We start from the raw sequence: 72,089 nt of genomic DNA, 5'->3' as shown, positions 1-72,089 counted from the left end.
ACCAACTATTAAGTTTATGGTAATTGTTCTCATTCATCAAGATCCATCTATTTTCTGTACAGTCCACATTGGTAATTTAAACAGAGATATGATATGGATAACCACTCCATATCTTTTAAATTATTGATTATGGCACCAATCTCCAAGAAGCTCCCATGAACGTACTATTGTGTTTGTTTTATTATTTTTCATAAGAATAGAGAGCTTCTTCTTCTTTTTTTTTTTTTTAACTTGGCTTTTTCCAGAGCTCCAATCTAATGGGTCGTAGAATCAGTATAGGGATTCTGTCAGTTGCTGAGTACATCTAGTCTAACTATATACTTAAGGACTGGGGAACAGCCATGTGGTAACTGTGCTTTGAATAAACCTTAGCCAAAACTCCATTTACCTCCTAAATCGCATAAATTGTCACTCTGACCAGTAGGCTACTAGGGCTTTCTGAGTCCCTAAAGATTAATAGTAATTCAGATTCAGGACTCAATTATTCCAAAAATGTCTGGGTATTTTCCTTCTCCAGTCCACAGCCACCCTTTTGTGCCTATAACAAGTATCATGTAAATACCAATTAGTTTGGAGAGGACCACAGAGGAAAATTTAAGCACATACTTGGGAAATTATTGCAAAGGTCTTTCTTAAGCTTCTCCAAACCACCCCCCTCTTTCTTTTCCCAAGAGAAACTGTTCTTTACTGTTTAAGATATAGATATTGCTGGAGTAGAATTGGCTGAGGAGCTATGATCCAAATCAGATTGAGCAGGATTTTATTTCTAGGGGCCTCATGATCCCAATGAGACATCATCAAAGATATCTATGTATGAAAATATTCTGATTGCCACCTCTACTCTTCTCTGACAACTACGTACCACTGCCTTCTACCTCCCAGGAGTTCCATCATCTGCCCTACAACCAGTAGTCCTATCACAATGCTAGCATCTTTTACTTGCATCTATAGTCTGCAGAGAATAAATACAATATTTTTCAAGAATCATAGAACTCTTAGCAGTTCACCTCTCATGACTCTGTGAAGAGAATTCCTATAAATGCTCTCAAAGGTTGGAATGAATGAGCTGGAAAGGTTGAGGTGAATGAGCTGGAAACATGCAATAAATCTACCCTTGGTCCCTTTGATTGAAAGAATAATAATGATAAAAGAATAACTTCCTGCTTACAGGACCTCTCTGTATTGGCCTTTTCTTTTTAAAGATCAAACTACTCATGATGCTTGATTGACCTGTCTATCCACTCAAATGTTGAACTGAAGAATTAAGCAACTATCAAAATATATATTGTTTTATTTTTTTAACATTAATTTATTATTGAGAAACAGAGACAGAGCATGAACATGGGAGGGGCGAAGACAGGGGAGACACAGAATCTGAAACAGGCTCCAGGCTCCGAGCTGTCAGCACAGAGACCGATGTGGGGCTCGAGCTCATAAACCACAAGATCATGCATGACCTGAGGCGAAGTCAGACGCCCAACCAACTGAGCCACTCAGGTGCCCCACAATCAAAATATATTTAAGCATACTCTTCATATTGGTCAAATGGAGGCTGATTAAAAAAATAAATGCATGGGGTGCCTGGGTGGCTCAGCTGGTTAAGTGTCCAACTTCAGCTCTGGTCATGATCTTGTGGTTCGTGGGTTGGAGCCCCACATAGGGCTCTGTGCTGACAGCTCAGAGCCTGGAGCCTGCTTCAGATTCTGTCTCTCTCTCTCTCTCTCTCTCTCTCTCTCTCTGCCCCTCCCCAACTCGTGTTCTGTCTTTCTCTGAAATAAACATTAAAAAATAAAAAATAAATGCATGCCTTCTCAATATAGACCAGTTTTTAAAATAAACTCTAATTTTTAGAGAAGTTTCAGGTTCACAGTAAAACTGAAAATAAGGGTCAGAAATAGCTCATGATCCCCTTGTCTCTACCCATGCACAGTCTCCCCCATGACCAACATCCTGGACCAGAGTGATACATTTGTTCAATTGATAAACCTCCATACTGTCACATCATGATTACTCAAAGTTGATAGTTTATTGGGTTGTACATTCTGTGGATTTGGACAAAAGTATAATGTTATGTATCTACTGTTACAATATCATACAGAGTAGTTTCACTGTCTTAAAATGTCTTTGTGCTCTATTTATCTATTACCTCCACCAAACACTCCCTATTTCCTGGCAACTGCTGATCTTTTGGCTGTCTCCATCATTTTGCTTTTTCTAGAATGTCATATAGTTGGAATAATACAGGGTGCAGCATTTTCAGACTGGCTTCTTTCACTTAGTAATAAGCATCTAAGCTTCTTCAATGTCTTTTTTGATAACTCATGTTTTTTTAGTACTGAATAATATCCCATTGTCTGAATACACACAACTTATTCATCCATTCACCTACTGAATTTGGGACAATTATAAATAAAGCTACTCTTAAAATCTGTGTGTTTGGCATGCCTGGGTGTCTCAGTCAGCTGAGCATCTGACTCTTGATTTTGGCTTAGATCAGATCCCAGGGTCATAAAATCAAGCCCCATGTCAGATTCCACACTGAGCATGAAGCCTGCTTGAGATTCTCTCTTTTTCCTCCATCTGCCCCTCTACCCCTCTACCCCCTTGTATGCTATCTCTAAAATAATAATAATAATAATAATAATAATAAAATAAAAATCTGTGTGTTTATAGATGTGTGCTATAAACATAGATGTGATTTTTGTGTAAACATAATTTTCAACTCCTTTGTGTAAATACCAAGGAGCACAATCACTGGATCATATGGGAAAGTGTATGTTTAGTTTTGTAAGAACAAACTGTCTTCCAAATTTGCTGTACCAATTTGCATTCCCACTAGCAATGGATGACTGTTTCTATTGCTCAGCATCCTTACCAGCCTTTGGTGTTGTCAGTCTTTTGGATTTTGGCCATTCTAATAGGTATGTAGTGGTATCTCATTGTTTTTTAATTTGTATTTTTCTGATGACTTATTATGTGGAGCATCCTTTCATATGCTTATTTTCCATCTGTATCTCTAAGGTGAGATGTCTGTTAAAGTCTTTGGCCCATTTTTTAAATAAGGTTGTCTGTTTTCCTATTGCTGAGTTTGGTATCCAAAGACTACTTTGGATGTTTGTTATCCAAATATACAAAAGATGCCCAATAAAGGCACTCTTTATCAGATATATATTTTGTAAATATTTTCTCCTAGTCTGTGGCTTGTCTTTTTACTTTCTTGCCAGTGTCTCACAGAGCAGAAATTTTTAATTTTAATTAAGTCCAGCATACCATTTCTTTTTGTTATAGATTGTGACCTTGGTGTTGTAATCCTGGCCATTTTTACTGAAATATTCAGATAATTAAGCAAATGAAGGGTTTAGAGCATAATTTATCTAAATTATCATTGCCATAGTCATATACTTTATGTCAATGATCTTACTGTTTCTATAATTCAACAAGGCCAATATTAGTATTAAATTCTAAGTTCTTTGATCATTCATATAAGTAATGAAATGTCATTGTTAAGAGTACATCATAAATTAAAAATATAGGCTAAATATATGTCTTCAGAATATTCAAGTGAGAAAACATAAGTATATTTCACTGTTTTCTCTCAGCTTCAATTTCACTTCAGGGAACCTCTTTGCAAATCCTTTTAAAGTGGTGAGTTAAAGGAAGGAAGAGAGCTTGTGAGGAGCCTAAATTTGGCTAAATTTAGGTATGTAAATGAATCTGCAGGGCTTGCTTATACTCCATAGGCAGTCTGTGCAATTTTTCTTTTTCCTTCCTTCTTACTCCACCCCCAACTAAAAGAGTGTTTCAGGGGTGCCTGGGTGGCGCAGTCGGTTAAGCGTCCGACTTCAGCCAGGTCACGATCTCGCAGTCCGTGAGTTCGAGCCCGGCGTCAGGCTCTGGGCTGATGGCTCAGAGCCTGGAGCCTGTTTCCGATTCTGTGTCTCCCTCTCTCTGCCCCTCCCCCGTTCATGCTCTGTCTCTCTCTGTCCCAAAAATAAATAAATGTTGAAAAAAAAATTTAAAAAAAAGAGTGTTTCAGTTATGGGGTCAAATTCCCTGTGTTGACCTAGCTTTTTGGCTGCTTTGTGAGGGTAGAAGTCTGTACACCACAGAGAGGTGGCATTTAGTTCTCTTATAGTTAAGAAGTGAATGGCACTAGTGAATGGAGATGGGCATTTCTATTCTCCTGAGGAGATAATATGGATTGAGTTAAGAAGAATTTTCTTAGTATCCCCTAGAAATGGATTCACCATTTCTGCTAAAATGGCATGCAGTCCCGGGATGATGCCAAAAAAAATTACAATTTTGAGTCATATTGGAAATTGGAGAAACACACAGACCTGATGAGGGAGCATGAGGCAGGCTGAGGGGCAAAGTATAAGCTAGCATGCCCCCTCCCACGCCAGTGGGATCTGTGTGATATTCTTTGGATACTCCAACTACCCAAGAACAAAGGAAGGGAGTTTAAATGCTTGCCATGATAATGTGGAAAACTAAGACAAATGAAAAATTAAATTCCCTTACTGCCTACAGCCCATTAACAAGTTTTTGAAACCAGCAGAGTGACCTCCCTCTAGAAGCTCAGCTACCTCAATAATGACACTTTGCTAGGGGCAAAAGAGAACCTTAGCTTAACATTATCCCAACCTCTAGGATCCTGTAAGTCAACTTCCTTTATCTCAACTGCCCCAAGATACATGCTGGCAATCATATTCCAAGCTTATGGCCCCTCAATATACATCTGAAGGGTCTCATGACTGAAGTTTTATTAAATGGTAATAAATGGCATTTCCCTAGCAATAGCTAGCCCTTCGAGGTCCTGGAAACCTTGCTTCTAAAATTCCTTGGAGACTTACTTTTACCCCTCCCAATCTGAGGGTATATAATGAATTACATGTCACTACCCCAGTGCAGCTCTTCCTGCTCGTGGGTCCTGTCCCCATACTTTAATGAAATCACCTTTTTGCACCAAAGACATCTTCAAGAATTCTTTCTTAGCCATCGGCTCTGGACCCCATGAGCCCCCCATCACCCCAAAACTTTACCAGACCTACTCATGAAGAGAGGCCCTTGAAACAAATTGGTGCCATTTGTAATGAGATAAAAGGTCTGTCAGCCACCCAGAGTAAACTTTGCCATGTTGTCATGTGTTATTTTAGAATCAAAGACTATTGGATAGGGGCGCCTGGGTGGCTCAGTTGGTTAAGCGTCCGACTTCAGCTCAGGTCATGGTCTCATGGTCTGTGAGTTTGAGCCCCGCGTCGGGCTCTGGGCTGATGGCCCGGAGCCTGGGGCCTGCTTCCGATTCTGTGTCTCCCTCTCTCTCTGCTCCTCCCCCATTCATGCTCTGTCTCTCTCTGTCTCAAAAATAAATAAACGTTAAAAAAAATTTAAAAAAAAAGACTATTGGATATAAAAATATAAACAAGTTATTGTTTTTAGCCTTATTTCAAATTGTCAGGTGCTTAAATAACAGAGGTATTTTGTTTTGTTTTGTGTGTTGCAGGTTAACAGAGAACCAGCCAAATTACTTAAGTAATGGATATTTGATTGCCAGAATAAATATCAAAAAATTTAGAAATATAATCAGGAAACTGCCAGCAACCCAAGTAGCTGTACAGGTTGTCTACTAATTCCATCTCTTCCTCATTGTGTGTCTGATTTTTTTCTGAGTTGAAATCACTTCTCTCTTCTAATAGCTATCTCTGCTAACTCACTGTTTTCAGCCCATCATAGCTTTGACTTTCATAGGGTTCTAAGCTTGCCATACTTCCAACTCCAGTTCTGTGCACTGATTTGTTGCCTTTCTAACCCAAACCAAGTGGTTTCTTCACTTTCACATTCCTAAGAGAGAAAATGTGAGGACCAGCTAACTTTGAAGGTCAGTACACCCTAATTTTATATAATTGATTTGCCCCCGTTTTCTAGTATACCAAGTTTTGTGTTTATTTTAGTGCACTAATTCGAGGCTGTAATTATCTTGTTGTTAAGAAGCTTTTAAACTTCTCAGTTCACACACACACACACACACACACACACACACACAAAATGTGACTTACATTGTTGTTTCTGTTAGAAGCCTAATTGACCTGGAGGTACTCTCCCCCATTCCTCATATTTATCTTCTTCGGCTACAGGGAAGTATTTGGGTCTCTCCTCATCTCACTTGTGGCTGGAGAACTTGGAGATAGTTTCAGGCCAATTGAGTGGACATCTGTAGCAATCTGCTGGTCAATAGTGCTGGACAACAAACCACCTCAATACTCAATGACTTACAGTGAAGAGCATTTACTTCTGGTATATGTGTGGGGTCAACTGAGGTTCAATGAGTTCAGATGAGGCTGGATTTAGCTTCAGACTACTGAGAAGCTCCATGCATTTACCCAAGGAATTTTCATTCTCATAGCAAATGACAGCAGTGTAAGAGGACATGTTCAACCAGAAGTTACATTTTCAAGCAACTGTTCAGGTTGTGGTTGCTAACATCACACTGGAAAAAGCAATTTTTATAGCCCAATTCCAAATTTAATATACTCCAATGTCCATGAGCTCAGGGGAGGCATGCAGATATAAAACAGTGCTTTAGGAGAGAAAGGAACTGGGCAATAATCCAATTTAAAATAAAAGCCTCACAGTCACCCCTAGTTGACTGTTCCTCACTGTGCATAGTTTCTGAAAGATCTGCTACTTCTCAGAATTACCTCAAGAAAGAGGGCTTTGGGTCTCTATTATCTTCACTCTCCCCGCGACTCTATTGCTTCCTCTAGGAGTTGTGGAGGGTTGGGAGGGAGACAGTCGGGCCCGTTCCACTTTCTCCATTCCTCTCACCTACAATTGTCTCTTTTCTAGCAAGGTAGGTAGGCATGGTATGTATTTATATTCTTGTCCTCCTGAGGAAGCTGTTTATTTTTTTTTTATCATTTTTAAAAAATAGTTTTCTAAAATGAACATGTTATTTTTACATTAAGCTAAAGGAAGAAAACCCACTTGATTGTACATTTAAAAAATGCTTGCTGTATGATATCTGAGTCACTATAGCCATATCATGAACAGAAGGTGGAGGGAGCCATTTATTTTATAAATAAATCCATGAAAGTGTGATGTAATGCATTTAGGAAATCCCACAGTCTAATGTCACCTGAAAGATGACAGGGAACTGCTGAAGTTCTCTCACAGCCCCGTGACCACCTCCAATTCCAGATAAGCTTCTCTGTGCCTCTGTCCTGTACACAAAGGGCTCACCTCATTATCCAGGCAATTGAACCAGATACCAACAAAATACAAGTGGGGAAATCATATATGCTCTAATTCTTCTTTTTTAAAGAACAATTTTTTTTTCAAATTTTGGTGTTTCCAAAATATGTAATCCTCCCACTAATGATGCCTTATAAAACATCAGTATACATTGCTGAGAAAAGATATGGTATATGCCCTGATGCCTCAAAAATGAATGTGAATTACTCCACTGTCCCTCATAGAAGGAGGACTCATTTTGGACTTATTTCTAATAGTGAAAATAAAGGCTTTATCTCTCTTAAAAAGAATTGTAGTCAGTATTTATCCCCTGAAAGAGGTGTTTTGTTAAATCCTCAGTCATCCTAGTGCTTTAGAAATTTCTCCCTTAGGGAACCTCTCAATCTTTGTATGTATCAGACTGACTCTGTTACTATAATTAGTCAAAGGAAACTAAGGTAAATGTTTTAAAACTAAGGAACCTATAAAATAATGTAAGTAGCAGATCATTGGCCACCAATGTTTTAGCAGTTGAATGTATACTTTTGGCAACTAGCAATCATAGATCCACTTTATGTTTCTCTCTTATACCCACTTCTCTAAATGATTGTAGCCAGATGACACTGAAGCAATGGTGCCCAAATGATAAAAACAAGAAGATATCCCAACTGTCAAATTTCTAATCATAGACATCTCACACATGAAAACAAATTTCCTTGTTTAGCAGCTTCATCAACTTAGTATTTTATGGTAAAATAGTGCATAGATAGATACCTCAGTTATGTAGTTGAATAAGAATATTGAAATACAGGATAAGTACGAATTGAAAGCCAATCATTAGAAATATATATAAGGTCACATCTTATACAGCAAGAATACTAACAACACTCATAAGACCCTTGTCCTGAGATTATGTTAAGTGAGCTTGGGAGACAATTCTATAAGTTTTGAGTTTTCTTTCACCTTTCAGGAGAGAATAGTAAGTGGCTACACACCTACTAGGAAAAAAACACAAAGACATATGCATATCTGTGTGTACAAACACATATTGATACAAGATTATATCCACATAAGCAGTCTAATGCATAAACCAGAAGTTGACAGTTGTTTTAACTCCACCATTTGCCTGGAAAAAGGACTGAATGGGCTGTTTTTTATATCGTCATAAATATTGCAGTTTTGTTCTTTTAGTTTCATAATAGGAAGGAGGCTTTGATCAAAACTATGGGAAATGTCTTTCCTATTTGCTACACAGCATTCTCAGATTTCTCTGGAAATCTTAAAAGAAATAAATATGCAATGAAATAAACACGCAAGCAAATAAATCTTACACTCTACACCAAATTTAACACTTTTAAAACCAGGAAAATGTTTTCACACATCACAAATTTCATCAGCAAACCAGCAAACTCCATGAGGGAAGGGACTTAGATGGTCAGTTGTTTGGTTAGTTTGTTTTATTGCTGTATCCTAAGTGTCTTGATCAGTTTTTAGCATATGGTTCAACACTCAGTAAATATTTGGTGAGGGAATGAATCCCTCACGAATGAATTCTTCATGATATTTTTCCACAAAATTTATGTTCAAGAAAACTCTATATTGTTGGAGGCCACTGCATCAGTTTTCTCCACTGGAAAAAACATACTTCCCAAACCAGAGCACAGAAAGAACTGCATGTCACTGAATCAGAACCATGTTTTGACAACTCCGGCAAAGCAATTGGCCAGTTTGGGGCCGTATTATGCAGATTAGAAGGATATTTAACACTTTTAAAACTAAGAAAAAAGTTTTCATACATCACAAATTTCATCAGCAAATAAGAGGAGATTAGAAGGATATTTTCAGTCAAGATCCTCTCTCTGATTATGGGAAGAAAACTGTTCCTGTGAAGAGTTAAAAATTTAGAGGAAGTAGAGACATAGGTAAGAAGTTAAAATATGAAAACCTTTAGCTAAAGAACAGTAAGTACCAGGATTATAGTGTAGAGATTGTGAGAAAAGTAACAAAAAAAAGAGAAAATAAGAATATGGGAAACCATCATGATAAGAGCAAGGGGAAGACTCCTATCACTGTCACAGGTTGCCAGGATGATTGGTTCTCAAAAGAAGTTGAGGAACTAAACCTTTGAAGCACAGCTCTACAAAATGTGTTGATTCTAGCACTTAGAGCAGTACCTGCCATGCAGGAAAAACTCAATATTGTTGAATGGTGATATGATGAATTCCTTTATTCTCAGTTCATTCTGCTTTCATAAATATTAAGAAAAAATTAATTATGATTATGGCATCCCAATTATTATGAAAAATAAAATAGTAGTACCTCATGAGGGCATGGACTTAATCTGTTGTGTGCCTGTTGCATCCTCATTGTCGTCAATAGTGTCTGGTTCATATGCAATGCAGAGTGAATATTTGTTAATAATTGTAATAATGATAATAATAATAATTGTAAATTGGTAATAACAAAGGTCATAAAGTTACATATCCTGGAATCAGCCTACATTGTTATGACATAATGCCCCCTACTCTCATACCTGAAATAGTTCCCTCAGTACTTCACAATTTGCTAGAGTATAGAAATACTTCCTTCAGATTAAACACTGTCCTTTCTCTGTAAATTGTATTATTTATTTATTTATTTATTTATTTATTTATTTATTTATGTTTATTTTTGAGAGAGAGAGAGACTGAGCGGTGGGAGGGGCAGTGAGAGACACAGAATCTGAAGCAGGCTCAGAGCCAAATGCAGGACTCAAACCTTTTGAATGGTGAGATCATGACCTGGGTGGAAGTTGGACGCTTAACTGACTGAGCCACCTAGGCACCCCCCTGTAAATCTTATTCAAAATGAAAATATCCATTTAAAAAATAGCAGAATAATTCCCTCTCACCTTAATGCTAATCTGTGCAGTGAAATTCTCATTTTCTCTTAGGTCATAGAGCTCCCAGGTGAGTTCCTAATGTTTCTCCTTGGGCCAATGTCTCCTAATTCCTTGTGTCAACCAGGAAAATTATAGAAAAAGGGATTTTTATTTTTCCATGAATCACATTTGAAAAATGGCATTGAATATTCCATGCCAGCGGTCGTGCCTCATTAGGATAGGATAAGAAGACAGCTGTTTCAAGGAAGCTGCAAAAAGCAATTAAGTGAGAGTAGGAGAAAAAAAATTCTTTTTAATCTTTAACTTTGGAGTATTCAGTGTTCTAATATGCTAAGTAGTCTTGTCAACTAATCAACTTTAAAAATCCCACTAGCATGGCCACTTAAAAGAACTTTTCATTAAACTCTGTTCCAAGAAATTCTAGGGCATCGCTTCGCATCTGTCTTCTTTCTCCCATCACATCTGCCTTCTCTCTAAGTCTGAGATCAGAGTAGCCTGTTCCTGGTAATCTTCCATCTTAAATCTTGAAATTGACCAAGCAATTTAACAAACTCTTTTCTTATCACCTGAGATTGGTGAAACCTGTTTCTGAGTTTAATGAGTTCCTCTATCCTGAGTATTTCTCCAAGGTCTGTCTGAAGACTAGATCTGGTGCACCTGTCTAGCACAAGATTCAGGTCTCTATCTATGGCATTTGTGTTAAAGATGATACACACAGTCATTTTGAAAGCATGAGCAAGATAATGCAAGAAAAATTGTGAAATTGGCCAAATATGTCCTTATTATCATCCTAGTGTCTCTTTAATCACCTTTTCCATGCTTTTTAGAGCCCTTCCCTAACCTCTGCATGTTCACAGAAGGCTAAGCATCAGTGATGAACTTTATTAACAGTCTTCTTTTTGGTAAAATAATTTTGGTCATCCCATCACAGTGATGTCTCTTAAACCTCTAGGGCTACTAATCCAGGACTATGGACCATTCACTGCTAAAACTAGGAAAGTCCAGGGCAAATGAGTATTGTTGGTCACCTTAATCTCTGGAGAAGCTATTTGCCTAAAACACTGTTCTGCAATACCCTTATTTACTGCTATGCCCTCTCCCCTTCTAGCCACACATGCTTCACCTAGATGATTCTTATTAACCCTCTAGCCCTCATCTTAGTCCTCAGTTACTCTAGGAAAACTTCCTGGACTTCCCTGAGACTGACATATACCTATTCTATAAGCCTGCGTCATTATCCTGTTTGGAACTCCTTTGGTAATACTTAACATATTATCTTAATTTGCACCCCTCAGTTTCTTGTGGCCAAGAAATTTATCGTGTTTACTACTGTAACCACATACTTATTATATTTTTGAGAGATGACAGCAAGGTCTAATAAATATTTGTTATAAAGAAAAATATGCTTTCAAACAATATAGGCAAGAATGGGCTCATGTCACAGTAGTCTAACAGGGAAGTGAACTTGAGGAAAAATGGTGAACATTATGTCACTGAAAATGTTGAAGTATCTATCAGGGGGGTTTGTATATGGTTCATGCTTTAGTTAAGTTTTCAAAGTAATTGAACTCCGAGGCCCCTTCACACTGATGTCATCTAAATTTTAGATGAATCTCCTCAATCTACAGTATCAGAGTTATCTGAATCCCCAAACTCTGATTCCATAGGTATGGAGTCAGGTCAGCTAATTTCTGTATTTCATAAGCTTCCCTAGAGATTCTGATGTACAGCTAGTTTTTCACAGTGGCTAGAACAATTTACATTTTCACCAACAGTATACAAGTGTTCCCTTTTCCTCCACATCCTCACCAACAGAGGAGCTACATGCCATAGAGATATTAAAAACAAAAGGCATATAGTAGTCCTTGTTCAATAGCTACTCACAGTCCAGGGAAATGGATCTGGGAACTTCACAAGATAGAATACATTTAAGTTCTGGTTTGCCTGGGTCTGACTAAAACCAGGCCTGCTCCAATGCAAAACCTTTCAATTCTAGTTTATTACTCAGATTTATAGATCTGAAGCAGTGGTTTTCAATCTTGAATGTACATTGAAATCTCCTGGGGAACTTTAAAAATATATGGGTGCTTGGCTCTTTTCCAAGTGATCCTGACATAATTGGTCTGGGGATGGCCTTTCCAGTTGAAGTTGATTCTAAGGTTCAGTTCAGGACGTGAATGACTATAGAGGAAGTAAGGGCTAAGCTGAGATCTGAAGTGGAAGCAGGAGTTGCCCAGAGAAGAGCATGTGTGTATGTGTGTGTCAGGAGAAGTATGGTTAGGTAGTATGGTAATGAGCAAGAGAAATCTAGACAAAGTTGTTCACCTGGGAAAAGTTCGAATAAGCTTTTGTAATGGGCAAATGCCTATGTCTGAAGTTAGCTGGATGTAATGTATATAAAAATATTTTGTAAAAAATAAGGCATGGCTTAACAAAATAAACTACAGTTAGTTTAATTTAACTGAATTTTAGATCCTTAATGGTATTACTTTTAACCTGAAGAAATTAAAACTACTAAATATATTTAAGAGATTGGCTCTTTACATATAGGTCATCCTTTATGGTAGTCTCTGGTGATTTCATCTTATTTTACTTTAGTCTGGGAAACAGGTCTACCCCCAGACCCCAATTACCTTGAATCCCATTTGGCTGTGGAAAACTTTCTCAAATGTGTGGTTCTATGTTCTTGCCTCATTAATTCCTATCTGGTTAATATCACTGAATCTTCCTTGAATAAATGAGTAAGTTTGTGATCCCTCAGGGACATCAATTAAGTGTGTAAGAAATTCAGTTAGTATGTCCCAACCTCAGGTCATAGCCAGGAAGTGGTTTTTTGAGAAAAATTGCCAACATCGGCTCATTTTACTGTAATCAGCTTCTTTCTCCTCAAAGAAAAATTCTCGGGGTGCAGTATTTGAGCACTTGACTGAATTCAGTTGTATTCCAGTTCCTTGCACCTAGTAAGTGAGGGTAAATTGCAAAGCACTTCTTGAGCAACTCTGTACTGAATGACCTGTCTCATGGGTTCCATAGTGAGATGTTAAAAATATCTCTGCCAGGATCCCCTGTGCCTGATGAATAAACCCCAAGCATCAGTACAGATGTTTATGCCATGGAATGGTCTGCTCTGCATGGTCATGTGTCTTTCACATTAAGGAGGGTGTGGCAACCTTAAAAGGAAGCAGGCTAGCAATCATGTGGGTTCCAGTCCTAGCTTAACCCACTGACACTTGGGTTCCAGACCTAGCTTAACCCACTGTCTAGCATTGTATCAAACTATCTGGACATATCACAGACTTTCTCCTCAGCTTTCAACTAGGGAATACATATCTCCATGATCTAATTTTTAAAACTGAGTTAAATAAGATTCTCAAAAATAACAAGTCTTCTAGTAACAAAGGGAGGCTGGAAAATGTTAAAATCATTAAAAGCTCCTTCTGACTTCCAAGTGCTCAAAACATCTCCCTTCCTTTGTGGGCCATGATGGCAGGGAACTTAAGTCCTAACCCCTGAACTTATATGATTTACTTTCCTGTTCTTTGAGAGTTGACCTTTTCTGGAGTTTCCAGAGTGCTCTCCATCAGGTTCTTCCAAGCCTCTGATTGTTACCCAGTGTAGTAAGCAGCCTTTAAATGGCCCCATGGACCCTTGCCCCTGTTTTTGTTTTTTGGTTTGTTTGTTTGTTTGTTTGTTTTTGGTCCTCTGTAACCTTCTTCCCTTGAGTGTAGGCTGGACCTAATGAATAACAAACTGACTACATAACAAGTAATGGATATCAATTTGAAGATTAAGTTACAACAGACTGACTTCTCTGAGCCACCACTCTTGGAGAAGCAAGCTTCCATGTTGTGTGTAGGCAGGAACTTATGTCTATTGAGGCTTATCCACAGTTAGCCAAATTAGCTTGGACGAAGATGTTCTGAGGCCTGCCACCGTCCAAGTGACAGAGCTTGGAGGCATATCCTTTCCAGTTCAGCCTTGAGATGAGAGTAGTCCTGGCCATTACCTTGACTACAGCCTGTGAAAGATCCTGAGTCAGAGGCTTGCAGTTATATTTTCCTTGGATTCTTGACCCACAGAAATTGTAAGATAATAAATGCCTGTGGATCTAAGTCATAACATTTTGAGGTAAAGTGTTATACTGCAATAGATAATTAAAATACTCAGTTTTCCCAGTTCTAGTGAGACACCAACACTGGCCCTTCTTCTTATAGCACTGATAAGCACCATGTAGAAGCTGGACTTCAAGACCTTTTCATTCTGCCTCTTAGCCCAACCAAGCCCATGCTCAGCCCCATGTACCCATCATCCTAAATCTGAGTTCCAGTGTGCCTCAGCACTAGTTATCTATAACAACTCCTATAAATGACTCCCTTGATTCTCCTAAGAAGTTTTGAGATAAATATTATCATATCCATTTTATAGACAATGCTATTGTTGCCCAGAAAACTTGCACAAGTAGGATTTTTGACTCCAGGTTCAACAATATTATACTGAAGCTACCTTTTTTATTTCCTTAAATATCATAGAGAAGCTATTACAAATTACTAAACAAAAAATGATTTGAAAAATATCAGACCATCTGTACTAAGTGCCGAGTAAATACACTTATTTTTAATTGTAATGAAGTATCACACTACTATAAACTATAAATCCATTAATACACACATATGTATATATGCATATGTATGTGATTTTTTTTCCTGTTTGAATCTCATGGAAATTCACATGCTTAACTTTCAATTAAAATCTTCTCTGTTTCTTGAGACTCATACATACTCCTTATGTGTACATTTGGATAATTAAATTTGACTCTATATATGTGATCATGTATAATGTATTTTACCTCTGAATTTTATTGCTGAAGTTGTTATCGATTTTTATTTTTATTTTATTTTAGTGAAGATTAAACAAGAAGGGAGTATCAATGTCATAACAAACCTGATTCATAATGAATTCTTTCTCCCTACTGCTTGTGTTAAGGGACAGGGGAAAGAGAGATTTTTAGCATAAACCATCCCAGATCTTTAAATTTGTATGTAAAACTGGCACCAGTTCATCACTGCTTTTGCTGTGAAAAAAAAAAATCAAAGTCGTCCACGAGGATCCCCCCCCCCTTTTCTTTAATAATGGATACTTTCAGAGACCTCCTAAGGTCCCATTCCCCCTGTCATGTTTAAAGGGTTTATTGTTTCCAGAAAAGCTTTTGCTGCTCCCTCTGGAGACTGAGCTGATCCAAGGTAATATTAATTCTGTGCCTCTCTCTTGTCGGAACTCAACTTCAAATGGAATATATGAGATGAAAGCTGAAAGAGAGGTTATGTGGGCTGTCATCCGCCATTGTGTCTGAGGCATCAACTGTGCTCAGAACAAATTAGGTGTCAGTCTGGTAAATCACAGTCAGGAAGGCAAATCAGTTTATAGAAGACTTATTTGGTCTCCTGGAAGGCTCCACCATTGAGAAAACAGTTAATCTTTCTTTTCTTTTCTTTTTGGTAATTTAAAAAAAAATCTGAGATTTAGCTGGTCATTTTTATTGTCTCCTCAAACCCCTCTCCACTCACTTCTTGTTTCCCCTACAGAGATGAAGAGCTATTACTCTAAATGACTAGACTAGTAGCATTTACAGGACTATTCACAGGGAGTGTTTCATTATTTCAGTTAATTTCCTAAATGACGGAAGACCTCAGAAAAAGAGGGGGAGGGCTGAATCTGAGCAAGAGGAAGATGTGACTTAGCTGCTGCCCTTCTGTGTGGAATGTTTGCAGATCAAGGAGAAGCAGAGGAGGGAGAAGCAGACAAATCTCAGTCTCATGGGATTTGTTTCAGTTTTATCAAATCCTTCTTGATCCTATTAGCCTCTCATTAAGAAGTTTGGAGGGCAGAAGAAAAGGAATTGCTTTTTACCTTGGAATGTAGAATTCTGAATCTGTCATACCTTTAACCTGAGGAAAAAAGAGAGACAAGAAAGAAGAAAAAATTGTATTTGTCATATCAGGCTACTCAATCATTTTGCTTTAATCACTGAAATTTATAAAGAAATAGGGCACCACCAAAAAAAAAAATCCCTAGACAAGGAGTCACAAGTGTTCTAGTTTTGACTCAGCCAGTAATTTAAAGACCTTGAGATAATTACTTTAATATGCTAGCTCACCCTCTTCTCATTTACAAATGGTGATTATTATTTCTACCCTTGCTTTTGCTAACATTGTTATTGTGTGGATCAGTAGAGAGGAAATCATAATGAAATATAACAGGAACAATCAAAACTGATATTATTACAAAGGCCCCACCAGTTGGTCACATCTGTGTCACTGCTCTTCACATGCAGAGAGGTGTTCTCAAAGTTCATCCACTGCAATTTGAATTGACACTTTGCCTGTATTTGCCTCCACACCAGCTCTCTCTAACGTACTTTGGGTGTATGTGACTTGCTTCTTGAGGTATGATCAGAGAGTCCACCATTTAAACTTTAAATTATTCCCTGGGGTTTTGCCTAACTACAGTTCTGCAGAGGAAAAAGTATTGGGTACTGATAATTGCTACTTATTTCCTCATTTGGTTCAGTACCCTTATCTGAGGTTTTGTACCCTTTCCTACTAACCCATTTGCTTGATTCAACATCAATCCTTCTACCTGCTTGTTCCAGACTTACCTGTCTGTCTCTTTCTTTTGCCAAACATCTTGATTCCTGACTCTCTTTCTGGCTCTAGAATATAAATTCAATCACAAGCCATATGTTCTACATAACTTTTCTTTTTTCTGTCCCATTTGTATTGAGAATGTAGCAACTCAGATGTAACATCAAGTTTTCTTAACAGTCATATTGCTTGTTCCCATTAGCTTAGATTCTGATTTCCTCTCTTGTTTCCCTTGAGTTACTGCAACGTCTTAATAGAGACTTACTCATCCATTTGGCCTGTGGGCATGTGGAAAAGTGCACCATGTCCTCTTCTTTAAAGCCTGGGTGGAAGCTGCATCATCATACCAAGGAGAACTGTACACAAAGCTTCTAGGTGGTTACTAACAGCTAACAGGGACAACTTGAGAAATGGGAGCCAAGGTGATAACCTAGAATACTTGAGACACCTTCTCTTCCAAAACTTCTACAAAGAGATGATCGGAGGCTCGGTGGTTGGGATTGACATTTGTGATATATTCAAATTTTCCTTTCACCCTCTACTTTTCCTCACCTGTCATATTCTTCTCCTCAAACTGCAAAGGTATCCTCCTATTGCTCTTCTCTTCACTTTGAAATGGTTCTAAAGATGAGTTACACTCCAATCTCTAGTTCACAATCGCTCACCCACTGTTCTGGGATTTTGCTTTTTCCTATCTCTCTCGTGAAATGGCTCTGCTATTTGTACTGTTAATACTCTAATTACCACACCTATCAACTTTCTCTCTTTCTCACATTTCTGGAATTCCTTGTGATATTTACAATGTTAGGTACACACTCTGTGAAACATCCTCCTGTCCCCATTTTCATGTCCTGCACATGCCTGTTTCTCCCTGATTCTTGACCACTCGTTTCCTACCACACCCATCACTTCCCTCATCTGTCTATCCTTGGAACTTCCCAACTCTTTCCAAGCTACACAAATTTTAAGCTCTTGGCCCTGTATTTTTGTCATTAAGTTTTCAGCCCTTCTCCTTCTCACATCCTGCCCTATATTTCCAGCAACTGCTTAGGTATTCCATATCCAGGCCAGATGAGTGTATCTGATGCAATGCACACAAAACTTAACTTTATCAAATCACATTTTTCTCCTATATTTTTAGCCCTATTTTTCACTCAATAACTCCAACTAGAGTTTTTATAGTTATTTGCAACTCAAGCTTTCCTAATCCTACCTTTCGTGTAGAAATAGGCATTTCACTCTTCTGTCATCTGCAGCCTCACTGCCATGTTTTGTTTTGTTTTTTCCTCACTGCCATCTTTAATTAAGGTTTTTGCCATTTCTCAGTCAGATGTCCAAACATCCCCTACTAGTTTATTTTACCTCTTCCTTATTTTACCCCCTCACCCAATACATGCCCCACCATATGTTCTTGCCACAACTTTCAGAATATGCCATGCTTTTGTCAGCTTCTTTTTTCTCATATAGATTCTCCTCTGCTAAAAATGCTCTTTTTCTCCATGTCAAATGCCTCCCTTGTGAAGTCTTTTGAGTTTTGGAGAGTTATCCCCTCCTGAGTTATCCCCTCCCCTTCCAATTTGCTTCAAATGAATTTGCCATCCACTATTTACTACTTGTTGCTATCTGTATATTTTTTTAAATTTTTATTTAATTTATTTTTTTAATTTACATACAAGTTAGTTAGCATATAGTGCAACAATGATTTCAGGAGTAGAGTCCTTAATGCCCCTTACTCATTTAGCCCATCCCCCCTCCCACACCCCTCCAGTAACCCTCTGCTTGTTCTCCATATTTAAGAGTGCTATCTGTATTTTGATGCTGGCACCAGGTTTAAACTGAAGTCAAACCAATCTTTTGTTTTGCCTCAGGGCTGCTAATAATCCATGAGTTTTTCTGATGGGAGAAACTGTGATTCCCCCTTTCTTTCTTTCCTTTTTTTTTTTTTTAAACTCAAACACTGACCTTTTGCCATCTTAGTATAAAGGGGGTTTATTTGTTTCAAATTGTGTAGTTGTAATTCAAGCCTATTTGAAAAGTAATCATTGTGACCATTAAAATCGAGAGAAAGGCAAACCTGGATAAGCCAGTGGAGCTACATGAGGCCCCATGGGGTAAGCTGGAGCCACCTGGATTTATTTATATCTATTAAAAAATCCTCTTGTATTATGAGAGCTGGCTTTTAGGAGATCAAAGGAATCAGTGTGGAAATGTTTTTCTGACTGTGTAGCACACAAACATCATTTAAATGTCACCTCAACATGTGCATATAACCAAAGCCCATCAGACCATCAGGGAGCAATGGAAGCTGGCACTATGCCTGCATTGTTAGCCTTGCTCCGTATTGATGGAAATAACAGGCAAAACAGAGACAAACAGTAAAGAAGGAGGTAGAATGTGTTGTGGCATGGGGACACAGTGCCTGTAACAGGATGCGCAAATTTCCAGTTTTGTCTTGAAAAAGCAAATCAGTCTAAGAATGGCTCTGTAATTTCCATGGCTGGAGGTGATTTGTCAAAAAGCTCCTGCCCTAGTATCTTTGGAGATGGAGCCCTGTAGCTGCATAAGGTCTTTGCATTGAGATTAATCCTCCATGTTTGGAATGCAGAAGCTGGCAAAATAGGCAACGGGCCTGGCTAAGCAGGTTCAAGGTGAGAGATCAAAGAGCAAATGATCAGCAAACAATGTTTGTGGTCATTCTTTTCCCAGGATGCTGTTCCTTTCAGGATATTATGAGTATACTTCCTGGAATGATTTTCACAACATTCATTTATTAAATATATTTTGCTATTAGAAGAACTTTTATATTCATTCATTCATTTGTAACTCACATCTCTCCTGTAACATCATAAAGCAATAAAGATGGAAAATTCCTTAGAGATCACTTCTCCAACACCAGCATTTACTAAAAGAGATCTCAATTTGTTTAAAATCCTGTAAATAGCTAGTATTACTGGATCTTATGCCACTACTGGCTACTCTAGTAGCTTTTTCCATAAGCCAAAAAAGCCATTCAGGAAGAGTTTTTTCATCAGACTCTTTGCAGGGTATAAAAGGAGACTATAGTTTCTACAGTCCAGGAGCAGGGCTGTGTAGAATACTTTCAGCATCTAGTCTGGAGTGGCAGGTGAGGGAACACTGCAAAGTGAGATATTCTTCAAACAAATATTTGCCAATTACACAATTTTTATTTTTAGTATTAAATAGTGGGGCTAATATTCTAGCCTGCCTTTTTTGTTTTCTGTCTGTGCTTTATTTTGGAAGAAATAATCAGGTACAGAAATATGAAAGTATGGGAGAGGCATGCTCCTAATATTGAGGTTTACTCTCTCCATTGGGTATTACTGAGGTAACTGCCCACACAGGCAGGGTGCACTCCTCTTAGGTCATTCTCCCTGAGGTGGTGAGTTGATTATTAGTCCTAACTATTGATAGGTCAGATCACAATGATATTCCTTGGCAAGTCCTCAAATTTACTACACAATACTTTAAAGGATGAAACACTTGGATTTCTGATCTGGGTAGTGAGAATTGATGATTCACGACCTTAGCAGATCTCTTTCTCTAAAATTCTTTCATCTAAATAGTTTCCCAAACCCAGCAGAAAATTTTATTGGGCACACAGAAGGTACCCAACCATTCTCACTGAACACAACTTTCTTTTTTAAAGTGCTTTTATTTCCTATTCATCTAAATTTTACCTATTGTTTCAGATCCACATCAATGTAACATCTCTTATAGGAGGCATTTATTGAATATAAAACAATGGATTATCTGGATTTCTATTGCACCAAAGAGTTCTAACTACAAACCTAGCATTTAAGAATACACTGTGTTTTTTCTCTTTTTTCTTTTCTAATTATATCATGGGATTTATTTAGAATCTCACAAGAATTCTGGGAAATTCAAACTTTTTACCTTTAAAATATTCTATTAGAAGTTTCAATTGTCAAGGAATAGCTTTGTGACCTGTCCTTCAAGGAAGTTAGAGTAATCAACCAGCTACCTCTAGGAAAATGGCCCTTCGGTGTGACCGCCTGGGGAGTTACCTCAGCGTAGAATAATTGGAGACCCTCTGCATGTTCTCTCTCTGATGTTAGGTCTTGCAGTGCTCTCCATGCAGAAATGGACCCAGAGTAAAAGTGGTCTATAAGCATTTGTTGATTGATCTTACTTTCTCAACTCCCAACATCAACATGAAAGATTCTGATAACTCCATTCGATAATTCTGTTATTGCCCATGACATATATTATTAGGAGTCAATCAATTACAGTTCTTTCCAAATTCTGCCATGTTGTAGTTATATGAAATTGAACAAAACCATCTCACTCTAAGAACATGTTGATCTTTAGTGTAGAAATAATAATTTGTTCCCATCTCCAAAAGCTCTAGTGAGGAAAAGTCTTAAGTGAAATGGCCATAACATTCCTAAGCTTTATACAAATGACAAATACTATTGTTATAACGTTATCATTAGTTCTTAGTGCTTATTACTATAATTTTTGAGTCTTTCTTTAGCTTAATACTTTATGATATTCTATTTCATTTTTCTGTCATTTGTGCTTTTATATCTCATTTCGGTTTTAGGCATGTTAAGCACATATATATATATATATATACACACATCTTTATTATATATAAATAAAATATTATCCTAAATAGGTCAGAAATCAGAAAATATTGCTATTTTCCTGGATTTGAATCTATCATCAGACTCTGTATTGACAACAGAGATACTGGTTTCAGTATATGAAAACGGAATTATAGCGGAAGTCTTTCAAAATTTCAGTTGAATTTTATATAATGGGGGGAAAAGATGATTAAACTATATATCCATGGGAGATAACATTACATGAAAAAAAAGAAAAAGCTTGTTATGTGTTTGTGGGACTCCATCTGCAACCACCGCCACCCTGTCAAGAGGTCAGAAGATGTGATTATGGAAGGGGCAGCCTTGCCATCACTATTTAATCATGCACACAGTACTCCTCACAGTAATCAGGAGTGACAGGCGGAGGGCAGTTCTCTGCGTGGGGCTCAGATAGGCAGCCCTCATCTATTGGCTTCCCAGTACTCAGTCCTTCTTTCCTCCCCTCCAAAGGGTCCCAGGCTGAACTGGCTATACAGGCTCTCAGGTTGCCAGGCCTAGCTGACTGGCAGATGACTTAAGTCTTCATGCATCTTGGTGACCAGGGATGCCTCACCTACCCTCCTTGTCCACCTCAGCCCCAGCTGCCAGCTCAGAGAGCCAGAGGAGCATAATTGCATTGGCATTGCTCCAGCACCCTAAGGGCTCATTGCCTGCTACCCTCTTTCACCTCCTGTACCAGGCAAACAGAAAGGTTAATGGTTAACGATGTCAAGCTTGATTGCTCTGCTAAAGCATAAGTGTGAGGGATGCATACATTTCAATCCAGAAATCAGTATCTCATATATGAGAGATAAAGTAACACAGCTGGCATGGAAGGAGGCAGCATGATAGTGTACTTCTGGGCTGGAAAACCAGACATGAAGTTCATGTTTCAGCTTTAAAACTAGTTCACAGTGTGGTGCTGTGAGAATCATGCAACCTTTTTTATTTAACCTTAGCCCTTTCCTTTGTTGAAGATGACACTTAGTGGTAAATAATTGTTAATTTCTCTATGATATCAAAAGAATCCTTTAAAGTTTGAAAACAGAATTTTTGCATAGAAGCCTCTCTTCTTTTCTGCTATTCTATGAAAGGTTGTAATGTGAAATAATATAAAATAGTTCTAATATGGTCATTTACATGGAAATTATCTTAAATAGTCCATTCCATTAAAAAATATTCAAGTATTTTCATGTAAAAAAAACAAGAAATATTCAGCACCTGCTATGTGTTTACCATTTTCTGTGTTTCTGTCCTAGTTAAAAAGATTAATATATAGGAAATAATTTAAAGGTAATAAAAAATGATGTATCATTAAACTATGTGGCAGCCACGAAAATTCATTCTCTTCCCCTCACTGACTTCCAACTCTAAGGAGTATAGCTGATCAAGAGCCTCACTCTGGAGTCTATGTCTGTATTTGCTAAGAGACCACACTTCAGCGGGGCTACACTAAGGCCTGACCTGTTTCTGGGAAACTTAGGGCTCCCCTAATGTCTATGCCACACGTTCTGTGGTTGACACAGCAGTCTAGGATCCTTTCACCCCATATTTACTCCTTCTGAACTTCACTTGGGATCTGATTTGTATCATAGTTTTATAGTCCTCAGAGCCTTTCTTGGCTCCCTCCCATTTTCTCTCACGCAAGCATCCCTAATAAAATTCTTGCACAATAAATCTTGTCTTGACATTTGTTTCTTGGATTACTCTAACTAACATAGGCTAAAAATTGTGTAAGCTCTGTGGATATAAATAAATGTACAAATAAAGCATAAAGTAAAAACTGAGAATGGTAAAGATTACCGCTGGGCTCAGTCACCAGCTCTGCCAATGATATGCAATCTTGGCTAATAATTTATCCTCTGTCTCAGTTTTGTCTAATGTAAAATGGGGACAATAGTGTTACTTATATCTAGGGCTTTGAGGAGTACAAAATAAATTAAATTGTGTAAAGCCTTGAGAAGAATGCCTATTATATTCTAAATAGTATGTAATGGTTAGCTACTACAGATGAGGAAATAGAAGGCCAAAGAGCTAAAACAAACAAGAAACAACTTTGTTTAAAATCACAGAGCTAAGTGGAAGTATCAAGGTAAATTCTTGGGTTTCCTATTAGATGCTCAATATGTCGGTTTGTTTTATTTGTTTTTTGTTTGTTTGTTTTAGCTTGTTTATTGTATATGCTGTTCTTATCATGTGTACTCAATAATATTAAGAATTTCAAGAAATATTGGGGTGCCTGGGTAGCTCAGTTGGTTAAGTATCCAACTTTTGATTTTGGCTTAGGTCATGATCTCATGGTCCTGAGATGAAGCCCTGCATCCAGCTCCACGCTGGGCATGGAGTCTGCTTAAGATTCTTTCTCTCCCTCTTCGTCTGCCCTTTCCCCCTCTTGTGTGCACACACACACACACACACACACACACACGTTCTCTCTCTCTCAAAACAAACAAAAAAGAATTTTACAAAATATTAATGGCAAAGTTGAGATTGACATGTCATTTCATGATGAAGCTTGATAGTTGATAATTAAATATTAGAATACGTATCTTTTTCACTTATCAATTTTGGTAAGGTAGATGTGCTATGGACAGAATTAACATGTGATTAGTATATAGGTGCTAAAATTATAACTAGAAATTTTCCATATGTGCAATTAAAATCATTTTGGTTCTTATTTCTGGAGGCCTCAACACCTTTCACAGGACCTCCTTCATCTTCCTGTCTAGACCAAGAAGAATACAAATGTAAATCTCTCCCTCCTCTTCAGTTGGCCCAGTTGTTCATTTTGTTCTGAACTTTTCACCCAGTTCCCCAGTGACTTGATTGAGGTCCTGTATTTAATTTCTTCAGAAAGTGTCTTTGAGAATGAATTCTAGGTAACTGAGAACCTATTGGAAATCTAAAGAAATCAAGTTCCTCATGCTGACTTTAGTTTTAACTGGTAGCCTCACTGCCTAGTAGATTTCTCACCTCTGAACACAAGCTTTTCACACCTTGATCATCTGCTTTTCCTGCCAAACTAGGCACAGATGCCTGAACTTCTACCAATTGTCTGATTCATGCAACTTTTATTACTTACACACTTCTCTTTGAATATCTGGAGGACATTTTCTTCTTTCCTGAATTTAACCTTTTAGAATTCTCACCTGATTGAGATTTTTATTTGAATTATTCTACCTGAAGATCTAATTCTTATATCACCAGCCTGTAAACTATCTAACACGTACCAGCTTTGATGTCTCATAGACTGCAGATCTATGTAGACTCTCTTTTTATAATCTTTTCCTAGGTTATATATTTTAGCACAATTTTCAATTCATTTACTGCACTTTACTTAAAAAGTTGCAGTGAAGATATATTTAAAAGACTTAGCAGAAGTATGAGGCACATAATAGGAATTTAAGCAGTGGAAGCTAATTTTATCATTTATTGCACATTTATTAACTAAGAGTTAACATTTTAAAAATAGTGAATGCTTTGCCTAAGTTTATATGTTCACCTACATGTGTTATCTAAACATGCTAAAATAAGTATAGAAAATTAAGATAAGATGTTGATTTTGCCTCCCAGGAACTGATAAAGTGATGCTAATGCCTTGGTTCTTGCTTTCCTCAGGGTGACTTTGTTATCTGATGCCAAATCTTTGTCACTTCATACATTAATTTATATATGATACATTTACTGAGGTCCTTCTACTGGCTAAATACTATGGTAGATATTGGAATACAATATTATATGAAAATGCCTTGAAAAAAAAGGAAAGCTGGAGACATCACAGTTCTGGACTTCAAGTTGTATTAAAAAGCTGTAGTGGTCAAAACAGTATGATACTGGCACAAAAATAGACACATAGATCAATAGAATAGGGTAGAGAAACCAAAAATGAATCCACAACTATATGGTCAATTAATCTTTGAGAAAGTAGGAAAGAAAATTCAATGGGGAAAAGACAGTTTCTTTGACAAATGGTGTTGGGAAAACTAGACAGCAACATGCAAAAGAATGAAACTGGACCATTTTCTTATACCAAACACAAAAATAAATTCAAAATAGATTGAAAACTTAAATGTTGAGAGCTGAAACCATAAAAGTTCCTGAATAGAGTACAGGTAGTAACTACTTTGACATCAGCTATAGTAACTTCTTTCTATATATGTCTCTCGAGGCAAGGGAAACAAAATCAAAAGTAAACTATTGGAACTATTAAAAAAAAGCCTCTGCAAAATGAAGGAAACAAAACTAAACTAAACAAAACTAAAAGGCAGCTTACAGAATGGGAGAAGATATTTGCAAATGATGTATCTGATAAAGGGTTAGTATCCAAAATCTATAAAGAATTTATACAATTCAACCCCCCCCCAAATAATCCAGTTAAAAGATGGGCAGAAGACATGAATAAACATTTTTCCAAAGTAGATATCTAGATGGCAAACAGACACATGAAGTGATGCTCAACATCACTGATCATCAGGGAAATACAAAAGAAAACTGCAATCAGATATCATCTCACACCTGCCAGAATGGCTAAAATCAACAACACAAGAAACAGCAGGTGTTGTCGAAGCTGTGGAGAAAGGGGAACCCTCTTGCACTGTTGGTGGGAATGCAAACTGGTGTAGCCACTCTGGAAAACAGTATGGAGGTTCCTGAAAAGTTAAAAATAACAACTACCCTATGAACTAGCAATTGCACTACCAGGTATTTACCCCAAAATACAAAAAAAAAAACTAATTCAAAGGGATGCATGCACCCCAATGTTTATAGCAACATTATAGCCAAATTATGTAAACAGTCGAAGTGTCCAATGATTGATGAATGCATAAAAAAGAGGTGGCATATATACACAATGGAATATTACTTAACCATAAGAAAGACTGAAGTCTTGCCATTTCCAAAGACATGGATGGAGCTGGAGAGTATTACACTCAGCAAAATAAATCAGTGAGAGAAAGACAAATACCATATGATTTCACTCATATGTAGAATTTAACAAACCAAACAAATGAACAAAAGAGAAAAAAAAGAGAGGCAAACCGAGAAACAGGCTCTTTTTTCAAAAAAAATTTAATGTTTATTTATTTTTGAGAGAGAGAGACAGACAGAGCATGAACTGGGGGAGGGGCAGAAAGAAAGGAAAACACAGAATCTGAAGCAGGCTCTAGACTCTGAGCTGTCAGCACAGAGCCCAATGGGGGGGCTTGAACTCAAGAACTGTAAGATCATGACCTAAGCCGAAGTCAAATGCTTAACCGACTGAGCCACCCAGGCGCCCTCAAGAAATAGACTCTTAACTACAGAGAAGAAACTGATGGTTACCAGTGGGGAGGTGGTGGGAAAATGGGTGAAATAGGTGATGGGGATTAGGAAGTACACTTGTGATGAGCACTCAGTGTTGTATGGAAGTGTTGAATCACAATACTGTACACCTGAAACAAATATTGCACTGTATGTTAACTAACTGAAATTTAAATAAAAACTTTAAAAAAAATAACTAAAAATATTATATGAAAATGATAATCAAGATGGATAGTATTTAGAGTTATCTCCATGAGTCAGGCTGTGAATTATATGAATTATTTAATTTAATACGCACAGCACACTTACGAAGCAAGTTCCGACCTATATTGGCATTCCAAGTTGACAAATGAGGTACCTGAGCAAACACTGTGTTAAATAATCAGTTTGAGGATGTAAAATAAGTGTTAGGGATGTACTTCAAATTCAAGAATATCTACATTAAAGGCCAACATTCTTCAGACAGACATCATCTTTGTCCTTGAAAGTCTAATGGGTGTTTCACAACCCTTGGTTGAGGAACAGGGGAAACTAGGAAGATTTGTACAATTCACTGATGTGTTATAGGGTACTGAAGAATAGTAGATTGGTCAGAATTTGATGAGGGGTCAAGTATCTTTCATTGTAGTCCTCACTTCCTTCATGAAGATTTCCCAATGGCAATAAATGATGAACATCTCAATTTTTGTAGTATCTTAATACTTAGGAAGTATATTTTTATATTGAACACTAACTTTTAAAGTTATATTTTATTATTCCATTTAAATTTCAGTTCTTTGGGGGCAGGGCCTATTCTGAGTTCTCTGTGTAGATCTCTATCCAGGAAATTTTCCCAGAAAATATATTAAAATAATAGTTCAATTCAATTACATATTCATCATGAGTGATTTACTGGGCACCTACTGATTCTCCTCCTATAGACAAAACATGTGTATAAGATACTGTTCTTGTCACCATACAGCTCTAGTTTCTCTTAGGGAGAGAACATTTACCCATTTAACTGCAGGAAACCTTGCCACTTTCTGTATTTCCAACCTTTGTAGCTTTCCATCCACATTCAAACTTAACATGAAAGTTCAAGTGCCAAAAAATGAAGGTGGTGGGGAGTCTTTCCAGTAATCAACATGTGATTGGAATTAAATGCCTTTCAGAGATCCCTGTTTAAAATCTGTTTTATTCATTCAGCAGCAGCAATTTCTTTAACAGCTACAGTTATAATTGAGAGGTTTGGGGCAGAGAGAATTGATTTCAATAAATGCTTTATTCTTTTACCAGTAATTCTCTTAAGTGGACTTCAGTGAATTACCTTTGTTATGCAGCTATTACCAGGGATAACCTCAAAATAACTGGGGCATCAGCCAAGGAATGTCTTAACTACAGTAAGGGGATGTAGCCCTCCTGAGAGAAGTAGATTTTTACCCCAGTGTCGGGGATAATAATCACAACACAGCATTTGCCTTTCTGCAAAACTGGGCATTTGAGTCTGAGACTACATAAATTAAAGCTCTTAACAGAAACTGTGGGAATTTTTCTTAGAAAATTTGTGAGCGGTAACTGGTTTTGCTCTTTTTGTCCACTGTAGTGGCAATTAGTACCATATGGCCTATTCTGTTACAACCTGTACAGAGCTGTATATTCTACCAACCTTCTTTCTACCAAAAATGTTTTGTCTAGATATCAAAGAAGGTTCCTTGCCAAAGATGATGTTGCTGAATCTTCCAAAACAAACAAGAATCAGCCACTTAAGAGCAAAAAAGGAAAGAAGCCATCAGTCAAATGAAAGCTAAGGATATTATAACTTAAATGAAGTGTTTGACTAATAGACAATAGAGCCTGAAGACAGAGTATATATAAATCATTTTGAAATGAGAAATTTATAGAGGAGAAAAAATCATAAATTATTGAGGACATGAACATATGTTTAAATGTATCAGTAAAAAACAAACAAACAAAAAACAAACAAAAACAAAGAAAAAAGTAAAACAACAACAAGAAAACATTTCCAAGATTAGATATAACAACACCAGTTACATTGCAAAACGTTGGTAAGTAAGTAGGGATATAACAAAGCTCATAAACTTCTGATAATAGAAAATAGTTGTTGCTATCTGGAGAAAAATACAGTGGATGTTATTAATTTAAATACACATAAACCAATGTCCTCCTTTTGCTATGAAGAATAAATTATTATTAGATGAATGCTCATAGCAAGAACTAGAAATGAAAATCAACGAATAACTGTTTGAAAGTATGAAAAAGAAACAAAATAATCCAAAACTCGGGAGCTAAGATTCTGAAGAGCAAACATTCAAAGATGAATTTAACATTTTGCACATAACTTCCTTTGAGCAATTTGCTGACTCTTCAGTTGCACATAGGTATGATTACATCCAAAAAAAAAAAAAAAAAGCAATTTCTAAGGGACTAAAAGTCTATGTAGACTTTTTTTTTTTTAGTTTAAAGTCATGAATAAATAGAAGCCATCCTTCTTAAAAACCCACATTTTAGTTGTAACCATGGAAGAAATATTAATTGGTGTTAATCACAGATGAAATAGCAGTATACCATACATTTTCTATCTCACATATATTATTTCTGGACATAAGATAATGATATTTGGGCCCTCTGTACTTTTTCACTTATATTGTACAGTATAAAAACAAATTTTGCCAGCCACACTAGGAAAATAAGATGATCAAAATTCAAGTGAAAAAAAATAGTCAATAAATTTAGGCCAATGGAAGATGAAGATATTAGTGTTCAGACATGAACTTTAAAATAAACATGATGTTATCTGTATTTAAAAATAGATTTCATAAAATATTAAATTTTATCAGAAAACTGGTATCTATAAAACGATCAAATTAAAATACAATAATTTAAAACATCAATAATTTCCATTAATAATTCAATACATGAGCTTAACAGTACAATGTGTAGTGCAGAAAATAAAATATCCCAAAATAAGACATGTAAGTACAAAATACCAGTACTTTTTGAAGCAAAAATAACCAGAAAAAGTGTATTATAAAAAGTAATTACAAACAAATGGATAAAAACATATAGAGCATCATAGAAAGGTCAAAATGTAAGTAATTTAAACGCAAGAAACAGAAGAGATATTTGAGACAGATGAAATATCTGAAGGTACACTTGCCAAGAATTTCCCACTACTAGTGAAAAACATAAAGCCAAAGAATGAAGAATCTATATAGTCACCAAGTAGTGAGTTGGAAGAATGATACACCTATGCACATTAGAGGAAATTTCTGGAAACTTAAAGATAAATTAAAAAGATTAAGAAATCAGCCAGATAAAATAAATATTTATCTTCAAAGCATAACAAGACAGCTGATACTTTAATAGAAACACTTGAATCCAGAAAACACTGGAATGCCAGTTTTAAAACATAGAAAGAAAATAACCAAGTCAGAATACAATGCCTAGTAAGAATAAGTTTCAAAAATGAAATTAAAATGCAAATCATTGGGAAAAATAATTGCTGAGAACAGATCTACACAAAAATAAAAACCTTGTCTAAGGAATTTCTTTACATGGATGAAACAAGATTCCTGAGGGAAGTAAAGCAATATAGAAAGAAATGAAAAACAAGTAAAAGTAATTTGTGGGTAATTATAAATAAATATTTACCATTCAAACAATAATAATGATATTTTCTGGGATTTGAAATACAAACTTGAAATTTGTTGAATTTACAGAGCTAATAACAATAGAAAAATGCAGAGATAAATGGACCTAAAGGTCTATATGGTGAGCTATTACTTAGGATGTGGTAAATCTCTAATAAGTCAATGATGTGTGTTCCTGTCTCCAGGGTAACCACTAAGAGAAAAAGAAAGTGGCATAATGTTTAAGTTATAATTTAACAGGGGTATCAGGCAATGGATAGGATGAAATATTAAGGCAACATAAGAAAAAGGAACAAAATAAATTAGGCATATGGAAACAAATATTGATATAGTGACTATAATTCAGATATATTCATAATTACACTCAATGTACAAATATATGACAAACATTGCAAACTGGCTATAAAAATAAATCCACTACATATGGCTTACAATTCTAAACTATGAGGAAAAAGACATTTGAAAATAAAAGAATGACAGAAGTAATGCAAACATAAAGCTAAGGAGAGCTAATAATATTATCAGTAAATCCTAATATCTATAAAAATAGACCTTAGGAACACCAAGATAAATAAGTACATATAATAATATTGAGTCAATTAGAAAGTCAGCAATTATCATTATATTGTATTTTACTTATAAAATATGAGCAAAACAAATGCAAATATGTAAGCTAGAAACGCAAAGCAATTCACCACATTAATATAAAACATAAAAAAGATGTTTGTATAAATAGATAAAAAGTATAAAAATTAACACATATAATTATATACAAAACTAGAAAAGAAGGAATTTTTTCTTAATCTGAAAAAAGAATACCAAGAAAATGTCTAGAACAGGGGCTTCTGCATGGCTCAGTCGGTTAAGCGTTGACTTCAGCTCAGGTCATGATCTCATGGTTCATGGGTTCAAGCCTCGCATTAGACTCTGTGCTAACAGCTCTGAGCCTGGAGCCTACTTCAGATTCTGTCTCCCTCTCTCTCTGACCTTCTCCCACTTGCACTCTCTCTCTCTCTCAAAAATAAATTTAAAAAAAATTAAGAAAAAAAATTATATAGAACAAACATTAAATCCAATGGTGAAGTACTGAAAGGCTTTACTCTGTGAATGGCAATAAACAAAGATACCCAGTATCACCACTTTCATTCAACCTACTGTGGGTCATTGCTAGTGCTATAAGCAAGAATATGAAACCAGACGCATAAGAAGTGGAAAGGAAGGAAAAAAAAAACTTGTTGATTTACCCACCAAACAAGAGAGTTTGCAGAAAATCTTTTAAAACTTTAAGAATTAACACATGCATTTAACAAGATTAATTTATAAAAGAAAATATACAAAACCAATGTATTATTATATACCAACAAATCAGATAGGAAAAAATTAAAGAGATGTTACAATTTAGAGTAATAAAATAATCAAATACCTATTAAACAACTTAAGGGAAAATATGCAAAACCTCTACACTAAAAACTATAATATAAAATTAAGAAAGTTGTAAGAACACCTAAACACTTGGAGAAACACTATTTTCATGGATTGGAAGACTAAATATAAAGGTATCAATTCACTGTAATTAAAAATATAAATACAATGGAATCTCAATTATATCCCAAAGATTTTCCTTTTGTGAAATTGGCAAACTGATTCTAAAATGCATAAGGAATTACAAGGGGCTTTACATGCATGACATGTATATCCAAGGGCTTACACCTAGATAATATACAGAACTCTTACATCTCAATAATAATTTTTAAAAGCAAAAACTAATGGAAAAAGAGGCAAAACGATTAAACAGACAATTCACAAAAAAGAAAATTCAAATGTGGAAAGGTGTTCTACAACACTAGTCATTAGAAAAATGCATATTAAAACGTAATGGTGTACTTTGGCTATTGTTGATAATGATGCTGTAAACATCAGGGAGTATGTACCACCTTTGAATCTGTATGTTTGAATCCTTTGGGTAAATAAATACCTAGTAGTGCAATTGCTGGATCATAGGGTAGTTCTATTTTTAATTGCCAAACTATGGGGACAGCCCAAACGTCCATCAACTGATGAATGGATAAAGAAGAATAAGGAAGTTTGCTGTGTACACACACACACACACACACACACAATACAGTATTACTCAGCCATCAAAAGGAATGAAATCTTGCCATTTGCAACATGATTGGAGCTAGAGTATATTATGCTAAGCTACATAAATCAGTCTGAGAAAGACAAATACCATATGACTTCACTCATATGTGGAATTTAAGAAACAAAAAAAGATGAATATATGGGAGGGAGAAAAGAGAGAGAGGAAAAAAATCATGAGACTTTTAACTATAGAGAACAAACAGAGTTGATGGAGGGAAGTGGGTGGGGATGGGCTAGATGAGTAATGGGTATTAAGGAGGGGAGGGCACATGTTATGTTGAGCACTGGATGTTGTACATAAGTGGTGAATCACTGAATTCTACTCCTGAAACTAATATTGCACTCTATGTTAACTAACCATAATTTAAATAAAAATTTGAAAAGAAAATAAAAAAAGAGAAATGATACAATACAAATGAAAACAAACAAAAATACCAGAAAAAAGAATAACTAAAAGTGAGACAAAAAGAGACAAAATAATGACAGTAATAATAACATGATTCAAAGTATTAGGAGGATTTGGAGCAGCTGCAACTCTCAGAACTGTTTATAGGAATGTAAGTGAGGATATTTTAACAACCTTTTCAGTGTCTTCTAAAGGTGAAAACATTCTTACCGTTGACCCAGCAATTCCAGTCCCTCAGAATACGTAAATGTGAGAAACAGAAGACATACAAAAACAATGTTCCTAGGAACATTCTGTGTAACAGAAAACTGAAAAAAGCTTAAATGTTCATCTGCACTAGAATGGATAAAAATGCATTTGTATGTTCATAAAATGTCATAGTGTGCAATTTCAGAGAGTGAACTACTGTTGTATGCAAGAACATGAATGAATCTTCAAGCATAATGTAGAGCCAACAAGTCAACTGCAAATGTTCATATATAAGTCCGTCCATTATGCAAGTTAAATTTAAAAACAAATAAAACAAGTTTATGTCAACTGAGTAGTGATTAACTGTGGTGTGGATAATGACCAGAAGGGGCACAAAGGAAGCCACTGTGTTGATGATGTGCTGTATCTTGATCTGTGTGTAGTTACATGTATGTGTTACTTTATTAGGTACTTCATATATTATGCTTGGATAATAACTATGCTTGAAGGACTCAGGAAGTGTTACAATTTATTTTCCTAAAGAGTACAAGAAATGGTCTTCAAAATGGCCATTCTGAATGTTACTGAAATGCATCCTCTATCACACTGATTGTCTGACAAAACTCCATTGAAGTCCTCAAGGTGCTTCCAGAAACTCTAAACACCCTATATTGTTTTGCCCTCTAGTATCTGTTTTGTTTTTAAATTTCTGCCTATTACATCTTCCTGACTCCCTGCTACTAAGGCCTTTAAATAATATTTGAGTTATATATCCAACTATATTTGAACCTTATTTTCCTTATTATTCCTCTTCCTTATGATTTCCTGAGATCTGACAATATTACAAAGATTACAAACCAGTAAAGAGAGCTTCCGAAATCTTCCACATGGTACCTCTAGACTCCGCACACAACCTCAGTTTCAACATGTGATTAACTGCATTCACCTGCAGCTACAGTGTAAAGAGCTAAGAAGCCTTCTTGGCACAGAGCTTATTTTATGTGTAGGAAGAATAGACAATTATACAATTTCATGAATTCTGAGTATTTCTTGTACTGAAAAAATATTCCTTAATTTTCCCCAAAGTACCTGAGAACAAATCACAAGTAATCCCTTATTTTAATGATTCATTTTGGACATTTATGCCCTTGATTGGAATGCAAATTTCTTAGTGAGTTTGTCTGTGTATGTGATTTGGATGGATGGGGACATGTGAAGTGGAAGGTGAAATAGGTCAAGGAATGCAAGCGTTTGAATCAGTGCTTTTCGAACTCTGTGGTACATAATGGTCACCTGGGAAAATGCTACAGTACAGGTTTTGGAACCCCATATTCACAATATCTGATTCAGTAGGCCCAAGGGTAGGGTAGACCAGAAATAGGCAAGTTTAACAGGCACCTCAGGTTTTCTGCTACAGACAGACAATTGAGGAGTATATTTCAATAGTTGTTCTGTGAGCCTTTATCATCAAGCCTTAACAAATATTAATTTTAAAAGATGATGAAAGCAAGCCGCTGGTACAGACAGGATGGAGTGGCATAATAAGAAGAGGGTCACAGGGAGAATGGAAATGGGTGGATCCTTTGGCCAAAGATAAATGCACCTACTTCACAGGAGCTAAGCCAGTATCTGAGGCATCATACAACTTTGTCTAGATACTGTGCACTAAAACAGCTACAAGTTTTCCTTACTTATATGTAAAAAATAAAAAAGAAAAAAGAACCATCATTCTTAACATCAAAGATTTAATTTAATACAAACTCAACCAAGAACAGGAAGCATAAAAAGAAGATAGTGAAATGATTCTTTTCTTTTTCTCAATAATATCTTTACTAGGTTTTAAGTTATTTTTATGATAAATAGAAATTTGTTTATGAAGGTAAATGAGGGTTCTTTTCTACTTCCTCCTTGAGGAGTCAAATAATAAGATCATACATAAAGAACAGACAGAAGGTCTTGACAACTTTTGCCTTTTGTTTTTTCATAAAATAATGTGAGAACCCAACATTTTTATTCATTGATCTAGTTGTGAGACATATAGTCTCCTTATCTGGAAACATTGATAGATCCTTTCTTCTTTTTCTATAAAAATTTCTTTCAAAAGCTCAAGTTAAATACGTCTCTTAAAGTTCAACAGAACAACTAAAAATCAAATAAGTTTTGGAAGAAAACTTACAGCATCTGAGTTACATTTGGCATACAGGAGCTTGCTAAATGTTATACATTTTTGCTATATGAACTTGGTTGCCCCATTTGTCCTGTCTGATACATGGCTTCATCTTCTCCATAATGGGGCAACGATGCTGGTACTCAAAGCAGTGTAGACAGGATCCACTGAGATAGTTAATGTACCTCAGGGTTCTTTATAAAGTCAAATGCTCACTACAAATATTTTGTGGTATATGACTGGGGTGCAGTTATATAAAATACAGGAAAAGGGAAAATATTGTGAAGATAGTTTCTGAAAAAAAATAAGAATGGGTTTGAATTCCAAGACAAAGGAATATGAACAAACAGAAGATGAGAGAAAATGTGTTAGCCAAATATATGAATGGAAGTAGTGTAAAGAACATTGAGTTGAATACTGGCTTTGTTTTCTAGCTATTGCTGTACTAAATACACCAATCAACTCTCCCATTCAAAACAACCAAAATGCTGATATATGTATTTCTGTTTAAAAGAATTGCCAAAGTAGCCAGAGAGAAAGAAATCTTCAGTGATCAAAGTAAAGTAAAGCTCCAAGCCTGAGAAATAATCACTCTACTGGCTTTACTTGAAGGTTTATGCCAAACCTTAGAGACCTCAAACTTTGCTTTAGTGCCCTCAAAAGGATATATATATATATATATATATATATATATATATATATATATATATATGGCATTGAGTATTGCCAGATCAGCACATCCAATAAGAGCCCATACATAAAGCAGAAATCCCTAAGGGCTAAATGAAAAATAAATCTGCTGCAAAAAAATGATAAAGACTAAATTTATTTCTCATTATTTATCCTGAGTTGATAGAAAAATAATCTTCTCTGAGAATTTCTAATGACAGGACCGAATGTGTGTAAGTTTAAATCTATAATATTAATTCTTGTGAGGATCTTTAAAACATAAAGAGGAGAGTTTCGTTTAGAATGGTTTAAGATAGTGCCCAAGAGAGGACTGACATAAGCAAACAAAAATCCTCTCTTTATTCTCAAGGAAAATGCTACTTTAACCCAGAGCACAAATAATCTCTAAGATTAATTTCCAGAGAAAACACTCACTGTCAAAAATTACAACTGCACAAAGAAACAAGTCACCATTAATCAACACCACCCAAAAAATAGAATGACACAATACTTTAATATCAAAAACGTTAGTATATAAAGTGCCGACATTGAATATTCGAAACCAAATGAAGTCTTCATCTCATAAAAAGGAAAGGAGGATATAAAGGAAAAATAAGCATCTCTTAAAAGGAACTAAATGTGACTTCTAGAAATTATTAATACAATTTAAATAAAGTCTTATATTTTATTTAGATTAGATACAGTTGGAGAGCGAATAAATGAAGAGGAAGATACTTCTGTATCTTCAGTGTTTACTTTTGTAAACACAGCACAGTGAGGCAAAGAAATGAAGAATGTGATAGACGTGATGGAGGACAATATGGGAAGTTCTAATATATATCAAAGCCAAACTCAAAGAAAGAAAGAAAGAAAGAAAGAAAGAAAGAAAGAAAGAAAGACAGACAACAGGGAAGAGGGGAAGATAGTGTTCAAACATTTCTAGCATTCAAAATATGGGCAACATTTGGAAAGACGGTTATTGAATCCAAGTAGCCTAATAAAATCTCAATCATGAAAGCAAAATGAAAATACATAAGGATGCACACGAAAACTATAGTAAGTCGACGGATAGGATGCGAGTGTAAAAGCAGCCAGAAAGAAAAGAGAAAGAATGATTATTCAACCAAATACCAACTTCTCAACATCAGCAATGGAAGTCAGGTTGTATAATAATATAAATCAGTGAAGTACCTAAACAAAATTGATGTCAACTTAAAATTCTATAATCAGAAAAAATATCTTTTAAGCAAGAGAATGAAATAAAAAATGTTTTCAGAAAAACACCAACATTCAATAAACCAGATTCTAAAGGATATCCTTTGTGCAGAAGTTAAATGATACCAGAAGTTAGATTTGGAATGCCAGAAGAAATATTCAGCAAATAAATATTGACAAATAGGATTGTTTATAATGGTAGCAATTATCCCTAACTTGTAGATTAAGAATAACCTAAAAAAAAAAGTGCAAACTAGGTACTCTATCTTCCTCTTTTTCTCCCTAGTGCTCTTATGATGCAGTTCATTGGAGTTTACATGACTGGAAGGTTCCCATCTGGCACATGGTAGCCCACAAAATCAGCAGCACCTAGGGGATTCAACTTGCAGAAAAGTTGATTACAAAGCAATTGAGCAAATAAAAAATATATAAAAGTAATGGAACTTAGATAGTTTATTGTCAGAGAAGAAAGTTATGAATATGGAAAGGAGTAAGCTAAACTTAACTTCTTGCAATTAGAGTTACTGGTATAAACTTTATGATATTTTATATTTTTATTTTTTAAATATATATATATTTTTACTTTTTGTTTTTATTTGAGAGAGAGTGTGTGAGTCAGGGAGAAGGGCAGAGGCAGAGAGAGAATCTTAAGCAGGCTCCACTCCCAGCATCAGCCTGATGCAGAGCTTGATCCCACAAACCAGGGACCATGACCTGAGCTGATACCAAGTGTCAGACACTCAACCCACTGAGCCACCTGGGTACCCCTATAATATTTTAATATGTATAGATATGTATACAGATGCAGTATATGTGTGTATATGTGTCCATATGCAGATGTATTTCTTAACTTTGTCCACTACAACAAATCTAAAAGCATTAGTACCTCAAGAGAAATTAGCACAGTTGACACCCATATCCTAATTTTCAAATACAATTTTCTGCTATAGGATATCAGCAGAGTTTGGAGAAATAATTGATTCCAAGGCTGGAGTGGGGAAAAGTATAAGATGAATCCTGGAACAGCTTACTGTGCCTTTAAGTAAGAAAGTACTCAAGGAATAAACTAGATGGAAAGGACTCCCACTGTTCAAACACATGACAATTTGACCTTCAAAATAAATAATGATAGCCATAGATTATACCTAATTAAATAAAAGAGAAATCCTGAGTCCACATTTGTATATAAGTGACAGAACACATAAATAAATGACATAGAAAAGGCTTCATCTTACAGAAATGACAGCAAAAAATAAACATTTATTAATAATAAATATAAAATACTTATTAAGTGTACAGTGGAGAAGACTGGCAGACACTATTTTAACCAAGTTTCAAAATTTAGCATCTCCAGCAACAGGAAGGATTGATATCAGGCACCTATTGATAGGATGCACTGCAGTGTTCCTGTCATAGATGCATAACTTGCCATAGTTGCACAACCTTAGGGAAAATTCAGACCCAAATTGAGAGGTATTTGACAAGGTAGCTAGCCTGTTCTTTTTTAGAAAATGTCCAAGTCATGAAGATTAAAAAAAAGACAAAGGAATTGCTCTATATTGAAGGGATTGGAGAGACAAGATTACTAAATGGAGAAAGCAATCCAGAATTAAATACTAGACCTGTCAAGTGATACTGGGAAAATTTCTTAATGATGTGGATTACATGGCATTATAGTATTAATTTCAACTTTAGGGTTTTGATGATTGCACTCTGACTATGTGGGAGAGTGTCTTCATTTATAGTAAGTGCACAGAAAATTTCTATAGGCATTATATCTACAATTTACAAAAGGTTCAGAATGGGAGAATGATTCGCTAAATAGGTAGGTTAAAATGCTGGTAATTTTGATATGGGACTTCTTTGAACTACTCATGGAAAACTTCCCATAAGATTAAAAACATTTCAAATAAAAAAGCTTAAAACTGTGAGAATAAAAAAAAAAAACTAGATATCAGTAGTTCATAAGAGAGGAAGTGGAGTCATCAGGGTTAAGGCCTTTAAAGGACCTTGTAGTGTTTGGGAGGCAGGTCAATAGTGATTAAGTTTAGAGTTCCAAAGTTTGAAATGGAAATATATTAGCACAGCCACTTGGGAAAAAGTAACAACTTCCAAAACAATAAAAAGGGAAAAATGAATTGAGAAAAAAGTCATCCAGGAAGAATTTAATATCGGCCTTCAAAGGATGGAGATCATTCTAAGATAGGGTAAGTAAAAATAATGTCTTCTGTTTTGAGCAACTCTTAAGACTAGATATCTAGATATTATGAAAAAAAACTTTTTCCTACTTAGTTTCCAGGAAAATTGTGATAATGTTATATATATTATATATCCATATAAATATATGGATAAATGAATTAATTTAAAGTTGTAGCCAAACTTCAGGAAGGCAGGTAAAATCCCTAAGGAATCAAATTTGCTTGAAGATATTAGAGAACTAAACACAAACACAAAAAAGTAGAAAAAATTTAACTTACATAATAGCTGAAATCAATCAAATTAAAAACACATTTACAATTATGTTTACTTTCTTAATAGTACCAGATGCCATTAAGACTAAATAAAACAAACAAACCATATACTGGGAGAATATCATACAAAGGATTTTTATCCATAATATATTAAAACTTATGATCAAGTAACCAATGGATTAAGTAATTTTCTGAAAAAAAATCAATTTAATATTCTTCTGGAAAGAATGATCAATTAAAAACAGAAGGCATATTACCACTGTACCTGAAGAAAATGACATATAGAGAAACCTATGACAGACTATAAAAAGGTATCCACTGAATTTATTTCCAGTACATTTTAAAATTCAGAAACAGATAATTCCTGCAAAAATACAATTTATATAGCCTGCACAGATGACTGCCTAGAGAATTCTACCAATTATTTTAGAAGGAAGTAATGCCAATTATGCAGTCTTTCAGAGATTAGAAATGGATGAAATACATTCCAATTTGTTTGATTAGGCCACAATAAGCTTAATTCCAAAATCTGACAATGTCATTATAAGAAATGAATATAAAAAGCCACTCATACTTATACCTAAAATATAACCTGCATGCCAAATCCATAGATATATAAAAAAATATAATAAGACATGATGAGTTGTTTCATTCAAGCAATACAGAGTTTATTTCAAATTCAATAACTAAGCAAGTTAAAGACCTCTGCTTCTAAGTAGGATCTAGTAGGTCATGGCAGGCAACATTTCTGTTCCCCACTATACAAAGACAGACAAATTACAAAAGTATAAGAGTGTGGCAGGAAAAAAGGACAAGATGAATTAACATTCCAGAGAAGGAAAAACAATCCAGAAGTTTGTCCATGACTAAAGGCCTTCTCGGCCCCCCCATCTTTGTTCAGAAAAATACCTATTCTGGGCATGACCTTTGGATCAGGACTTGGTCCAGGTGGAGGATGACTGCTACTTGAGGAAATTAGCAAAGTGAGGGAGAGAGATTGTGAAGGATCAGAGCGACAAAACTGAAGACTTGTGAGTCCTCAAATAAAAAGCCAATGTCTCAAAAACAAAACAAGCAAACAAAAATATTAATAAATTGTGCTCAGCAGTAGGCAAAAGAACATTAATGTGAGATGGATTATAGCAAAAAACATTACTGGCAAACAAAACATAACAAAATAAAACACACAACACAGAATTTATAAGACTGTTTAAGCAAGTGTTTCTTAAATTGGACAAAAAAATGCATTAACCATAGGAAACAACATTGATAAATTAAACTTGAATAAAATTAAAAATCTGTGTTCATTAAATGATATCATTATGACTATAAAAAGCAAATAATAGACTGCAATAAGATATCCAAGGATTTATATCCAGAATAAATTTAAAATTTTTCTACAGGCCAATAAAAAGACAACCCAATTAAAAAAAATAGACAAAATTTATAGACACTAAAGAAACAGAAAACTAAAATGACTAATAAGCATTTGAAGATACTCCACATCATTAGTTATCATGAGATAAGACAACACATGTATTAGAATGACTAAATTTTTTTAAGATTAAAAATACCAAGTGTTGGTGAGGATGTAAATAACTGGAATTTCTGGTGGGAATGTAAATTGGGACAACAACTTTAGAAAACTGGCAGTATCTACGAAAGCCAAACATATACTTATCTTATGAACTAGAAAATCCACTTTTCACTAAATACCCCAGAGAAATGAGGACATATGCCCATTAAAGTCATATATAAAAATGATCAGAGAAACCTTATACATACCAGTCTAAAATTAGAAAAAAAATCATTATCAAGAAGATAGAGAAGTTAATACCTATTCATATAACATAATATGTTATATAACATACTTTACATGTTATTATGTAATATGTATATTAGGCTGATAAAATGAAAAAAATGTATGTATCATGATTTCATTGACATGAACTTTAAGAATAAGCAATCTAAGATATGGTGAACAAAGTCAAAATAATGGTTGCTCTGGGATTATATAATAGGAAGGGAAATTAGGGTTTGTGGTCCTGAGGGAACTGGATGGGAAGAATCATAAGTGTTAAAGCTCATTAGGGTCCTAAGAATATTAAATGAGAAAAAAAAGGATCTGGAGTTCTGGACATGTTCTACATCTTGATCAATTTTGTGATTTAGAAAATGTATACATGTATAAAACTTTATTGAGGTATATCCTTAAGATTAGTGTAGTTTATGGGATGCACATATATATGTATCATAAATATCACACATATCTATCTGTCTATATATACATCAATTTTTAAAACTCAGTTAAAAAAACTAATCTAAAATATCTCAAAGGAAGAGTGAAATCTGTAGTTTTACAGGGGTTTGAATGAAAATGTAATCCATGTAGAGGAGTACTGAAATAAAAACATGCAAGAGATAAAGTTATAGAGGGAGATATAAATTGAAACTGAGGATTCACAGTCACATTTCACTTGAAAATATAAACTGACTCTAGGCCCTTCTAGAGGCTGAAGATACCAGTAGATTTTTTTTTACAAGTAGAAATTTTGATATGTAAGATTTAAGCAAGGCTGACAGGAAAAACTGGAATGTCAAAAACACATACAAAAAAATTGTCAATCTCAAAATTTTTGCCAAACTTTCAATTGTTTATATCAAGAGACTAAACATTACTAAAAGAAAACTTTATAGAATTTAATCTCTCATATTTTTTCAGTACTGAGGAAGAAAAGATCTGCCAGATATTCAAGTGAAAGTTCTTGAGAATAATTCAGTAAGAACAGAGACAAATCAGAGACAGATTAGAGTTCAATAAAACTGCAATTTGTCCTTGAGAAACTTAGATTGTGATGGATTTAGGTGATAAGTGTCCTAGTTTCACGCTTAATAGATGAAAGGGTGAACTCTCACTGATGGATGATACCATCATCTGTACATTATATATATACATACAAATATGATATTCTATCATATATATATGATATTCAGAATATAATGAAAAATCAGACATATAAAAACCAAGTGATCAATAATCAAGAAGAAAAACGTATAATTAATACAGACCTACAGAAAACAGATAATCCAGATATAGGGGTTAGCATTAAAGGACTCTTAAAATCACTATGATTAACTTTTTAATATGTAGAGGATAAAATGGGAAGAACAGGTGAAAACATGGAAGATTTCAACAGCAAATAGACATCTATTTGAATAAATTAAATGGATACTATAGGGATAAACATAAACCATCTGAAATGAAGAATCTGGTAGACGTATTTACAAATATTGGAATACAAAATTAGATAAATAGAAAATTATAAAGTGAATCATAGAGGTAAAAAAGACAAAGAAATGAAGTGTATAACACAGAAATTGGGAACTATTGTAGAATGCACTTAAAAGTTCTAACATGAGAATTGGCTTCTCAGAAGGAAAGGAGAAAAAGAATACACAGAAGAATATTTGAAAAGATACTGGCCAGGGGCGCCTGGGTGGCTCAATCGGTTAAGCCTCCGACTTCAGCTCAGGTCACGATCTCGTGGTCCGTGAGTTCGAGCCCTGCATCGGGCTCTGGGCTGATGGCTCAGAGCCTGGAGCCTGCTTCCGATTCTGTGTCTCCCTCTCTCTCTGCCCCTCCCCCGTTCATGCTCTGTCTCTCTCTGTCTCAAAAATAAAAAAAAATAAAACGTTAAAAAAAAATTAAAAAAAAAAGATACTGGCCAAAATTGTTTTCAACAATGATTAAAAATGCCAACCCATGGATTTAAGAATGTCGATGAAAACCAAGCAGCATAGTTAGTAAGAAAAACCACCCAAGTCGATCTTAAAGAGCTGAAAACAAAGAAAATATTTTAAAAGTACCCAGAGAGAAGTAATAATTACCATACAAAAAGCAGCAATAACACGGATAACCAACTTTTTAAGAGACAAAAGGGGAAAAAAAGAACAAAAAGAAATAAAGAAAGAAAAATGGGAGAAAGAAGAATGATAAAAGTCTTTAAAGGCTTGAATAAAATAAAAAAAAAAAATGTCTAGCCTAGATTTCTATGCCCAGTAAAAATATCCTGCAGAATCAAAGGTGAAATAAAGACATGTTGACACAAACACTAAGGGCATTTTTCATCAGAAGGCCATCACTTAAGAAAAAGAGACACAAAAGAACTTCTTCAGCCAGAAAGGAAGGCAATGTCAGACAAAAACATGTAAATTTAGGAAAGAATAAGAGAAAGGTTAATAATATCTGAAAATAAAAATATCAAATCAATAATAAAAATACAAACAATATAATTTAAAAATAGGCAAATTACTTGAATAGTATTTCTCCAAATAAGATATGCAAATGGCCACAAGCACATGGAAGGATGCTCAAATCAGTGCCATTAGGGAAATGCAAATCAAAACTACAATGAGGATTCATTCCACACTCTCGTAAGCGGCTATAATTTTAAAAATGGAAAATAAGTAGCAAGGATATGCAGAAATTGAAAACTTTGTACATTGCTGGTGGGATTGTAAAATATTTAAGCCACTATGGAAAAAATTTGGCAGATCCTCAAAAATTTAAAGATAGAATTACCATATGACTCAGCAATTCCACTTCTAGGTATATCCCAAAAGAACGGAAAAAGATATTCAAACAAATGTATTACAAACATGTTCATAGAAGCACTATCCATAAAAGCCAAAAGGTAGAAACAACCTTTGTGTCCATCAACAGATGAATAGATACATATATACATTAATGGTATATCCATTACAATAGAATATTATTCAGCCATATCAATACATGATAAAATGTGGATGAACCTTGAAAATATTATGTTAAGTGGAAGCATTTGGACACAAAAACACAAATATTGCATGTTTCAATTTATGTAAGATATTCAGAATATTAAATCAATAGAGGCAGAATACCTACTACTAGTGTCTGCCAGGGAAAGGAGAAGGGTGAGGGACGAAGAAACTGTTCAATGGGTACAGGGCTTCTTTTGGATTAATGAAAATATATGGTAACTAGAAAGAGGTGGTGATTGCCCAACATTATGAATACACTAAATGTCACAATTGTTTACCTTAAAATTGCTATTTTATGTTATGTGACTTTCACCTCAATAAAAACTATTTAACAAAATAACATTAAACTATAAACTATAATTTGTTGGGGGTGTTAAAATGCAAACTAATATAGAGCATTATGTATTACACAAGCTACTGCATGGTGCCCAAAATACAAATTAATGAATGTCTAAGATGCATGGCAACAGTAACAAGATTGGAGGAGGAAAAATAAAGAAAAAATTTCTAAATGTCTAGCAGCATCAGGAGAGCGGTAAAAATAACAATTTTAATTGATGGAAATGAATCAAAGATTTATCTCTAGGATAACTACTAGAAAATAGTAAAAAATGTATAACTGAAAGATCAACAGAAGAAAAAGGAGATTAAAATTTGATTAATTGGTAAAAAGACAAGAGAGGAGGATATAAGTAGTAAATAAAACAAGTTGTGTCAAATAGAAAAAAAATAAATGGCAGGTAAATTCAATTATATCTCTAGTTACATTAGATGTAAATAAATATTCTTAATAAAAGAGTGAGACAGTTTGTGAGTTTGAGTCCCACACTGGATAAGAACGAGCCTATTTTCGGGTGAGCCCTGTTTCTCTCTCTCCACTTTGCTTACTTGTGCCCTCTTTCTCTCAGTAATGATAATGATAATAAAAATAATAATAATAAAATAATTAATAATAATAATAAGTAGAAGAGTGCGATTGTCAAATTGGACTTTAAAAAAGAAAAAAATCGACAGTTGAGAAAAACAGTCCTCCATGGCCCCAACCCTCTTATCTTTGCTGCAAAGCCAAATCATTCTCTGATCCTGAGTCCTTTTAACATTACTACCATGCAACTGGTTACTCCTTGGGGAAGTGAGACTTGTTTGCTGTTTGCTACAAAAAATGCTGAGCACCTGACCCTGGTTTTCTTGGCTACAGCCCAACCCAGAGTGTATAGGAATCATCTGGGCTGGCCACCTCACATATTGGGGCTCGTCTGGATGAAACACGTGCTACATGCAGAATCTCCTGATGTCGGTTCTGTTTGTGAGTGATAAACTGCCTTTCTCCAAACCACTGAGTCTCATGATTTCTTTTGGCATCTCTGGAATTGTGGCAGCCACTGCTTATTATTTAACTGTTTAGTTATTTCCTTTGGTTTCTTATTATTTCTCATATCTTCTGGGAGGTTGAAAATCTCCCTTTATCTTAGTCAATGTAATTCATTATATTAACCCAGTAAAGGAGAAAAATCATAGAGTTGCTCAATTGATGAGAAAAAGCAATTTGATAAAATTTAACCTTTATTTATAAACATTTAGTAAGCCATGAGAAGAGGAGACCTTTTTAAATTTCATAATGGGTATATAAAGAAAACTATAGCAGATACTTTATAGTGAAATACTGAAATATTTTCCTATAAGTCTAGGAAGGAGATAAAGATGCCCACTATCACTCTTTCTTTAAACATTGACCTATAAAATCTAGGCCCTATAATAAAGGAATAAAAATACAGAAATGGGGGCACCTGTGTGACTCAATCGGTTAAGCGTCCGACTTCGGCTCAGGTCATGATCTCAGGGCTCCATGAGTTTGAGCCCTGCGTTGGGGTCTGTGTTGACAGCTCAGAGCCTGGAGCCTGCTTTGGATTCTGTGTCTTTCCGCCGGCTTCTCTCTCTCTCTCTGCCCCTCCCCTGCTCATGTTCTGTCTCTCTCTGTCTCTCAAAAATAAATAAAAACATTAAAAAAATAAAAAATTAAAATGCAGAAATGATAAAAGAATTCGAAAATAAAAATCATAGTATTATCATATTTTTTCTAACAAAATCCAAAGGAATCTATTTATTAGAAATAATGTTTATTGATGCTGCTGACTATTAAAGTTAACATATAAGAATTAATTTTATTTATTTATACTAGTTACACACACTTAATGAAATTAAGCTAAAGATGCCAGCTTAAATAGAAGCAAATATATCAAATATCTAGGAATCAAACTAATGAATTATGGATAAGACATCTACACAGAACACTATAATGTATCTTTAGAAAAATTGAAAGAGACTTAAGTGGATAATATCATCTACACATGAATTGAAATACGCAAATTCATTTATAGATTCAATCCCAAGTAAATCCCAAATAAAATCAAAACTTTTTAAAAATTAACAAATTATATGTAAAATTTTGTGAAAAGGAAAAGGAAAAAGAAGTGCTCTATCTTGAAGATAAACAAAATGGGAGGAAACAATGATTTATTATAGTGATAACAGAATTTACTATACAGCTGATTTGAAACAGTTTGATATTGGTATAAAAATGGGCAATTATGCTTCTGAATGGAATAGAGTCCAAGAATAGAACAACATATATATGGAAACTGAATTGAAGATGAAATTTATTGCTGAGCAATGAGTTAATGCTTGTCTTATAAAATAAACATTACTTGCTCAGGTGGAGGGTGATCATGTATTTTATTATCCAAATTAGGGCAATTTTCAGTGAAAGAATACTATTTGATAATTCCACCAGAGCCTCAGGAAGCTAGGACAATGAGATATATGAGTTAAAAACAAACACATGATTCCCTTTCTCATACAATTAGTAAAAAGCCAGCTTAAGAATATTAAAAATTAATACATGATAGGCAAGGGGTGCCTGAGTGGCTCAGTCGGTTAAGCGTCCGACATTGGCTCAGGTCATGATCTCAGGGTTCCATGAGTTTGAGCCTTGCATTGGGCTCTGTACTGACAGCTCAGAGCCTGGAGCCTGCTTCAGTTTCTGTGTCTCCCTCTCTCTCTGTCCTTCCGCTGCTCTCACTCTGTCTCTCTCTCAAAAATAAACATTTAAAAATACATGATAGGCAAAACATTAGATTTCCTAGAACATAATTTCTTTACTACTTTGTAGCATGGGATGTTTCTTAACCAGGACAAAGGAAACAATGCCAGTATCAAGAATCAGCAAATTTGACTACAGTAAAATCAAGAATTTTTCTCACCAAAAGGTGCCATTAAGAGAGTACAAAGCAAAATATGAAAAAGAATGTACTTGGAACACCTAGTGCAGGCAAAGTGCTTATATTTGGGATATATAAAATATCTATACAAGTCAGGAAGAAAAATGACACCCAAAGAGCAATGCAGGCAAGACAATAAACAGGGACTTTACAAAAGAGGATATCCAAATGTCCGGTTAACCTATGAAATAGACTCAACTTTATTAAGAATCAGAGAAATGCAGTTAAAACCACAATGAGATGTCACTACATATTCTTTAGAATGGCAAAGGTAAAAAGGGTCACATAATCCATTGTATCTGTGGATGTGGAACAATGGGAAAAGTCTGATTGATGTAAATTACAGGCATGTAAATTGTTACAACCCCTTTGGAAAGGTGTTTGACATTATTTGTTAGAGTTGAGAACATGTCCAACTCTTTATGAGGGTAAATGGTTTTCTTCTTAATAGGTTCCTAGTGTCCTGACATACCAGGTTTGCCAGACATAACATGATAGCCCTAAATTCCTCTTTAGGCTCAGTGTAGGACTCCTGCTACTTACAAGATTGATTTTGATATACAGAGAGAAAATTGAAGATAATATTCTAGCACAAAAGAACAATTATGCACAAGGGTGCAGAGTTAGAAATTAAACATATTTTGCTGTGGACAATGAGGATCATCTAACCACAATGGAACCTTTATTTAGGAACAAAAACAAATTGATAAAAATATGATATAATATAGTAGTCCAGATTTTCTCCTAAATTTCTATGTGAACTTAAATATTTGAGTTCTTGCCATTAGGACAAATTTTCCACAACTATAAAAGAAATTCTTTAGACTATTTTTTTCGCTAGCTGTAGCATGCTCCAGTAGCTTATGAAACCTAATATTCTGATAACGATGAATACTTTCCAGATGGGCAAATGGCCAAACATTATTTTTCTCTCTCTCCATCATAAGTACCTTCTTGACTAGAGGAGGTAATGGTATCCCGGCAACAGATAAGCAATGCTCCATTTATTGCCAAAGATTATATTTTAATGAACTTTGGAAAAAGGAAGTCAAGTTGACTATAAGGTTCTTTGATTAATTTGATGAAAATCTATAAACATCTGACCTAGCTCATTAACACCTTAATGAAGACAGAAGAATCTCTTATGCTCAATTTCCAGAGAACAAGTGTTGTGTGTGGCATTTTGATTTTTCCAGCCAAAGAAAAATGAGGTCCATGAAGTAAAATTTGCATATCTATAGGTCAATGTGAATGTAGCAATCATCAAACAACTGGGATACTAAGGACCTCATGGATGACCTTATCATCCTCTTTTCTATTTCCCTTTCCTCCTTCCCTGTTTTATCACTGACTTGAAGTTACACAGTATAAGTCTACAACTACCTGAAAGACAGGTTCCCCATGGAGGTGGTTGAGAATGTCAAATATTTATTGAGTAATTACTCTTATTTTGAGAACACTGGAGTTGAGAGAGACACCGAGAAAAAAAACAAAAACAAAAACAAACATAGATGATCTTTGGCCCTGGGAAGCTAGCAGATTTGGTTGATTACAATGACAAAGAATTTGTTAGAAGTATTTTTAGACAGTTGATGGAATTTGGGGGAACACTGTAGAACCAGTATAGAACCAGGCTCAGTTATAACAGGCAGGACCACAACCAGATCCTGAAGTGAATTCCCCTGTTTAATGGACTAGGAATTCCACTTTGAAGTCTCTGATTCTGTTACTTCCTGATGTTAAAAAGAGAACTCCTTTCAGGTCCCTCCTGAGTCCTAGGTCAGTCTTGAGCTCCTGAGTCAAAATCTTGCCTGTGTATCTAATGGGTGGGATCTAGTGCACTTGTCCAGGCCACAAAGGCAAGGGAATTGGGGAAGCAGATGATCCAGTATTTTTATCTTCTATAGGGGGGCATATTTTCCCTAAGCCTCATAAGGTAGGGGATTCCCCAAATAGAGAAGGCTGTTAGATGCTTCAAAGGGAAAATGTTCACAGCATATTTACAGCTTACACTATGCTAAGCAGCAAAGACAAATGCCCAGGCAATGTTGCAACTGTATAGAAACTGCTATTAGAAGAAAAATAGAAGGACTTACTCAGACCGAGGTAGTAAAAGAATAACACCTGTGTTAGGGAACAGGTAAAGCGAACAAGGAAGAAGAAGAGTATTTGCTAGATAAAAAACAAGAAAGAACATGAACAACAAGTGAAGAAGTCCCCAAATTTGCATCATTCTCTGAACATGTTACATCTATTAAAGAAGAAGCAGTTGGATATTAAGATGCACCCTAAAGGACAATTGGTATTGCAATAAAAATGGAAATGGGCTGGAAATTCACATGTAGTAGGACCTACCAAGAGCTACAGCAAACTGAAATTGATCAAAAGAACAGATTTTGCCTTCAAGAAGTTTATTTCACCAACACAAGACAGCAGGGACCCTACCTAATTTTACATGAGAATTCTGTTTCTTGAATTTCATATCTATTATCTCATCCTTTTCTTCTTGCTATAATAAATTATTAGATCTTGTCTTTTTAAATGTTTATTTTGAGAGAGAGAGAGAACATGAATGAGTAGGGGAGGGGAAAAGAGAGAGGCAGGGAGAGAAAGGGAGAGAGAGAGAATCCCAAAGTTCCACATTGTCAGTGCAGAGCCCAGTGTGGGGCTTTATCCCATGACCATGAAATCATGACCTGAGCTGAAATCAAGACTTGGACACTTAACCAACTGAGTCACCCACAGGCACCCCTCAGATCTTGTTTTTACATATGTTTCTATTTCTAAAACATTCCCTGACTCTGAATGTCAAATCAATTCTCACTCAGTATTTTGGATATTTCTTCAATTAGGAGACTTTTGTGGATTCTTCTATGGGGTCCTGACTGGGAGAGTTACTGCTTTTTTATTATGTGACCAAGAATGTTCCTGAATTTCAGTTCTGTTAGAATTTTATCAAGTGGGGCATGAGAGATGCTAATGTGTAAACTGATGATCTGATTTTTGCAAATTTATGTGATAAATATCTGTGATATAGCCCTTTCCAGTGGAGACTCTTAAAAACTGTACAGTTTGAAGTCAATATAGTTTTAGGGAACCGACACCGATACTGAAATTTTTGGCAATGGTGCTTGCCTGGTGACTAATTTTCTAGGCAAAGTACTTCCTTCATCATTTTAGGAACGTATAGTCACAAATGAGTTTGGCTGTTTTATTTTCTCCCCGTTGTTAACCTAGCAAAAAGAAGAGTGTTTATAAATTGTCTATCATTTTTCTCCTGATAAAATGGACGAATCTAGGAAATTTGTATCAAGAAGGCTAAAGCAAGTATATAAAACACCATATTAATAGGATGTAAATTACCTATCTATCAAGTTATTAGGTTAAATGACACTTGGGATAGTAACACTGACATAGAATTGATTATCCTGATATAGACTGTTTAAGAAAATTACATGCCTGAAGAAGTTTATGTAACATGAAACAATCTTTTAAGAGAAGGAGTCAAACTTTTATCATATAAACCTAAAATTATCTGCAAAATACTAGAGTAAAGCCTAGAAGAAAATTAATGAAATTATGTATCAACCAGTCTAATTCTTAAGTTGACTTGATTAGACATGGACCAGAGATAAATAGTATTGAATTCAATATTAATAGAATAAAAGAAAAATAATAAAATGAATAAATAGATTCACTCAACAAATATTTACTGCCTAATGTGGCTGCATATACCACAAAATTTTAAATGTGATGAGGTAACAGGGTAAATATATGCATTGATGCTCTAAAATAATTTAAGTAGAAACATACTTAAAATGCTGTTCTATTGCCACAGTAATGGTATGCCAGAATTTAGTCCTTAGTACTCTTATCCATTTACATACACTTATTTGGTGAGCTCATCTCTTCAAATTTAAATACCATCTGGAAGTTTACTGTTCCCACATACATGGCTACAGAACAGACCTTTCTCCCAAATGAGATTTAAAAATCCAAATACCCACTCAACATCTCTTCTCAGTTGTCTAACAGACACTTAAAAACTTAACTGGTCTCACAATTATTCCTGCCAAGTTTGTATACCTGCATTAAAGGATAATTTTCAAAATAAAAGTGAAAGCATGACTTTAGTAGGGATATAAAATAACCATGTGTTAAAGACTGTATTTAGCTCATTATTAATCAGGTAATCAATAGGATGTTACAAGCAATTCCTAGGATAATACTAACAGCAGACACATTAATAGATCAGGAATGTTGAAAAGAATGTGCAAATGGAGGCTTACCTGTTTTCTACCTGTGTGGAAAGGAAGTCAACTGAATTTCTACTGGATAGAGTTTGGGTGTCTACAGATAAGAGTGATTTTATATTGCTATCAGTCATATACAATTTGCAAAGTTCTAAACTCGCTTAAAACCATTAAAGGCCTCAAATCCATCCACAGAATCAGAATCAGATGACCCGGAGGGATGTTTTCTACACAGTGAATAGTTAAGAATGAGGGGGAAAAATGACCAGATATATTGGAAAAACAGAACTTAGCCTTCTCCTGTTTTCAGCAAAATTACTGAAACATTCACTTCAATAAGGAAAAAAGAAAAGATTAACTTTGGAATGTTATGGGGCACAAGAAAACAAAAGCAAAGAATTAGTAAATCAATTATGTAGACCTACTCAACTATGAGTGTAAAAAAGTTAGTTAGTTATGTATTAGAAATTTAAAACTAAAACTATAGATGGCAATAAAAAGATAGACAGGTTTTCAAAGGGTAGGTGAAACATGCTTAGGCTTCTGGTCCTATTCAAGTGAAGGAATTTAAATTTTTAGAAGTATGTAATTAAAAATGCAGTTGATCCCTGAACAACAGGGGGCTTTGGGGTGCTGACCACTACACAGCTGAAAATCTACATATACCTTTTGATTTCCCAGAACTTAACTACTGATAGCCTATTGTTGACCAAAGTCTTATTGATAACATAAATGACTAACATATATTTTGTATACGTATTATATACTGTTTTCATTCAAAAGAAAATGTTATTAAGAAAATCATTAGGAAGAGAAAATGCCCTGACAGTACTGTACTGTATTTATTTATATAAAAAAAAAGAAATCCGGGCTGCATGGGTGGCTCAGTTGGTTAAGCTGAGCTCCAACTTCAGCTCCGGTCATGATCCTGTGGTTCATGAGTTCAAGTCCCATGTTGGGCTCTGTGCTGACAGCTCGGAGCTTGGAGCCTGCTTCGGATTCTGTGTCTCCCTCTGTCTCTGCCCCTCCTTAACCTGCACTGTGTTTCTCTCTCTTTCAAAAATAAATAAACATTAAAAAACCTTTTTTTAAATAAAATAAAGATTTAAAAAATCCACAAGTAAGTTGACCCACACAGTTCAAACACTTGTTGTTTAAGGGTCCACTGTATATGTTAAAAATTTTAGTGCTAAATAATTAAGGTAATTTGACCTTAATATAATCTATTGTTACTAAATCAAAACAGAATTAAATACAGTACACAGAGTAAAATACAGTAAAAAAAATTCATCTGAACATAGGAAGGTAGAAAAAAAAAGAAGTTAAAGCAAAGGAAAACAATTCAAAATAGAAAACACACCAAACAATAGTAGAAATAAATTAAATTATATTAATAATAATGATGGACATATAGAGATTAATTTGTCCCTCCCAAATGATTTAAAATTTCTGCCATATACTGCATAATGTCACATCTGAAATAAAACCACACAAAAATGTTTAAAATCAAGGCATAGAGAGAACTAATCTATGAAACACTGACCTAAAAATGTTGATGCAAAAATTTTAATAACATGCAAATGAGAACTTAAAGCAGAATTCCTTAAAATGAATGAATCACATTACATAATAACGAAAGAAAAAATGCACAAAGAAAATATCATAATGTAAACTGACAAAATAACATTCAAATGCATAAGGCAAAACTGTCAGTATTATTTTACAATTAATTTAGTAAATCCATTTTCAAATTCAGAGACTTTTTAAATTCATTTTTATTGTAAACTGAGAGTTCTTGCTTATAAACAATTCAGCAAGTAAACAGAAGACTTGATTACCACAGTTAACAACCTTAATCAATATATGTGTACATATGGCTAATTTACATAAATAGATTACATAATAGATTTCAAAAGAAATCTCAAGCTATTTCAAATAATTGATAGCACATATACCACACTGTCTGTAAATCAATTAAATTTGAAATCAACACAATTAAGTTTTTCCCCCAAACACAAATGTTTGCAAACTTATAAAAACATTACTAACTAACTTATGGGTTAAAAAGAATATCAAAATGGAAATTACCAAATATTTAGAAATGAATGAAAATGAAAGTACTAAATAAGAATACTTCGATGCAGCTAAAGTCATTTAAAGGTAAAAGCACAGCTTTAAACGGTGTATGCACTGACTTCAAGAAGCTGGGAAAATAACAGGATAGTTAAACTGGGTAAGAAAATATAATACAAAGGATAGGTGTGGATTAATGAAACTTAAAGCACAGAAACAATGGAAAGGAGAAAACTACAACCAGCTTCTCTGTAAATGTAAATAAAAATATGTATCCTTCTACCCACAAAATTCATGGTAAAAGGTACAAAAAGACAACATTAAGAATGAACAAATAAACATAAACAAAAAGAATTGAGTATTTTAAAATACAAGAGAATATCATAAATTTTTATGATGAATTTGAAAATTTATATTAAATAATTTATTGTCTAACAAAATAATAATTATCAAAATTAGTTTGAGTAGGGATAGAAACTCTTAATAAAGTATAAATATTTATGAAACTAGACCAGTAATAAAAGACACTTACTTAAAAAAAAAAGGAAAAAGACAACAGGAGTAGATGGTGTGACTAATGAGTTTGAACACAACTTCAGAGACAATGACTTTCTTATTGAAACTCTCTCAGAGTTAAAAATAGACGGACATATATCCAAATCATTTATCAGGAGTGTATAATTTGATTGTAAAATTAAAAAAAAGGACTATGCGATAAAATAAAACTATAGGCAAATATTACTTACTAACATAGATGCAAAATTCCTAAATAAAATTCTAAGAAATACTTTAGTATAATGAGAAATGCATCATGATTGAGTCGTATATCTTAGGAATCTAAGGGTGATTTATCACCATAAAATCTATTTACATTACTTGCCATAGATAAAAACAGAAAAGAAACATGGTCTTTTAAAGAGATAGTCAAAGCATTTGAAAAATTCGACACTCATTTATAATTAAAAATGTATTTTTCTCAACTACCAGGGAACAGAAGGAAAAGGTTACATGTGAATAAAAAAAATCTCTACCAATAGCATGCATTATAGACTCAATGGTGACACTCTTTAAATATTCCCATTAAATTGAGGATAATAAAGAAAAGCCTATTTTCCCTATCTCTAAGTAACACTGTATTGGCTGCTGTAGTCAATTCAATAAGAAATATGAAATGAATTCATTTTCAATATTCATAATCCAAGAGAACTAAGAACTATTAAAACCAGTAAAAGAAAATAGCATGTTTGAGAGAAAGCCAACACAGACATTCTTAGAGTGTACAAATAATCAATTTTTTAAAAAGTTAAAAACAAAAACTCCTTAAGTAGAAATATAGGGGTAAGGTAACTAAGTATAAATTAAAAGATGTGTATGTTTGTAAAAATAAAAAAACATCACAGAGTATAGTGGACATAACAGATGACTTATAACATAGAGAAATCCCTTATGGCTAGAAAGTCTAATACATTCTTCCCTGAAATAAACTATAAGCTACTGTGACGCATCCTCTTGAAGCCCTACCGAGATCAGAATTTTTGTCTTAACTATCCTCTTACTCAGAGTGGGGTTCTCAAGAGATGCTTTTGTACTAAGTGACTGTGTTCACATCATTTGTTGTTCTAAGGTCTAACCTAGTGCTGTGGTTACAGTTGAGTTATAATAATAAATATAAGCTTTTGATTTAGCACATTGCTACTTCTTATCTTTAATTGACATTGTACTTTAAGTGGAATTTATTTTTTTTTAAATTCTCCCTTAAGCAGCAGTGCTCAAAACAAGTGGATTCGGCTACATGCAATTGTTTCTAAATAAGAGTTGAAAATTGTTCAAAATCACTGCACTTAGAATCCATGACTATGACCCTGAAGACCATATATTCCTATATTTCAATAGCAGATTAAAATTAAACAATGATATTACCGTGTACAGTGATTGTAAAACCCAGAAAATATAGAACTTGAGTGACTTCAATTTTAGCTAAGTAACCACAAGATGTTATTTGTTTCAACTGTTTGGTTCCAGAGACATCTAAAAGCTACTCAGATCAATCTTAAAGACTGATTCAATAGACTTGCAATTTCAGGAATTTAGTGTGAAATGGAATTTTTGTGAAGCTCTGCCTAGCTTTTGTACACACTTCAGAATTGTCTCAGCTATTTGTGTTATCCATTGTTTCACATAAATTTTAGAAATTAAAATTAATAAAAATGTTTTTATGGACTTTAAACAAAGATAGATTAACAAATCTGGCTATGTTGTCTATTGAACACAATTAGGGGAAAGGTAAATTTCTATAATGTCATAGAAATTTGTATAAGACTCAAAGACAGAAATTGTAATGTTCTTATTGTTTACCAAGACATAGGAATATGTGGGTATAAATGTTTTATCTCTTTTTCAAACTATAATGTAGTTAAAATTACTGATTCATTATTTTTTTCCTTTGTGGACTGTGATATCTGTTTCATTATATATATATATATATTTTTTTTTTGCCTAATATTAATTTCACTGACATGATTATATACACAAAGAACAGTCATTTTTTCCCACTGGCTGCAAATTTTTCTGGCCATTATTAGTATTTGTTTCATTTCTTGATTACTACTAAAAATAGTTTGGTATATAAGAGAAGCAAGATCTTAAAAATTATTCTCTCTATAAGTCAACTACATCTTTTGTGTTGCTGTTAGAAACCAGAATAAAGATGAAAGATGTTCCATTGTAATTCCTCTCCCTGAAATTGTTGTATTTGGAATTCAAATTCCAGTTCTCACACCTTTCAAATGAGTACATGTACATTCATGACAGATTAGGGAGGAGGCATCCTTTTCTCTAGTGTACAGTTAATAAAAACCAGTATTCAGGCAGCAGATGAGCTGAGAGAAGAGGCTTCAGTTCCTGGTGCTTTTTCAATTTTTGAATCCAAGTCCTGTCTGAGACTCTTTTCATGAGAAGAATTTTTTAAGGTAATAAATTTCCTCACTTCTTCCTAAAGAGCTGGAGATGACTTCTATTTCATGGAACCAAATGACAACAAAGGTACTTGAACTCCAAAGCCTAGAGAATCAGAGAATGGGGAATATATCTTAGAAATTCAGGGGAGGAAGCTACTACAAGAGTGGGTTTGTCCATGGGGGCTAGGGAGAGAGGAGACTGGGATGGGGAACCTGCACTGTGTCTGTCCCCTCGCCCGGATTCCTGTGAGACCATGTCTATCCCCATAAAGAGAAAAGTTAGTTTTTACAAAGAAGTCTGTATGACAAGGAGCCCTTTGCAGTAACAATTTGAAGCCAGATGACAAAGTGAGATTTGGTCTGGCCACATTGTAGCCTACTTGGAGAGACACAACTGAATATTTGACATTGTACTTTCACCTTCAGGCATTACTTCCCATTTTTTTATTGATTAATATTTGTCTTTACATCTAGCTGTCTATACATTTATTCACTGGCAAAAACAGGTATGTTGAGTTGTAGCTACATGTAGTAAAATCTAAATCTAGGGTAACACATTGCTTTTTTCTCCCATGGTTTATGCTTGTTCCAAAGATCTTATACTCTTTCTTAGTAATAATGCTTTCAGGTGTGATTAGTAAACAACTAAGTTGACTTTCTTCTAAAGCACAGCACACAAATTTGAAGGCATAATTTTTTTTCCCCCAGGACTTACAAAATGTACTTTATCCCTTACTGACAAGGGAACAAAGGATTTCTATTTCTGGGCCTTTAGCTATCCTGTCAGAGAAGAAAATGCATTCACTGCACTGGGGTGCTGTCTGTTCTTCGGAAATAATAAAATTAAAAAAACCTAATAATTGACTAAAGTTATTTATTGAAATATAGGCCTGAAAACACAAGGACCAAATTCCAAGCATGTTGGACTTTTTCTATATTATTGTTTTTCTCAAGAATAATATAAATTTTTAAATAAATCAGCCATTTTTCTTATTTCACTTAACAAGAAAAAATGTATATATCACTTGATCAGTCATGTCAGTAAAGATGTGAATGAAGCCAGCTAGTGTTAGATGCGTACAGGAGTATAAAGCCAATATTGGCTACAAGTTTTCCTCTTGAAAATGTAGGATTTTGATGAAGGTGAAATTTGATAGCTTTAGTTGTTCACTTAAATCTGCTGTGTTTCACTGCTCTGCTACCTTTAGACCCAAAGTCATTTGGTCAGTGTTTAATCATTGTCAAGTTAGGGTGGTATGTTACTACCTCATGTAAGTTCCATGTTTTTAAGTATTTTGCATCTAATCCCTGATTGCAGAATTAAATTATTTCTTTCCCTTTCTTTCTTTCTTTCTTTCTTTCTTTCTTTCTTTCTTTCTTTCTTTCTCTTTCTTTCTTTCTTTCTTTCTTTCTTTCTTTCTTTCTTTCTTTCTTTCTCTTCCTTCTTTTCTTTCTTTCTTTCTTTCTTTCTTTCTTTCTTTCTTTCTTTCTTTCTTTCGATAGGATTGAAGGAGAGTAGAAGGGAGTTTTGGGGGAGCGTCAATTTTCTTGATGCCCTTAACTATTATCTATTCTATTCATGCATGAGGTTGAATTTCAGTGAGATGCTCAGTGATGCTGGGGGTAAAGAACAAGCAGGTGGTTTTTGCTCTCCATGGAAACATACTCAAAGCATAGAAAGGAACAGAGAAATGACATGCTGAAGGTGATCTAAAAAGCAGTGGTCTGAGGCACCTGGGTGGCTCAGTCAAATGTCTGACTCTTGGTTTCGGCTCAGGTCATGAGCTCATGGTTCATGGGATTGAGTCCCATATTGGGCTCTGTGCTGATAGTGGGGAGCCGGCTTGGGATTCTCTCTTTCCTCTCTCTCTGCCCCTCTCCCTGCTTGTGTTCTCTCTCTCTCTCTGTCACAAAATAAGTAAGTAAATATGAAAAATCAGCAGTCAAACAATAAGAGCACTCAGAAAAGGAAACTATTAATATTTTGGCTTCTTCTAGTGAAAATCTAATCTCTTCTCCAAGCCCCATTGCCTGCATTGAGCCTGATGCATAGGAAGCTGCTCACATTAGATTTTAAGGACATGGTCTCTGCAACTGCAAACCTTTCTTTCTGCTTTGGCTTCTGAAAATTATACCATCTCACTCTTCAAATTATAAATCTTCATGGTTAATTATAAAAAGTAAACATTAATCTCCATTTAACTACTATTACTCATCATTCCTTTAAGTGACAGTAAAAGACTATAAAGCTAAAAGTTTAAGCTGAAAAAAATCCACATCTTTGGTCCCTGGTAGGATTGGAACAAATGAGCATGTTTTGAGGGAGTGACAGAAATGGGTCAGAGGTAATATCCTAGTTTTCTGGGGTGTATGGAGCCATAGAAAGGAGAAGACTACTGAAATATATGTAGAGGTTTTTGAATAATTTTACAACTTCACAGTTCTACCAAGAGATGACCTTGTGTAGTCTGACCTTGTATGATCTGAATTTCTTTTGAACTAAAGACATACTTAGAAAGCAGAGTCATCTAGTTAATTTGCTTCCCATAATGAATGAATGAATGAATGAATGAATAATTATTTAAAGATACTAGGAAACCCCTTTAATTCATTCACTCACACACTTTTCAAAGTATTAGCTGAATATGTTTGGCAGTATTAGTGAGTTGATTTTGAGCTGAACATACTGGGGCATCAGGATACCCACATGTAAGGACCTTGAAAGAGAAATTCATGCTAAAAGGATTTTATTTCTAAATCAGTTAAAGCTTGTAAATTTTATTTCAGAGTAAAAACTTATTTTTCAGATAAGGAAATAAAATACACAGCTGGAAATGTAACTATATTACTTGTTTGGGAAAACTTTGTATCTTCATAGAAATTTAGACATTTCTTCTTTCAACATTAAGGGTATTTCCCAAACCTAAAATTCTATACTTTCACCAGATGATATTTTATTTTGCTTCTCTTGGAAAGAACATATCTATCCCACTAGGCTGATAATGGCACAAAATGACATAATTTGTTGAAGAGTGAGAAAATGGCCCAAAACCATTGCCTCAAATTCCATCATTAGACTTACTTGTTTAAAGGCATTGTATTTAATATAAATGGCAATAAAATAATGATGTACATGGTAGTGATAAACTATCAAGCCATTGCTTATCCCCTGAATCTTGTTGGAAAATATCAAATCCTCTCCAAAATGACTCCAGGCTAAAGCAGTTTTGAACAGGGAATAGGGTCAGTTTTGGTGTCGAGAAGTGTATGAATTGAGAGGGTTTCAGCTCCCCCATAATCTTCACTGACTCAGTACTATACCCCTGAAAAATCTTTTTTTTGTTTCCAAACAGGAGTAGTTTGCTTTTACTTTTAAAATTTTTTAAATGTTTATTTATTTTTGATAGAAAGAGAGAAATAGCGCGTGTGTATGCACACAATTGCACGTGGGAGTGGGTGGAAAGGCAGAGAGAGAAGGAAAGAGAATCCCAAGCAGGTTCTGCACTGTCAGTATGGAGCCTGATGCGGGGCTTATCCCAGGAACCACAAGATCATGACCTGAGCCAAGATCAAGAGCCCGAGTGCTCAACAGACTGAGCCACCCAGGCACACCAATAATTTGCTTTTAAATAAATCTCTGAGTTAAGTCCCAGCTTCCCTTTCCAGATTTCTGCCCCAGCACGGCTACAGCAGCCCCTAAAGTGGAAGGTCACAGATGAGCTGTCTCACTGAGTAGACATAGACAAACTTCCTCTGCCAGCAGGCCTTGCACAGCCAGGTTTCCTATGAGATGACCAAATGGTTGATTGGGTGCAAGTGAGTCGGAGCAGAAAAGCATTCTAAAATGTAACCCAGATAGGCCTAGAGAAACGTCATTTTGACTATGGCTGCTCATAAAATGAGTTCTGGTTTCTTTTTTTTTTTAATTTTAATTTTATTTTTTAAATTTACATCCAAATTAGTTAGCTTATAGAGAAACAATGATTTCAGAAGTACATTCCTTAGTGCCCCTTCCCCATTTAGCCCATCCCCCACTCCCACAACCCCTCCAGCAACCCTCTGTGTGTTCTCCACATTTAAGAGTCTCTTACGTTTTGTCCCCCTCCCTGTTTTTATATTATTTTTGCTTCCCTTCCCTTATGTTCATCTCGAGTTCTGGTTTCTTGATGTTTATGCTGCATGCCACTTTGATGCTCACTCTGAAAGCATCTCAACTGAGGAGTCAAATCATTCTGAGAAATCATCCCATTTTATCTCTTTTTAAAATAACAGCTTATTGTCATCTCATCTTTTAATTTGATTTATATCCCACCTCTATAGAAGTTTTTGTATTTTGGGAGGTCAGCAACAGCTCTCTATAGCATATTCTTTTTTCAGTCCATATTCTCTTCCCAGAGGTTGACAAAGTTAGAAACTCTTTCCTTCTGGATATTTCTCTTCTCTCTTTGTTAAAACAAGTATTTGACAGAATCTTCTGAAACTCATTTAGGTTCTGTTCTTGAATTTAAGTACAAAGTCAACCTCTCACTCTGTGATTGCAGGTCTATACTGTGCTGCCTTGTTTCTTACCACCGAAGTTTCTCCATTGTCTGTTTTCACACATTTCTTTAAACATTTTAAAACTGCTGTCATATCTCCCCTGGACTCTCATCTTCTTAAGGATGCCCTAATTCCTTTAATTGTTTTTCACATGGCATGTTTTTCAATGTTTCTAACATCTTGGTCATTCTTCATGATCTTTGTGTCTATTACAGAGCAGCTCCATGTAAGGGTTAAATTATAGTGTAGGGCTAACGCTTAGCTTGAAAGATAAAAACTTTGTTCTGACACTGAAGGTCAAAAGATAACAGCCTTGCTTTTACTCTTGTATATCATACTTCATACTCTTGTGAATCAGGCTTTACCAATGAAGGAAACAAAAGCTCAAAAAAAGAGCATCAGAGACAAGGTCAAGGAGATCCACTGGTTGCAACTTAGCGGCAGAAAGTCTAAAATAATCACCTCATTCGATAACTTTCTGACTCATCTGGCAACTGTTTCTAACTCATCTGGGAACCGTTTTTCTGTTCTGTTCCCAGATGATAAAACGATGTGATCGGCTTTAAAAATTCTGTACCCCGGCTGTTCAGGGCCACACTCTTATCAAGAGTGTTGGTCCCGATGGGTCGGCCTTGCCTCTCATTGTAATAAACTTTGTTGCGACTGTCACTGGTGCCCGTAGCATTATGTTTCAGGAGTCCTGTGGATGCAACACTCCAGTAACTGCATGTAACTCTCCTATGCAGAGAAGAGCAATACTTCCACACCCCTCCTATTCTAGTTTTTTACACACATACTCTTATGTAAACTAAATTTCTATTAACATTTTTTTTTGTAGTCACAGTGCAAGGTAGATTAAAATTGAGCCTGCTGCTTCTTAACATGATGTTTTTACCTATCTCAGTCTTACTTTAACTTGAACAGCGGATCTTTTAAACTCATTTGCTATCCCCACATTTATCCCTGTTAAAGTTCATGCCATCAGATTCAGCTCATTGCTCAGGCTTGCCATGATCTGTTGAGATTTTTATTTTGTCATCTAACATAGTCATCCTCCTTTTCAAAATCAGGACACTGACTGGTTTCTGAGCATATTTTTTTCTTTATTGTCATACAGATTATGATAAAAATGTTTGTGTCACAGTGTCAAGAACTATCCTTAAGGTTGACAGCAATCTAGTAATAAATACTTTTTAAGCTTGGTTTATTCAGTTATTAATATCCAAGTGTAAAGAGGATCCATAACCTGTTTTTTTAAATAAAAGCTGTTAAATTTTAAATAAAAGCTGTTAATTGTTAAATATGGGACTTTTCATGATACATATATGCCTAATAACCTGGTCAAAGTAGAAAATTAAGTGACTGATAAGATGTGCTTTCAGTAAATTTATGGTGGCTCCCAACAATCACTGCTTCTTTTCTTAAATGCTTTTGAAGAATCCCTTTGAGCTCATATAAATCTATAATTCGTGGAATTTCAAGCAATTGCCATTCTCCAGATTTCTAGAATCTCTCACATTCTCCATACTTTCATGGAGAGCACTTGTGTTGGTTTGGCAGACTAATTTTTCAGTTCTCTCAGTAATTAGAAAATGTACAAAATAAAAACAAATAATACGGTGATGTCATGATCAAAGTGGGTTGGGCATTTCAGTTCCAAGTCAGAGGTGAATGCGAGTGTTTAGGAACCCTAATTAGATGACTACTGGAACCAAGTGTCCAGCCATCTGCCTTTGGACATCCTTCTATCTTTTGTCCACTCTGCAAAGAAAGTAAGTGAACCTGATTTTAAGGGTCCCTGGGAAAATGTATTGCTAGGAGTTGGAGAAAACTCAGGTGATGTAAGAACTACAGGATTGGAGTTGACACGTTCATGACTTCGATTTTCATTAGCTCCAGTCCATTAAACAAGCATTTGCCAATGTAATACTGTATGCATAAAACAACTGAAATATTCATTAAATGGAAAAATGACTGAAGATGCAGGCCAACCGTTTCTCCCAGAAAGTTTTGCTGCAGGAATACAGCTCACCAGGGTCTACTGCTTTGCCGTTCAGTTTAATTTTTTGAATTTAAGGTTTTTAAATATCTGTGCCCCATCAGGCAAATATATTTAAATGAATGTTTATGATGGAAACTATTTTTCCTTGGAGCAAACAGTTGAAATATTAGGTTTTCAAATATTTTTCATAGGAGGTTGTAACCTATACAATTCAAGTACACAACCTATACAATCACACAGGGCTAGGCCTCTTATATTTTAAGTAGAGATACTTCCTCTGATAAATCAGTTTGATTCAGTGTTCCACAACATCCTTTCACAAAAGAAAAATTGGTTATTCAATGAATGAAATCTATCTACCAGCATTGTACTAGACATTCTGAAGGGAAAAGCAAGATATTTCACTGCCTTCAGACTTACAATGTAATGGAGACATTAGATAGAAACAGATATTAGTATCAAACTAGGTAAAATAATTCAGTGGGAAGAGAATGGTCTGAGTAAAATTAGGGATCAATTTAAAATTAGAGGAATCATACTGTATTCATTTTCATTTTTTAAATTTTATTTAAATCCAAGTTAGTTAACATATAGTATATAATGGTTTCAGGAGTAGAATTTAGCAATTCATCAGTTACATATAACACCAGTGCTCATCCCAACAAGGGTCTCCTTAATGCCCATCACCCATTTAGCCCATCCCCCTACCCAATACCCCTCCAGCAACCCTCAGTTTGTCCTCTGTATTTAAGAGTCTCTTATGGTTTGTCTCCCTCTCTGTTTTTATCTTATTTTTCCTTCCCTTCCATTATGTTATCAGTTTTATTTCTCTAATTCTTGGTTTTAGCTCAGGTCATGATCTCCTGGTTCATGAGATCAAGCCCCATGTCCAACTCTGTGCTGGAGTGCAGAGCCTCCTTGGGATTCTCTCTCTGTCTCCCTCCGTCTCTGCTCCTCCCCCGCTACCACAAACTCTCTCTCTCAAAATGAATGTTTATTCATTAAATAATTAAAAAATTGTCTATTTTAAAGATACAATGTAATTAATTTTGAAATTTTTTCCCATAAATCTCCAAGGTTCTCTTCTACCCCTTGGTAATTTAATTTCAAACCTTTGGTCTTCTTTATATGACTATCATCTTGCCTTTTCCAGAATGAAATATGTGGACTTTTGTGAGTGACTTCTTTCTCTTAGCACAATACATTTTCGATTTCTCCATAGTGCTATATGCATCAGTAGTTCATTCCTTTTTATTGCTGAGTAATAGTAGCTGTATGGCAATCTTACAGTTTGTTTCCATTCATCAGCTGCTAAATATTTGGGCTGTTTACATTTGGGAACTACTATAAATAAAACTGCGTGGAAATTCAAAGACAAGTCTTTGTGGGGATGTATGTTTTCATTTCTTTTGGGAAAAAAACCTAGGAATGAGATGGCTAGGTCTCATGGAAATTGGATGTTTAAATTTTGAAGAAACTGCCAAAATTTTGTCTAAAGTGAATGTTTTATTTTCCACTTCCAAAAGTGATATGTAAGAGCTCTAGCTTCTTTTGTTCCTTGCCAATATCCCACATTGTCAAAATCTTCAATAGGTGTGTAATAGTATCTCAATGTGATTTTAATTTGCATTACTCTAATGATTTATAATTTTGCCATTGTTTTTATGTTTATTTGCCAAACCTCTCCTTGAATGAAGTGGGTTTTTTTTTAAGGTTTGCTATTTTTTCAAATTTTTATTTGATTAAATTTGGATTCTTAAAGTTTTAGATATTTTTATAAACTCTAGATAAAAGTCTTTTTTTCAAATACGTGTTTGTCAAATATTTACTCTAGTACTTTTCACTACAGCTTGCTTCTTAGATAATTTATCCATGCTTTCAATATTCTTTCGATACTTAAAAACAAATTGACCATCATGTTCTGCCAGATTCTATTCAGCATAGGCAGAATCAAGTTTCTAGTCTAAACACCCAATTTATCCAGTCACCATGTAACCTGAATAGATCTCACCCTGACCTTGATCTCTAATCTTTAGGGTCTTTCTGTGATGTCCATGTGTTGGCCATTTGCTATAGCTTTAAAACTTGTTGTCATACAAGACTATATCTGAAAGTTAGGTTGGAAAGGAGACGATAGTTTAAGCCAATGGGATGTTCAATCATTCATTCTATGAATAAATGGGAAAATATGAAAGAAGTTAAGGAAAACTGAATTTTCCTCTTCATCTTGAAGATTACATATATATTTTTTAATTGAGTAATTTTGAATGTTTCTGGGCTGCAAAAGGAGAATAAAGCCCAGTAAATTATCATCAATATAACTATTTTGTTTTTCTACAAAGGAGGTTAAGGATAAACTGAGAACGTATGAAAGTTTTAATTTAAAAAAAAAAGATTGCAATTCCAGATAGTGTGAATGATAAAGTATCATTTGTTAGTTTCAGAGATGGAAAAATGAGAATACCTTAGAATGCTGTTTAGAACCTTGTTCCTATGGGCAGTGTCAATTGTGTTCCTCCAAAAAGATAGAGGGATTGATGTGATGATGTCATCAAATTCTAGGATTTTAAATTGTTTCAATGCCAGGAAGGAAGTTTGGCAGTTCCAAATTACTAACTTACTTATTTATTTATTTATTTACTTACTTACTTACTTAAGGTGTTTCTTACAAAAGCTGGGTAAGAATAAGGAACAACAGGCCAAAATCATTTTCAGTGACATTTATCTTTAAATACTCATTGAATTAGAATCATGAGTTATGAAGGCAGTGGTGTGAAAGAAAATGCCTATATCAGAAAGTAACATTTTATAAAATGTTTAAACTACTTAGTCAACTTGACTCACTTTCTTATACTTTTTAATGCAGTAAAATCTCTTAATTGTTGCTATTTCTCCATATGCAAATATCCTAGTTATTCACTAAATAATTTACTAATATTAATTGATTGTAAAATGGGAATTGACTTCTTTCTCCACCACTTCCTTCATCTTCTCCCTCTATTCAGTCTTTCTAATGCCTTTCTCAGGATGTTTGCTGATTCTATTCCCTAATCAATAATGTTCTCACCTATTCCTAAGGATATACTAACCACTTTCTATACTTTATTCCAATCCTCACCATTCCTTAAAATCTTCCTTGTCTATCATAAGCTAAGTCACAACAAATTCATGCTGCTTTCCTAATTGTCAATTCTAAGAGCACAGAGAGAGCACAGAGAGAGAATACCAGTGAATGGGTTGAAATGAATTGAAATCAATGATATAAGATCAACATGCCCAACAGTGACTATGTACAGAACACTTTCGTTTGCTGATTGGATTTTTCTTCAATACACCAGTCCTAATATAACCTTAAATCAACAAATATTCTCTATTTGCTACTGGTATAAATATTTGATATAAGTTATTCTCCTCTCCCCATCTCTGCCCATTGGTAGTACACTCCCACACTGAGTCTGGACTGCATTTGCTTCAGCCAACTTGTTTTGGCCAGGAAGATTTGTAAAGTACCTGCACATCAGTCCTTTATCTGCTTTATGGAACCTGGAGACTGCCATGTGCAGAAGCACAGGCAAGCTTCTTGAAGGATGAGAGATCATGTGGACCAGAGTCAAGCCAACCCAGTTGAGATTCTGTAGCCCAACTAGCCTACCAACTGACATGGAAGGGAGGCAGTCCTAGACCATTAATTCCAACCAAGCTAACTCAGTCCTGGAGTCACCTAGTCCACCTTCAGTATCATAAAAAATAATAAATGCTTGTGTTAAGCCAATAAGTTTTGAGACCATTTTTAAGTAAAACCTGATTTCTGAAATCACAGCATGCAGAGGGAATTGGTTTTAAATTGGATTTATGGCTACCTAGTAGTTTTAGGACAACAATGACAAAATATTACATATTAGTCTAACGTTGAAGAGTTAGCTGTGTGCCCAGGATTTGAGGAGCATATGGAAGGATCCTTCTTTTCTGAAATGCATGTTCTAGTCTAGAACTGTTCCACTACAGACTACCTGAGGGAAGTGTAATATTACAAATTTAGTTCCACAGGTTGTACGGGTAAGTTTATTTAGTCAAGTATCTAATTCTTGAGAGAATGGGATATAGAGCAATCTCCCTTTCTATTTTCTGTAAAAGTTCACATAATATTGGGATTATCTATTCATTATGAGTTAGAACTATCTCTAAATTACTCTGAGTCTTTTATATATTAGGCCAATAGATACAATTTTCACAAATCATTCAAATCTTAAATTGCTTTAAGATTGACTTATTTAAAATTTCTACTTATACAGTATTTGGTAGGTTATATTTAGTAGGAATCTTCTACTTCATTTATGCTTCCAAATTCATAATACTTTCTCTATACTTTAAAATATATAAAATATTATATGTGTGTGTGTGTGTGTACACACACATACACACACACACACACACACACACATATAGTTTATTTCTGCATTTTTGTTCCTTGGTCACTTTTGCTATAAATTTGTGTGTTTTAATAGATTTTTCAAAGAACACTTGCTTTTAGCTTTGTTGATTCCTTTCTTTCCTTTTAATTTAAATTTCATTAGCATTTATTTTACTTACTACTTTCTTTGTTTTAATTCCTTTTATTTACAGTTTTTCTTTTAAATATCTTGTATATTTAGCTTAATTAATTTTTTCAGATATAATCCTTTTGGTGTAAAACTTACTTCTTTTTGTTTTTAATTTTTTTTAATGTTCATTTATTTTTGAAAGAGAGAGACAGAGCGCAAGCAGGGGAGGGGCAGACAGAGAGAGACAGAATCAGAAGCAGGCTCCAGGATCTGAGCTGTCAGCACAGAACCTGACGTGGGGCTCGAACCCATGAACCACGAGATCATGACTTGAGCTGAAGTCGGACACTGAACTGACTGAGCCACCCAGGCGCTCCTGTAAAACTTATTTCTAAATAATGCTTCATCTTCACTCCACAAGTTTTGATGTGGTATGAGTACACCATACTGATTTTCAAATGTTTTCTAGTTTCTATCATGATGTAGTAATCTTTTTTGTTTTTCCTTAAGCTTTTAAGTCTGTAAGATGTAAGCATCAGTTTGTAATCAGTGACTTTTCTATCAAAAAATATTTGTTTTTGTATCTTATCCTGATGTTGCTCACAATATGGGGCTTATTTGGTTTTTATTTAGAATGAAATGGAGTTACACATGAAGAATGGAATCTGAAAACTGTCTTTTTCAGTGTATCAAAAAAAGTTTTTGCTGGGTTTTTTTTAATTTATTTTTGAGAGAGAGAGAGAGAGAGAGAGAGAGAGAGAGAGAACACAAGCAGAGTGAGGGGCAGAGAGAGAGAGAGAGAGAGGGAGACATATAATCTAAAGCAGGCTCGAGGCTCTGAGCTGTCAGTGTAGCACCCTAAGCAGGGCTTGAACCCACAAATTCTGAGATCATGACCTGAGCGGAAGTTGGACACATAACTGACTGAGCCACCCAGGCACCCCTGCTATTTGTTTTTTAATATTTAAAGAGTGCATACTGTATGTCAAAGATTACAAGAAGTGTTTCATTTAAAAAATCTCATTACTTTTTTTTTTTTCATGTTTACCAGTTAGTTAAAGGATATGAAAAACGAAACAAATCAATAGGTCCTGAACAAAGGAGTTTCTGTTTTTTTGGAGCTTGGAGCCTAGCTTGGTGGCAAGTGGAAATGTTCTGTTTCCCCAAGTATGGAAGCTCTCAGAAAAAGCTACACAATCTCATTTCATCCTGTTTTGTTTGGTTTGGTTGTTTGTTTGTTTGTTTGTTTGTTTTTAACATACATTAAACTGAGGCATGGAAATGTTCAGAACCACTACATAAGCAGTAGGGTTGCACCTGGGGTTGAAATTCAAACGAAATTACTCCAAAGCCTTTGCTCTTAACCAAGATGTTACTTTATTCCTTCTCATAAACTCACTATGTATAAATATGTTACTGTTCATATACAGTTCATATACAGTTATCTAACTTTCTAGTTTTTGAAATAAATTGAACAATAAAATAAATTTTATCCCAGGAAGGAATAATGCAAGTATTCATGTGCTGTTCATATTTTTTTAAAGAAGTCTTCTTCTTTTTTTTAACGTTCATTTAATTTTGAGAGAGAGAAAGAGTGTGACTGGGGGATGGGCAGAGAGAATCCCAAGCAGGTTCTGCACTGTGTGTGCAGAGTCCAAAGCAAGGCTTGATGCGGGGCTCGAACTCACAAACCCCAAGATCATGGCCTGAGCTGAAATCAAGAGTCGGACACTTAACTGACTGAGCCACCCAGGAGCTCCAACTGTCCATATTTAAGAAGATGTGTGTGTGTGTGTGTGTGTGTGTGTGATAAAGAGGTAAAGAAAAATAATTTTTCAAAAATTGAAACAGAATACTAAAAAAAAAACTGGAAAGAAATCAAAAAGTATTTGTACAACTTTGCCGTCAATATTATGAATGATTAGTGGACGTGGATAAGTTGTTTGAGCTCATTATTCCTTTTTTTCACAATAAGAGGTGGTGATTAAATAATCTCTTAGGTTCCTTACAGTTTTGATAATCCTTGAGAAGCTCAGAGTGTTGCATCATCCTAGGTAAGATGACGGTGATATTCTGGGGAAGACATATCCTTCCAAAGACATTTCAAACTACACATACATATTAGCCTTTTCAAAAAATGCAGATATAGAGTTAGCTGTAAAAGGTAGTCATGAAATGTATAATTTGAAGTCACAAGATTATAGGTTTTCAAAATGGAAGAGTTTTCATCCACAGGACCAAGCATAGCAACTGGCCCCTTACAAGGACTCAATAAATATTTTCTGAATTAAATTAAATGTTATTGGTTTCCATCAATGTCCATCAATTAATAGTCATGTATTATACTTTAGGTGTGGGATCACTGCCCAACAGCCTAAGTGCCAACCCTTCAAGGCAGGAGTTGTTCCCTATAGTCCTTTTCTTAACAACTAACAAGAGGGTGAAGAAAGCATTCTCATGGTTTAATTTGATCTAATGGGGAAAATGCATTTCCTTTTTAGATTTGTTGAAAGCAACTCTTTTTGAGTAAAATGACACCTGTCAAGTTCCTTGATGGTTTCAGTTTTTCTGAAAAAATTACAGGCATAGAAAAGCACACCAGGCTCGTCCTAAGCACTTCAGTGTCATGAATAGTATAGCTATAATTAGTGACTTTTGCCTGGTGTTAACAAATGCCAGAGGGTATCTCAATCTCTGCAGATGAGTTCTCCAGGATTTAATTAGCTCTATCCTTCTATTCTTTGTAGAACTATAGTGTTCCTAATATACCTGGTGCTTGCTTCAGGCATGGGTCAAAGTATGCAGCTGTCAATTATTTAATATTCATGACATTTTTTAACAAATGAAGTGTGCATGAAGCCTGTAGTATTGGAAGATATAGAAGCTGTGCATTTGTGGAACAGATAGCCTACTTCATTGAATAATAATTTGAAAAACTCAAGACATAGGAAATTTTGTTCTTAAATCTCAAGATCTGTCTTTTCTCTTTGCTTGTAATCATCAGGAGAGAAAGAATGAAGTAAGTATTTTGGGTTTTACTTCTTATTCTCTGTTATCTCAGTATATCAATTTTGCACATCATTGTAGGTTTCAAATTTTCATGTTTAAAATGGGGAATTGAACTAGCTGATTTCTAAGCTTCCTCAGGTTTAAAAGTCTAGGCTTTGAGGATGTTTATGGAAATTTTTATCAAATTCAGACTCATTCCTCCTTAAAATAGATTACTGGGAGGAAATTAAATTTTTGTTTATTATGATATACATATGCATGGAGAGAATGAAATTGTACAACTTTTTAAACTGTATAATTTTGGTTCCTTGAAAAGTTTGAAAACAAGTTTTATTATTATTTTTTAGCTATGCCAGTGACATGGGATACATAAAATCATTTTGGAATGAATCCCTGGAAGTAAGTTATATAGCTCTGAAAGTTATAGTAGTTTTTCCGGTCTTCAGGTTACATTTTGATGTCCTAAAGAAGGATTTATTGGATATCCTAATTATTATAGGTCCCTAAGTACCAAAGTAAATACCTCTTCTATGCTTGTGGTGAATCTGGCTTCTTACACACTTGTTGCAGTTCATTTTTAAGCTAATTCTGAATATTAGTCAAAAGGTTTGGCTAATTGTCATTGCTAATTTAAGCTAAAGTTAACATTTATTTTTTTTACAAAATGAACCCTTGATTTTACTTTCAGTTATCTGAGCAATTACACTGTTGGCATCAGAATGGAAAATTAATTTACATGGTATAAGTGTATGTGGGTACAACAGTGAACTTTCTTTACAGTGAACTTTTCTTTACAGTGTATGCATTGCAATAAGGCAATTTTTAATTTTTTTAACATTTATTAATTTTTGAAAGACAGAGAGATAGTGTGTGTGTGTGAATGGGGAAGGGGCAGAGAGAGAGGGAGACACAGAATTCGAAGCAGGCTTCAGGCTCCAAGCTGTCAGCACAGAGCCCAATGCAGGGCTCAAACTCACAGACTGCAAGATCATGACCTGAGCCAAAGTCGGCCGCCCAACTGACTGAGCCACCCAGGTGCCCCTACAATAA

The sequence above is a fragment of the Acinonyx jubatus genome, chromosome D3 (genome assembly GCF_027475565.1).
Source record: "Acinonyx jubatus isolate Ajub_Pintada_27869175 chromosome D3, VMU_Ajub_asm_v1.0, whole genome shotgun sequence".
NCBI classification, from domain to species: domain Eukaryota; kingdom Metazoa; phylum Chordata; class Mammalia; order Carnivora; family Felidae; genus Acinonyx; species Acinonyx jubatus.
Note: the sequence above shows the minus strand (reverse complement) of the source record.